We start from the raw sequence: 72,089 nt of genomic DNA on the forward strand, positions 1-72,089 counted from the left end.
ACAAAATTTCCTCTTCAACGGGACTAGACAAACAGTTCCTTTGAAGAGCATAAGGCAAAATATCTTCCTATACCTCATCAAATTTGCAATTCTACACATATCTACTAAATATATGAAGAACTCCTTAGAATTCACAAGAAAGGCCTCCACAAACTTCACAGGCCTCAAATCTCGCAACCCAAGGTTGGTGATCATATCAGAATTGCGGAAAAATCCAGCATACCTACACATTAAATTTAAGATATATTTTTGAGAAAAGATGAGAAATGTTAGCTCCTTATACATAACTAATAGATTATTTTGAGTCAAATAATCCACCAAGAAAAAATAATCGAAATAGAGTCCAAGTGCATTTACAACAAAAATATTGTTTATAATTATATATATAAAATAAATATGTAATATTATTTATAAATATAAAAATTATGAAAGTAATTGCATTTATAAAAAAAATTGTTTATATCTATAATTAATATTTAATCATAAACTTAATTAATATAGATAATTTTTTTACATGATATATGATAAGTAAATATATATATATATATTTATATATATGGTAAAGTAAAAATAATTAACGAAGAAAAGAGAGTAGGAGAGAGGAGAGAGAAAATACTTGTGGATTATACCTAATAACGTTAATTATTGTGGTTCTTTTTGCCTTGTTGATTTTTAAAGAAAATCGATAAAATGTGTAAAAATGTGTAAGATGTTGTTGCAACTGTTTAAAACGGTTAAATTCTGAAAATAAAGCAAATTAGGGAACAACCTAACGGACTATTAAAACACAACATAATACAAATTCAGTTATTGAAAACATGATATTGATAGAGATAGTGAGAAGATCATACCGAGACTGTTCGATTTTGGGTTGTAACAATTGTATATCACACTCTTCTCTCTTTAATTGGACATTCTCTCTTAAACTAATTGGACATTCTCTCTTAAATTAGACTTTATTGATCAAAGATTATTTATAGGAATTCTCTTTCAATTGGACCTTGTTGATCTAGGATTATATCTATATAAAAAATAGTTGGGTGGAGAAGAAGATGAAAAGTCTAGTTGGTTTAATTATAGCTATAATTAACTATGCTAAATTCAATTAATGAAAATTCTTTAGGTTATTTAATTTAAATTTTATAATACGATAACTGAAACCTTAAATTAATATTTAATAATAAACACAATTAATATATATCATTTTTTTTAATCAGAATTCAACAAGTTTATTTTATTTGAAGTTAAATTTTATAATTAAAATTTGGTAATACATATATGTTAAATTGGTGATTTTTTAAAAATAAATTTTATATTTATTGTATAACTCAATTAATATATATATAATTTTTTTTTATATATATAATTTTTTAGATAGAATTCATAAGATTTATTTGATTTGAAAGAATCTAATTTTAAGTATTAAGATATTTAATAAAAAAATATGAATATATATATATATATATATATATATATATATTATATATTATATATTATATAGGTGATTTTTTAAATATAAAATTTATGATTTCTCTCATATTATATATATATATATATATATATATATATATATATATATATATATATTTATAAGTTAGGTTCATTTATAACAAAATTTATTTATATATATATATATATATATATAAAATAAATATAAAAAATTGTTTATATATATATAAATAAAATAAATTTGTAATATTATATATATATATATATATATATATTAAAATTATGAAGGAATATGGATTTATAACAAACAAACAAATTTGTTTTTTATATATATATATATATAATAAATATTAAAATATATAAAAGTTTGTGCATTTATAAAAAATAATTGTTTATATATATATATATATATATATATATATATATATATATATAAAAGATAAATATATAAATGATGAAGATAGGTGAATTTACAACAAAAATTATTTTTTATATATATAAAACAAATAAATAAAATAAATATGTAATAAGCATGTTCATTTATAACAAAAAAAAAATTATTTATATGTATATAAATAAAATAAATATAAAAATAACAAAGGTAAGTGTATCTATAACAAATATATATATATATATATATATATATATATATATATATATATATATATATATATATATATATATATAAATAAAAAATATATAAAAATGACAAAGGTACTTGTATTTATAATAAAAATAATTTGTTTATATATATATATATATATATATATATATATATATATATATATATATATATATATATAAATGATGAAGGTATATGTATTTATAACCAAAGAAAAATTTGTTTATATCTTGAATTAATATTAATATACATAATTTTTTAGATGATATATGACAAGGAAATATATATTATATATATATATGGTGAGGAAAAAACAAAATTTAATTAAAAAAAGAATTTGAGAGAGTAGAGAGAAAATACCTGATGATGTGGATTATTGTGGTGCAATTTCATTTGTAAATCAACATTCTGCCATATTTTTTTTAATATTCTTAAAACCAACAAATCGTCGAATTAACGAAAATAAGATTGAATTTTGAATCTATTGTTTAAATAATAATTTATTATTGTTTTGTTCGATTTCTGTTATGTTATGGTTGTTGAATTCCTAGATGACTACATTATTTTATAAAAATAAATTAAAAATTCTCACATTAAATATCGTAACTTAAAATTAAAAATAATCTCTTAAACTAAATATTTTAATAATATTTTTTAATACAAAATTATGTATTTTTATTTACTATTTTTTTTTTCTTTCTTTCAACTAATTAATATCTCTTCCATTAGAGTTATGAATTTATCTCATTATTTTCTCTATTATTTTTATGATTTTTTAATTAATTTGTTTATCAAATATTTATTTTGCTCTCTTTTCACTCTTTTTTTTTACTTTGATAACATATAAATTTTTATTTATTATTTCTCATTTTCTATTTCTCAAATATCAACATATTAGTAATGAGATAATCTTTTTTATTTTGATCAATAATATGGTTAATTTTTCTATAATTGCATCGTATTTTTAATAATTACAATTTGTGCTCACAAATATCTCATTTAGAAATTATAAACGAAAATAAATATTTAAAATATGTTCATCACAAATATTCAAAGTTTGATAATATGATACACTTATCATATAGTGATCTTAATATTTTATAAGATTCAAAATATAAAATAATAAATCAATGAACAAATTACTAGGTTAATACTATAATCCAAAAAATAGATACTTCAAGGTTTTTGATGGAGAAAAAATATGAAAGATGAAGAGATGATAAGAGAAAGAGGAGTTTAGCAGTTTGAAAAAGGATGAAGAAAAAAGAGGTTTGACCATTTGGGAATAGAAGGAGAAGAGGTGAGTTTGGTTTGAGAATGAAAGAAGGAGAAAACAGGAATGGAAGGTGAATAGAGATATGAGTTTGAATGTTTGTGAATGAAAGGAGAAGATAGATAGAGGGTTTTATAATAGAAATGGTGCGTGACACAAGAAAATTAGGGTTTGATTTATTATATAATGAAAGATATATTTGTTCAATAAAGTTAGCCCGGTTGATCTTTATTGGGAAAATTTATGGGAGGCTGAGATGCCTACTAAGATCTCCTTTTTTAGTTGGAGTATTATTCATGGAGAAATTTTCTCTAACGATAGATGTATGAAAAAACATGATTATTATGAGTCGTTTTCGTATGTCTTATAATGAGGTTGAGATAGTTTCTCATCTACTTTTATATTGTCATGTTATTTTAAGTATATGAAGTCTTTTGTGGAATTTGACTAGAATAAAATGGATTATGCCGGAAACTGTTAGTGACTATTGGGAGCATGGATTGGGGCGACTAAAAATACGAGACTAAGAAGATGGATCTCTCTCCTTATAATTTTTTGGTGGATTATCTGGTTGGAAATAAATCGGAAAACTTGTAAATGAAAGTAGACCGTAAAGAGTTATTCACAATTCCATTATCATGGCGATATCGGAGATTAGATCCGGAAAACTTGTAGATTCGTGTAGATATCTTATTGCCTTTCTTAAAAATTTTTGAGTCAATTAATTATTCTAATGTAATCAATTTTTACATAACCTTTTCATTTAATGCTTAAATGATTTTTTATTAAACGGATCATTTAAAAATAATAATAATATAATATATATATTATTTAATATAAAATATAATATATAATATATAATATGAAATATAAAATAATATATATATATATATATATATATATATATTTGTGGAAATAGCTTAACGCCATTTCATTAAGAACTCAAAAGTGGGAGAAATGGTCAATTATCAAAGTTAGATAAACCCTAACTTTAATTAAAAGAATCAAACGACCATAGATAATCTAATTAGAAACAAACAAAAAATCAAAGATTACAGACAACTAAAGTATATCAATCAATCTATTTAACATTCTTGTTCAATGTAGACAATATCATTTCCGTTACTTTCGGATCTCAATCTCCTGCTCTCGTAGCCCACCTACTTTTTCTAATCACTTGTTTGACTCTATGCTTCTTTATTGGTGATTGAATTATTGCATTTGATGATGATTGTTTGTGAGCATTGACTTCATTCCCTTGGATCAGTTTCTCTTTAGAGGAGCCAACACTAATCTGATAAAAAGAATTATGTTTCAGTATTTTAGGAATTTCACATTTACTTTCATAATCCTTTGCTTCATTTTTGTCTAACTTGCTTCGGTCTACTTTCAAAGTTTTCTCTTCACTATCATCCATTTAATTCTTATCACTTCCTTCCTCTGACTTTACATCTTCTTCTTTCTCTAATTTTTCATCTTTCATTTCTTTTGATTCTTCACCATTCCCATGATCTGCATCTCCATCTTTAGCTTCCTCATTCTGATTGTCTAATTCTTCAGTTTCAGCTTCTTCATTTTGCTCCTGAAGTTTTATCTTTTCCTTTTGTTTTTCAATTGTTTTTGCAAATTTATTATTAGAATGTTCAAAAGTATTGCAGAACGTGCATCTGTTTGGCCTCCATTCATACGTAATATCCATGTCTATGGGTTTACCTGTTCTATCAACTACTGTCATTTTTGCTGATAAAGTGCTTCTAGGATGCACTTCAATGTTTATCCTAGATATGTGATGTGTTCGCTTTCCTCCGTTATTGGGTTCACATATAATGGTTTTTCTAAGAGACTAGCGAAATGGCTAAGTGCTTATACGTTATACATATGAGCTGGAATGTTCCTTTGTTTGAACCAAATTTGAGTTATTTCCTTCGGTTTGTTGAGTAGGTTCATACATTCGGACCATTTTTCCAGCTTCATATAGTTTGACCAACATATGTGTGTCCCAGCTTCAGAATATTTTCCATATTTGTTCCCAACTTGAATTTCAAGAAATAGAGATCATGGATATTTGCAGATACCTTTTCCAGTCTCATATGCTCCCATTGTTATAGCAAAACATCCTTAGTGATTGGGAAAGATACACGATTCATACCTATGTAGTTACTAACAACTACATTTTCCCATTCTTTAATATATTTTTTCTCCACTTCAATAGGTAATTTAAACTCAAAAGGGGATTTAAGAATCTCAACTTTTGGTTTAAAATCTCCCAGGTAAGTCTTGCCTTTATATTTCTTTCATCTTTATATTTTTTTCCTTAATTTTTCTTCCAAACTTTATTAACTTTCTAACTGGAATTACTTCTGATAGTATAGGTCTTGGTTTTTGGGCACCTCATAAGCTCCCTCATTGTTTCAACAAACCAGCTAACTATCTTCTTGTATTCCTCTTGTTTTAGTAAGTTTCAATCCTAAAGATAGTGAATATTGAGTTGGATAGTGGTTTGTTGTATTTTTTTCCTTAATGAGCAGAATCTCTCCTTTCTTTGATAGGAACAATAATGTCGAAATTTGATTCTTTAGTCCGTAGATATTTTCCTTTTCGTTGTATTCAACCTTCCATATTTCATCATTTTTTTTAAGCTTAAAAAATTTTGGTTTCATTATGCATTTTTTCCTTAATCTTCTGAGAGCTCTGTTTCAGCATTTCTGGTTTCTCAGAAATCTGTTTTTTTTTCTATTTCATCCATCGTTTTCTTGCTTGAATCGATTTCTACGAATTCATACACTTCTTTTGCCTTATTCCTATTTTCCTCTCCATCTTAGCAGAAGAACTGAATTACAAAAATTAAGAATGCAGACAACTCAACCAAACTCAATTTACTTACAACCGAGAAAAATCTATGATCAGAATTAACCGTAGACTAGCGAACTAGTGACCCTATTTCACAACCCAACGACCTAAGAACTGAAATCAATCGATGATTTAGAGCAATCACATCCAATGACTTGTTCTCAAACAACCCTTGCAACTATATTTATGATTTCCTGACCCAATATTTGTGACACAAGTGAAGAATTTTTAGACGAATGTACCAGACATGCTGATTATGTCGACCGTGTCGAATGTGCCGATGATCGTGACTCTGACCACGTTTCTCGTAACCTATGACCAAATCAAACAATCGAATTTCGTGCGACCGTTCAGATTGTGCCGAACATGCCGACCGTGATGATCATGCCGATTGTGTAGAACGTACCAGACGTGCCGACGATCGTGATTTTAATGTGATTCTTCCCTAGGGTTTCTCCTCTCAATTGAAATCTCTAAAGCTTTTCTCTTTTTACAAAGACACTTAATATACACAATTTGATAATATATATATATATATATTATATAATGATATATAATATAATTATATATAAATATATAACAAATCAAAGCCTAATCACTACAAAATAAAATATAAACAAAATTTCACATTTTGTTTATTATTATTATAAAGTCTCTCAATTCAAAAATTATTAATTGCTAAATAATATTTAGTTATATATATATATTTTTCGTAATGATATTTTCATTAATTTTAAATATTTATAAATGTATTTTATATAAATATATAAATATTTGTTAGGTACCATTATAATCTGATATCAGATGGATTAAGAGTAATAAAGACAAGTCAAACTGTGAGTAAACCAACTTGTCGTGCGGATTTAATAGGTCACATTGTATCGATGGAACTTGCATTTGTGATTAATACGTTGAATTGTCAAGCTTGATAAAAAAAAATGAATCATAATTTGTAATAAAAAGTTATTATGTGTTTAGAAATAATTGAGATTTTATGGGTGTTTTGTTATTTTATTAATAATAAAATAAAATATTGAACCAAATATTTTATTTTTAATCATTAGTATGATGGTCATTATAAAAAAAATACAAACTTTAAAAATAAAAAATTGTCAAGATCAAACAAATAACGACAAACCAAATAAATCCAAATACGATCAAACAAGGTCAGGAAGGAAGGCGTTTATTTGAGTATAACAAAAATGATTTTGGATGGTGAGAAGATATTAAGGTTTTAGAGAGATAAAAAAAGTTTGTACTTGGAAACCCTAAGAATTTCTCATTTTTTTTTGGGAAACAGTGCATACCATTTTTTTTACTAGTAGTTTTAAATATAATAGTAGGATACCCTACTCTTCATTGTACATGCAAAATATAAACGAAGTTTTTATAGAATATTTAATTTAATTAAAGAGAACTTTATATGAAGTAAAAATATAATATATATATATATATATATTTAATTTGAAGAAAAATAGAAAATAGAAAACAATTATTAGTAGTTATTTCATAATATAAATAAATTATATGATATTTATACATAAATTATATATATATATATATATATATAAATAAATAAATATGTAATATTACTATTTATAAAACCTTTATATATTTATCAAAATAATTTTCAAAATAATCTTGAATTTTTTATGTTTATGTATTTATAAAAACACAAGATCACTAACCAAACAAACAACGGTTAGTAAACAACTATTAGAGAAGTACACTTATTTTATAAATATATATTTAAATATTGGACCTACAAAAAATTTATTGGTAAACATATCTTTAATTGTTGAACCTATAAATATATTTTGTATAAACATATATGGTCATTATAAACTAAAGGGAAAAAATAAACAAATTCCTAAAAAAAAATAAAAATTTAACAAAATTTAACCCCATAAAAGAGTAAAAGAACATACTATTAAGTTATCAAAAACCAGATCTAAAATGTTAAAATGCTTTTAACAATGGTTATAAGAACATATAATTAAAATAAAATATATATATATTAATTTCATTATATATAAAATAGACATTAAATTAGAATGTTCGACAAAAAAAAAAGTTATATAAAATATAAAATTTTAGAGGCAGCCACCAAAATGCTAAAGTCTGTTCTCATGCAAAATATCTTCATATCAGTTTTTTTATTTGCGAAAATTTTTCCAAACCCTAGCCATCTAATGTCCTCACCAACGAGGGTACAAAATTTCCTCTTCAACGGGACAAGGTAAATAGTTCCTTTGACTAGCATAAGGCGAAATGTTTTCCTATACCTCCTCAACTTTGCAATTCCTCCAAGTATGCAATTCTACACATATCTACTAAATATATGAAAAACTCCTTAGTATTCATAAAAAAAACCTCTACAAGCTTCATAGGCCTCAAACCTCACAACTCAAGGTCGATGATCATATTAAAATCGCGGAGATATCCAGCATACCGACACATTAAATATATAAAATATCTTTGAGAAGAGCTGAGAAATGTTAACTCCTTCTATATAGTTAAAAGATTATTTTGAGTTAAATAATCCCTCAAGAAAAAATAATTGAAATAGAGACCAAGTGCATTTATAACAAAAATATTGTTTATATATATATATATATATAAATATATATATAAATAAACCAAATATGTAATATTATATATAAATATAAATATTATGAAAGGTATGAGCATTTATAACCAAAAAAAACTAAAATTGTTTATATATATGTAAATAAAATAAATATATAATATTATATATAAATATAAAAATTATGAAGGTAAATGCATTTATAAAATAAAATTGTTTATATATCATGAATTAATATTTAATAATAAACTCAATTAATATAAATAATTTTGAGATAATATATGGTAAGGAAATATATATTATATATTTATAATATATATATATATATATATTTTGCAAGAGAAAAGAGAGAAAATATTTATGGATAATACTTGATAACGTGAATTATTGTGGTCTCTTGTTGCTTTGTTGATTTTAAAAAGATCGATGAAATGCGTAAGATGTTGTTTTTTGGATTACATTTTGAAAATTAAGCATCATTATATATATTAGTACAAAATTTAAACTTATTTTTGTTAAGAATGTGCCTTGTTCATCAAATAAGAAACTTCTCTTTGACTTTAACACTTGAACATCACTTTCAACTTTATTTTATGAAAGTAGGGCTTTCAAATTTGGTGTTAAATTTAAAATATAAAATTTTATTAGTTTAGTAGGTTAAAGAGTTGTATTTGTTTGGTTAGGTTGAAAGTTTAGAACATACTTATAACATTTTTATTTTTATTTTTATTTTTAACCATTTTAAGTTTATGGATGGGTCAACCCACAATCCGACCCTATCCATTTACTCTCACATATATATCCAAATTAACCACAACTCTTGACCCGACAATTCGGACACTTTGAAAATTATGTATCAATATATATATATATATAAATTTGAACTTATATTGTTCAGAATGTACCGCTTTCATCAAATAAGAAACTTCTCTTTGACTTCAGCACTTGAACTTCACTTTCCAACTTTATTTTATGGGAATATGGGCTTTCAAATTTGGTGTTAAATATATAAAATAAAGTCTTATTAGCCTATTTGGTTAAATAGTTGTATTTATTTGGTTAGGTTGCAAGATCGCAACATGCATATAGTAATTTTAATTTTATTTTTAACCGTTATAAGTTTATGTGCGGGTCAACCCACAATCCAACCCAAATATTCATTTAAACTCACATATATATCCAAATTAACCATATATCTCGACCCGACAATCCGAACATTTTGAAATTAAGTATCATTATATATATATATATATTAGTTAGTTAAAAATTTGAACTTTTATTGTTAAGAATGTCATGCGTTTATCAAATTTGGTATTAAATTTAAAATATAAAATCTTATTGACTTAGGTTGTTAAAGAGTTGTACTTGTTTTGTTAGGTTGAAAATTTGAAACATACATATGTCAATTTTTATTTTATTTTTAGACTCAAGTATTCATTTACTCTCACATATATATCTAAATTAACCACAATTCTCGACCCGAAAATTCAAACACTTTGAAAATGAAGCATCATTATACATATATATATTAGTTAGTTTAAAAGTGAACTTATATTGTTAAGAATGTCCCGCGTTCATAAAATTTGGTGTTGAATTTAAAATATAAAGTCTTATTAGCCTAGTTGGTTAAAAAGTTTTACTTGTTTTGTTAGGTTCTAAGTTCGAAAATACATATAGCATTTTTTTATTTTATTTTTAACCGTTTAAGTTTATGGGCCGATCAAACCCACAATCTGACCTTGAGTATCCAATTATTCTCTCATATATATCCAAATTAACCATATCTCTAGACCCGACAATCCGGACACTTTGAAAATTAAGCATCATTATATAAATATAGATTAGTTAGTTATAAAATTGAATTTATATTGTTAAAATGTCTCACGTTTAACAAATTTAGTGTTGAATTATAAATATAATGTCTTATTAGCCTAGTTAGTCAAAGAGTTGTATTTGTTTTGTTAGGTTGCAAGTTCAAAATATACATATAGTATTTTTAATTTTATGAGCAGGTCAACCCACAATCCGACTCAAGTATCCATTTACTCTCACATACAGAGTCGGCTTTAGGTAACGCAACCTATGGAGTTACATAAGTCCCCACCTTTATAGTGCCCCATTTTTTAATATTTAATAGTATTATTAATAATATATTATATTATTAGTCTATTTTTTCCTTTTTTTCTCTTTTCATATTGAATATATATATATATAACTTTTTTATCTCCTTTTAAATCTTTTTTTTTTTTCGTATTATTATATATTAACCATTTTCAGCTAATTTTATATTATTAAAATTTAAAAATAATAAAAACAAATTATTTAGTATTTTAGGGGTTACAAAATTTAAATTTGCATTAGGTCCTCAATTCTTAGGGCCGACCATGCTCACACACACATATATATATATATATATATATATATATATATATATATATAACCACAACTCTCAATACGACAATCCATACACTTTGAAATTAAGCATCAATATATATATATATATATATATATATATTAGTTAGTTAAAAAGTTGAACTTATTAAGAATGTCCCAATTTTATCAAATTTGGAGTTGAATTTAAAATATAAAATCTTATTAGCCTAGTTGGTTAAAGAGTTGTACTTGTTTGGTTATATTGCAAGTTTAAAACATACATATAACATTTTTAATAATTTTATTTTTATACCCAAATATCCATTTACTCTCACATATATATCCAAAATAACCACAACTATCGACCCAATATCTGGACACATTGAAATTAAGCATATTATAATTATATATATATATATATATATTATAGTTATTTAAAAAGTTGAACTATATTGTTAAGAATGTCTTGCGTTCATTAAATTTGGTGTTGAATTTAGTATTAAAGTTTTATTAGCCTAGTTGGTTAAACAATTGTACTTGTTTTATTAGGTTGAAAGTTCGAAACATACATATAACTTTTTTATTTTATTTTTAACCGTTTTAATTTTCTGGACAGGTCAACCCAAAATCCGACCAAAGTTTCCATTTATTCTCACATATATATCCAAATTAACCATATCTTTCGACCCGACAAAGACACTTTTAAAATTAAGCATCATTATATATATATATCAGTTAGTTAAAATGTTAAATTTATATTATTAAGAATGTCACGCGTTTATCAAATTTGGTGTTGAATTTAAGATTAAAGTTTTATTAGCCTAGTTGTTTAAACAGTTGTACTTATTTTGTTAGGTTGAAAGTTCAAAACATACATTTAATATTTTTATTTTATTTTTAACCGTTTTAAGTTTATGGGTGGGTCAACCCAAAATCCGACCCAAGTATCCATTTACTCTTACATATATATCCAAATTAACCATAGCTTTCGACCCGACAAAGAAACTTTTAAAATTAAGCATCATTATATATATATATATATATATTAGTTAGTTAAAAAGTTGAATTTATATTGTTAAAAATGTCTCGCGTTCATCAAATTTGGTGTTGAATTTAAAATATAAAGTTTTATAAATTTAGTTGGTTAAAGAGTTGTACTTGTTTTGTTAGGTTGCAAATTCGAAACATATATATAGCATTTTTAATTTTATTTTTAACCGTTTTAAGTTTATGGGCGGGTCAACCCACAATCCGACCCAAGTATCCATTTACTCTCACATATATATCTAAATTACCACAGCTCTCGATCCGACAATCTAGACACTTTAAAATTTAAGCATCATTATATATATATATATTAGTTAGTTAAAAAGTTGAACTTATATTGTTAAAAATGTTTGCGTTTATCAAATTTGATGTTAACATTTAAAATATAAAATCTTATTAGCCTAGTTAGTTAAATAGTTGTATTTAATTTGTTATGTTGCAGGTTCAAAACATACTTATAACATTTTTAATTTTATTTTTAACCGTTTTATGTTTATGGACAGGTCAACCCATAATCCAACTTAACTATCCATTATTTTTATATAGATATCCAAATTACCACATATTTTGACCCTATAATCCGAAAACTTTGAAAATTAAGCATTATTATAAAATACTTAATATACAATTAACCATTCTAAATTATTTATTTAAAAACATAAATTTTAAATATTTCTACTTAATAACACTATGTTACTATCAAAATATATGAATGTAAATTAATGTTGTTAATACTGGACTTTAGTACTATCCATAATACTTGTAAAAAAAAATAAAATCTTATTCAATCTAGTTTTAAGATTCATGGGACACATGTAATTAGAAATTTTAATTTATCAAGATTTATTACTTTTAAATTCTTACCAATTTGTGACCGATAAAAAAAATTATACAATTAAATTAAAGAATAACACATCCATCTAAAATGTTGAACTGCTTTATTTTTAATAGATTATATCTTAAGAAAGACATTAAATTAGAATGTCTAACATAAAAAGTTACACAAAATAAAAATAATCAGACTTAGCCACCAAAATACGATTGAGATCATCTTTTTTTCTGGATTCAAATAGGTTTTATAAAATAGTGACAAAATAGATTTATTATCTAATGGAAACAAAAATAAATATATACACACCAAATTAAAGGAATACTATAACATTAAAGATGAGTGACACAACACTATTTTGAAACATGACATTTAATAATTTAATATATATATATATATATATATATACGGACTCACCTCTATTTAATATTATTAATTTTAAATAATAAAAAAATAAAAGTATTGAAATAAAACAGTGAAAGTTATAATAATATTTATTATTCCTTAATTAATTTCCATTTGCATTAATTAGTTGTTACTTATTGTATCAGAAAAATGGAAGGATTTGTTTTATTTGAAATTAATTATTTGAATAAGATATTAATATATATAAATTGAAAATTGTAATAATATTTATTATTTGTTAGTCTCTATTTTTAATAATTAGTTATAAATTAAAATAAAATTGTAAGGATTTATTTTATTTAAAGTTATTTATAAATAATTAATTATAGTTTCTTTATATAGAGATGATACGAATGATTTATATATAAATAACCATTATAATATCTTGTATAGAAATTATATATGAACGATTTATTAAATTAAATATTCACAATAATAATTATCTTATTAATTTAATGATAAGTATAACAAAAGAATTATGTCTGACAATTTTAGACACGACACAAAAACACGACCCGGACTGAATACGAAAAACTCAAGTTAAGGTCATTGTAACCCGTCAAAATCCTTTAATTCGGTTATGCGGAAAAGTTTGAGGTTCGTTCATTTTATTCTTAATTTGCGTGTCAAAAATATTTTAAAAATAAAATATTATTGTAAAAGGTTTTGATTGATTTCTAACAGATTTTAAAATTAATTATATAAATAATTAATTCCAGTTCAAATTTGAATAATTCGGGGGATTTGTAGTAATAACATTTGTTTTTTTTTAAATATTCGTTGTTTTAAATTAATTAATCATAATTAATTTGAAAGATTATTTATTTGAAAATAGAGTCACCAATTGATTTTTGAAAATCAATAAAAGTGACATACGTGTACAAACGTATTTAACCAGAATTTCTTTTAGTTCGTAGTTTGGTGATACTCGAGAAAGGACTTTCACACTTTGTCCTTCGTACCCGTTTAAAAAACAGTCTCCACTCATAAATTTGACTTTTGAAAATCGGTTGTATAACGTTTTATTTTACCGATTATTTAAATATGTTCATCGTAAATATTTATAATGAACTTAAAATTTTATAAGATTTAAAATACAAAATAATAAAGCAATGAACAAATTACACTGTTAATAGTTTAATCCAAAAAATATACTTCAATGTCTTTTGATTGAAAAATAATATGAAAGATGAAGAAAGGATAAAAGAGAGAGTGGTTTAACCGTTTGAGGTGAGTTTAGTTTGAGAATGGAAGGAGAATAGAGAATTGAGTTTGGATGTTTTGGAATGAAAGGAGAAGATTGATAGAGGGTTTTATAATGGAAATTGTGCACGACACAAGAAAATTAGGGTTTGATTTATTATATTATGAAAGATATATTTGTTCAATAAGGTTAGCCCGATTGATCTTTGTTGGGAAAATTTGTGGAAGTCTAAGATTTCTACTAAGATCTCCTTTTTTGGTTGGATTATTATTCACGGCGGAATTCTTACTAACGAGAGATGTATGAAAAAACATGATTATTGTGAGTCGTTATTGTATATATTATAAAGAGTGTGAGATAGTTTCTCATTTACTTTTACATTGTCGCGTTGTTTAAAGTATATTGAGACTTTTAAAGTAATTAAATAACGATTTGAAATCTAGTTTAAATTAATTAAACATAACTAATTTAAGAAAATATTGTTTATTTGAAGATAGGGTCTCCAATTGATTTTAGAAAAATCAATAAAAAGGTGTACGTATAAAACGCATTTTATACAAGAGTTTTATTTTTAGTTCGAAATTGGTAATATTCGAGAAAGGCTTTCACGCTTCATCCTCTGTACCCGTCCGAAGACAGTCTCTGCTTATAAAGTTGTGTTTTAAAAAATCGGTTATATCACGTTTTAGATTTAACCGATTATTCTTCCATTCCTAGTCATTCTTCTAGGTTTTAGCATTATATAAAATATTGAAACATCAATATTTAAATGCTAGTACCTGTTGTAGATGATAACTAAGGTGGAAATACTTGAAGAATATATTAGTCATTTTTAAAGATATTAGGGTTTAGAAATAAACACAAACAAGCCTTTATTTGAAATATTTTGTGGAAATATCCCAAAATATTTAAAATGCATTTTCTATTTTTTTTGGATTTTAGAAAATGATTTGAAGTTCCAAAATAAAATAAAAAAAATTGGATTTTGAAATGTGGAACCAAACAGGCCTTAGGACCAGAGTCCTAAGGTGTGGTTCAGTTTTATTTGTCGGGTTTTAGAGACCCTTGGTCTGATCTTGGGAACTCTCGGTTTGAGTAATAGAGGCACTTAGTCGAGGTGCTACAGACTCTCGGTCCTTAGCTAATCTTACCGTTCTAGGTGTACAAACCTATCGATCCTAGACTAGCTTGGGGCTAGGTTTCTCGGTCAAGGTGTATAAACCTCTCGGTCTGGGGCTAGCTCTGGACTAAGTTCCTCGGTCCTTGGTCTTGGGATGCTCGTATCTTGGTCTGGGATTCTCGGTCTTAGGTCTTAGGAGTCTCGATTCTAGGTTTGGATTTCTCGGTCGTGGGTCCTAAGAGTCTCGGTCCTAGGTCAGACATCTCGGTCCTATGTTAGAATTCTATCAGTCCTAAATAAGACCTCTCGGTCCTAGATGAGAATCCTCGGTCAGATTTATCGGTCCTAGATAAAGACCATCTATTATAGGTCTCGCTTCTAACCCAAAAACATTAATCCTAGGTTTTGGTACTAATTTTTTTTATCGGTCCTTGGTCTTGGTCAAGATCGAGGATTCTTAGTCCTAACTATCGGTCCTCAGCTCACGGCCCTCGGTCATCAAGTTGATCAAGAACACAGTTTTAAAATTAATTATTTTTAGCTCTGATTTTTTGATCCAAGAGCTTGCATAGCTTCATAAAGCTCCCAAGAAATGATTGATCATCATCTCAAGGTATGGATCGACCTGGATGATGATTAATTTGTTCAAAAAAGTTTGTAATCAAAATTTAAGTTGTTTATTTTAAAGTTGTTTTGAAGTGAAAGGAGCTATGCAATAGCTTCCCTATATCACATATATTTGATTGGTACCAAAATAAGAACACTAGTTGTTCATAAAAACCAATTTCATTTTATTTGAAAATATAATTTTGATCAAACATGATCGAGATGGATCAAACATGATCAAAATAGTTTTCCAACATCATTACAATCCTATAGGGAAGCTTTATGAGTTGTGATTCGATCGAATTAACCCAAGAACAACAAACCCGTTTTTTTAAATTTAAATTTGGGTTTTGTTTATTAAATTGAGTCAACAATTCTATCATATCTACATAGTTTATAGGATCAGTATTCAATCATCAAATCACATAAACAACAAGCATACAAGTTTATGTAATTTGAAATATAAAAATTCCAAATTCAAATTATAAATATGAATTTTAGGATGATTGAAACCTTAACAAGGATTAGAGAACACTCCTTAATCCTTATAAAAGCTTTTCTGAAAGCACAGATTCGAACTTCCAAGACTTAGACATAAATTTTGAAAAATCTAAAAGCTTCAAGTTTTAATGGAGGATTTCCAGTTTCTTCGACTTAAGAGAGTTATGTTGGTTGGTTAGCTTCAGAATGACTTGGGGAAGGTATTTATACTATTCCTAAGTCAGTTCACGAATCCTAGTGGCTTGAATAAGCCAAAATACATTTATTGTATTTTGGTTGTTCTTCAATTAACTCATCGAACTAGGTCGTGACGAGGCGTACGTGCTAGGGAGAATGATCACAATCTCAGCGTGATCATTTTAGCTTTTGAATGGGTCAAAATCATCAACAAATGGATGAGTTCTACAAATCCAAAATTGATTGGTGTTCTTCATGCTTATTTGCTCGGCGATCACGATGAAAACGAAGACTACGGCCAAAACAACGTCGTTTGGAGGCGCGTCTGGCGTTCCGTTGGCGTTCCTTCACGCATTGGCATTTTTGGCTAACAGGGTTGACGTTTCGTTAGTTGATTCGGTTCCCCTCGTCACGCGCTTCCTTCTGCTACAGCGGGCTATATGGAGCATTTTGGCGCATTGGATGAGATTTAGGTTTCCATCTGATGGATGTGGTTCATGCTGCACTAAATTCGACTATTTTTAGCTACACCCGATTACATATTTTATTTTTATTTTAAAAGCTTAAGGGTTTGTTTTAAATTGATTTTTCTTTCACCTTTTTTGGTTTAGTTTTAATGTTTTCAAATATACAAAATATTAAAATAAATATGGCAATGTTTTACCAATTTGTTTTTATTATATGTTTACGATTTAAATAAATAATTCCTTTAGGTGAATTAGTTACCAAATTCACTCTAAATTACTTATTTTTGTCCTTTAATTTTTCTAAACTTATTTTTAGACAAATGGGTATAACATTTATCCAAAATAATATTTTTTATTCTTTTAATATTTGTATTAACACTTAATTAATTTTATTAATTAATACATTACTTAATTAGAATTAATTATTTGGCCATGTGGTTAATTATTTTGATTTTATTTATTTTAAAATTAGGACGTAAATTTTTAGTGTTTAGAATACCTTTTAATTTTTTTTTACCAAAAATAAACATAATTTTTTCAAAATCTTTATTAATTATTAATTTTTTTCTCCCTTTAAACAAACTATAACTATAAGTAGTAATAAAACCACACACACCCTATAATTATTGATATATATATATATATATATATATATATTTATTTATATTTATATATATATATATATATATATATATATATATATATAGACATAAATAACAAATATAAATTATAGATACATATAAAAATATAAAGTCAAATAACACCTTAATATTTAATGATTTGTTTTAAAATATACCAAAATTTCATTAATATTTAATGTATGGTTTTAAAATATACCAAAAGTATAATATTTTATAATCCTAATAATGAAGGGCATAATAATAATAATAATATATCAAGAAAGAAAGCTACCATCTAGATTGCCGAAATATATCATTATTATTATCCTTAATATAATATAATAGATATAAATATAACTATAAATGTAAATATAGATTAAAAAGAAATATATATTTGTATATATCTAAAGATTACCCAAAAAGACCATTAATAACACTTTAATATGTAATGCATGGTTTTAAAATCATACCAAAAGTACAGTATTTAAATAATCCATGTCTTAAAATGATATTAAAAGTAGAATAATTGAAAATAAAAAAAAGTATTTATATGCATGTATATTTGTGATGAAGGAGTCAAATATGGTTTAAAACCAAAGAAATTGTTTCAATTGGATTATCGGTAATAATTATTTTCACGTCAAATAAGTCTAATGGAATCGAAAATAGTTATCCCTTTTAGTTTTTCATTTATTCTGTTCTTGCTTATCATTCAAAGTCCACTTACAATCTCTTTTGGTATTCACGGCGAGATACATATCATTAGCAACCTCTATCCAGCACAACTAATAGTAAGATGTCAATCAGGTGATGATGACCTTGGTGTCCACGCATTGATGGTAGGAATGGAGTTCAATTGGCGTTTTCGCCTCAACTTTTTGGAGAGTACACTTTACCATTGTCATTTTTATTCAAACGATAGAAATACGTCATTCAAAGTGTTCGATGTTGACTTTGGCGATAAATTCTGCTGGAATAATGACGTCAATGAATACCAATGTTATTGGAGGGCTAGCGAGGATGGCTTTTATGTGAGCTCAAATAATATTGATTTTTCTAAACAATTTGATTGGTAGTTATATACATTGATATGCAATTAATAATAATTGTTATTTTTAATCTTTCATCTATTGGAATAAGAAAAAATTATATTAGCTACCTAATTTGTTCCATCAAATATACATAAACTAAGTAAATTATAACGGTTGTTGGTTTAAATTTTTTTAAGAAGTAATTATTTCGAAATTAATAATATCTCAAAAGAGGCATAAGATTGTATCTCACCCTATTATAAAAGTGTACTATTATAAAAGTGTACAAGAAAATTAGTTTATCAAAAAAATTTAAATCATCCAACTCATCCAAATAAGTATGTATTCACTATGCATGCAATTTACCCACTATATTCACATCTTAAGATCATTCTTGATTCTTGAGAGTCAAATCAGAAGATCTTTTTTCATCAAACTTTAGAAGCATCTTAATTGGTTCATCTATCACGAGCATGTTCATTTATAACAAAAAAAAAAAAATTTATTTATATGTATATAAATAAAATAAATATAAAAATAACTTTCATCTATCACGAGCATGTTCATTTATAACAAAAAAAAAAAAAAAATTATTTATATATATATAAATAAAATAAATATAAAAATAACAAAGGTAAGTGCATCTCTAACAAAAATATATATATATATATATATATATATATATATATATATATATATATATAAAATATATATAAAAATGACAAAGGTACTTATATTTATAATAAAAATAATTTGTTTATATATATAAATATATATATATATATATATATATATATATATATATATATTTATATATATAAATGATGAAGGTATATGTATTTATAACCAAAAAAAATTTGTTTATATCTTGAATTAATATTAATATACATAATTTTTTAGATGATATATGACAAGGAAATATATATTATATATATATATGGTGAGGAAAAAACAAAATTTAATTAAAAAAAGAATTTTAGAGAGTAGAGAGAAAATACATGATGATGTGGATTATTGTGGTGCAATTTCATTTGTAAATCAACATTCTGCCATATTTTTTTTAATATTCTTAAAACCAACAAATCGGAATTAACGAAACTAAGATTGAATTTGGAATCTATTGTTTAAATAACAATTTATTATTGTTTTGTTCGATTTCTGTTATGTTATGGTTGTTGAATTCCTAGATGACTACATTATTTTATAAAAATAAAATAAAAATTCTCACATTAAATATCGTAACTTAAAATTAAAAATAATCTCTTAAACTAAATATTTTAATAATATTTTTTAATACAAAATTATGTATTTTTATTTACTAATTTTTTTTTTCTTTCTTTCAACTAATTAATATCTCTTCCATTAGAGTTATGAATTTATCTCATTATTTTCTCTATTATTTTTATGACTTTTTAATTAATTTGTTTATCAAATATTTATTTTGCTCTCTTTTCACTCTTTTTTTTACTTTGATAACATATAAATTTTTATTTATTATTTCTCATTTTCTATTTCTCAAATATCAACATATTAGTAATGAGATAATCTTTTTTATTTTGATCAATAATATGGTTAATTTTTTTATAATTGCATCGTATTTTTAATAATTACAATTTGGGCTCACAAATATCTCATTTAGAAATTATAAACGAAAATAAATATTTAAAATATGTTCATCACAAATATTCAAAGTTTGATAATATGATACACTTATCATATAGTGATCTTAATATTTTATAAGATTCAAAATATAAAATAATAAATCAATGAACAAACTACTAGGTTAATACTATAATCCAAAAAATAGATACTTCAAGGTTTTTGATGGAGAAAAAATATGAAAGATGAAGAGATGATAAGAGAAAGAGGAGTTTAGCAGTTTGAAAAAGGATGAAGAAAAAAGAGGTTTGACCATTTGGGAATAGAAGGAGAAGAGGTGAGTTTGGTTTGAGAATGAAAGGAGGAGAAAACAGGAATGGAAAGTGAATAGAGATATGAGTTTGAATGTTTGCGAATGAAAGGAGAAGATAGATAGAGGGTTTTATAATAGAAATGGTGCGTGACATAAGAAAATTAGGGTTTGATTTATTATATAATGAAAGATATATTTGTTCAATAAAGTTAGCCCGGTTGATCTTTATTGGGAAAATTTATGGGAGGCTGAGATGCCTACTAAGATCTCCTTTTTTAGTTGGAGTATTATTCATGGCGAAATTTTTTCTAACGATAGATGTATGAAAAAACATGATTATTATGAGTCGTTTTCGTATGTCTTATAATGAGGTTGAGATAGTTTCTCATCTACTTTTATATTGTCATGTTATTTTAAGTATATGAAGTCTTTTGTGGAATTTGACTAGAATAAAATGGATTATGCCGGAAACTGTTAGTGACTATTGGGAGCATGGATTGGGGAGACTAAAAATACGAGACTAAGAAGATGGATCTCTCTCCTTATAATTTTTTGGTGGATTATCTAGTTGGAAATAAATCGGAAAACTTGTAAATGAAAGTAGACCGTAAAGAGTTATTCACAATTCCATTATCATGGCGATATCGGAGATTAGATCCGGAAAACTTGTAGATTCGTGTGGATATCTTATTGCCCTTCTTGAAAATTTTTGAGTCAATTAATTATTCTAATGTAATCAATTTTTACATAACCTTTTCATTTAATGCTTAAATGATTTTTTATTAAACGGATCATTTAAAAATAATAATAATATAATATATATTATTTAATATAAAATATAATATATAATATATAATATGAAATATAAAATAAAATAATATATATATATATATATATATATATATATTTGTGGAAATAGCTTAACGCCATTTCATTAAGAACTCAAAAGTGGGAGAAATGGTCAATTATCAAAGTTAGACAAACCCTAACTTTGATTAAAAGAATCAAACGACCTTAGATAATCTAATTAGAAACAAACAAAAAATCAAAGATTACAGACAACTAAAGTATATCAATCAATCTATTTAACATTCTTGTTCAATGTAGCCAATATCATTTCCGTTACTTTCGGATCTCAATCTGCTGCTCTCGTAGCCCACCTACTTTTTCTAATCACTTGTTTGACTCTATGCTTCTTTATTGGTGATTGAATTATTGCATTTGATGATGATTGTTTGTGAGCATTGACTTCATTCCCTTGGATTAGTTTCTCTTTAGAGGAGCCAACACTAATCTGATAAAAAGAATTATGTTTCAGTATTTTAGGAATTTCACATTTACCTTCATAATCCTTTGCTTCATTTTTGTCTAACTTGATTCGGTCTACTTTCAAAGTTTTCTCTTCACTATCATCCATTTAATTCTTATCACTTCCTTCCTCTGACTTTACATCTTCTTCTTTCTCTAATTTTTCATCTTTCATTTCTTTTGATTCTTCACCATTCCCATCATATGCATCTCCATCTTTAGCTTCCTCATTCTGATTGTCTAATTCTTCAGTTTCAGCTTCTTCATTTTGCTCCTGAAGTTTTATCTTTTTCTTTTGTTCTTCAATTGTTTTTGCAAATTTATTATTAGAATGTTCAAAAGTATTGCAGAACGTGCATCTGTTTGGCCTCCATTCATACGTAATATCAATGTCTATGGGTTTACCTATTCTATCAACTACTGTCATTTTTGCTGATAAAGTGCTTCTAGGATGCACTTCAATGTTTATCCTAGATATGTGATGTGTTCGCTTTCCTCCGTTATTGGGTTCATATATAATGGTTTTTTTAAGAGACTAGCGAAATGGCTAAGTGCTTATACGTTATACATATGAGCTGGAATGTTCCTTTGTTTGAACCAAATTTGAGTTATTTCCTTCGGTTTGTTGAGTAGGTTCATACATTCGGACCATTTTTCCAGCTTCATATAGTTTGACCAACATATGTGTGTCCCAGCTTCAGAATATTTTCCATATTTGTTCCCAACTTGAATTTCAAGAAATAGAGATCATGGATATTTGCAGATACCTTTTCCAGTCTCATATGCTCCCATTGTTATAGCAAAACATCCTTAGTGATTGGGAAAGATACACGATTCATACCTATGTAGTTACTAACAACTACATTTTCCCATTCTTTAATATATTTTTTCTCCACTTCAATAGGTAATTTAAACTCAAAAGGGGATTTAAGAATCTCAACTTTTGGTTTAAAATCTCTCAGGTAAGTCTTGCCTTTATATTTCTTTCATCTTTATATTTTTATCCTTAATTTTTCTTCCAAACTTTATTAACTTTCTAACTGGAATTACTTCTGATAGTATAGGTCTTGGTTTTTGGGCACCTCATAAGCTCCCTCATTGTTTCAACAAACCAGCTAACTATCTTCTTGTATTCCTCTTATTTTAGTAAGTTTCAATCCTAAAGATAGTGAATATTGAGTTGGATAGTGGTTTGTTGTATTTTTTTCCTTAATGAGCAGAATCTCTCCTTTCTTTGATAGGAACAACAATGTCGAAATTTGATTCTTTAGTCCGTAGATATTTTCCTTTTCGTTGTATTCAACTTTCCATATTTCATCATTTTTTTTAAGCTTAAAAAATTTTGGTTTCATTCTGCATTTTTTCCTTAATCTTCTGAGAGCTCTGTTTCAGCATTTCTGGTTTCTCAGAAATCTGTTTTTTTTTTCTATTTCATCCATCGTTTTCTTGCTTGAATCGATTTCTACGAATTCATACACTTCTTTTGCCTTATTCCTATTTTCCTCTCCATCTTAGCAGAAGAACTGAATTACAAAAATTAAGAATGCAGACAACTCAACCAAACTCAATTTACTTACAACCGAGAAAAATCTATGATCAGAATTAACCGTAGACTAGCGAACTAGTGACCCTATTTCACAACCCAACGACCTAAGAACTGAAATCAATCGATGATTTAGAGCAATCACATCCAATGACTTGTTCTCAAACAACCCTTGCAACTATATTTATGATTTCCTGACCCAATATTTGTGACACAAGTGAAGAATTTTTAGACGAATGTACCAGACATGCTGATTATGTTGACCGTGTCGAATGTGCCGATGATCGTGACTCCGACCATATTTCTCGTAACCTATGACCAAATCAAACAATCGAATTTCGTGCGACCGTTCAGATTGTACCGAACATGCCGACCGTGATGATCATGTCGATTGTGCCGAACGTACCAGACGTGCCGACGATCGTGATTTTAATGTGATTCTTCCCTAGGGTTTTTACTCTCAATTGAAATCTCTAAAGCTTTTCTCTTTTTACAAAAGACACTTAATATACACAATTTGATAATATATATATATATATATATATTATATAATGATATATAATATAATTATATATAAATATATAACAAATCAAAGCCTAATCACTACAAAATAAAATATAAACAAAATTTCACATTTTGTTTATTATTATTATTATAAAGTCTCTCAATTCAAAAATTATTAATTGCTAAATAATATTTAGTTATATATATTTTTTTTTCTTAATGAAATTTTCATTAATTTTAAATATTTATAAATGTATTTTATATAAATATATAAATATTTGTTAGGTACCATTACAATCTCTGATATAATGGATTAAGAGTAATAAAGACAAGTCAAATTGTGAGTAAACCAACTTGTCGTGCAGATTTAATAGGTCACATTGTATCGATGGAACTTGCATTTGTGATTAATGCGTTGAATTGTCAAGTTTGATCACACGAAAATAAATGAATCATAATTTGTAATAAAAAGTTATTATGTGTTTAGAAATAATTGAGATTTTATGGGTGTTTTGTTATTTTATTAATAATAAAATAAAATATTTAACTAAATATTTTATTTTTAATCATTAGTATGATGGGTGATTATAAAAAAATCACAAACTTTAAAAATAAAAAATTGTCAAGATCAAACAAATAATGACAAACCAAATAAATCCAAACACGATCAAACAAGGTCTGGAAGGAAGGCGTTTATTTGAGTATAACAAAAATGATTATGGATGGTGAGAAGATATTAAGGTTTTAGAGAGATAAAAAAAGTTTGTACTTGGAAACCTAAGAATTTCTCATTTTTTTTTGGGGAAACAGTGCATACCATTTTTTTTACTAGTAGTTTTAAATATAATAGTAGGATACCCTACTCTTCATTGTACATGCAAAATATAAACGAAGTTTTTATAGAATATTTAATTTAATTAAAGAGAACTTTATATGAAGTAAAAATATAATATATATATATATATATATATTTAATTTGAAGAAAAATAGAAAATAGAAAACAATTATTAGTAGTTATTTCATAATATAAATAAATTATATGAAATATTTATACATAAATTATATATATATATATATATAAATAAATAAATAAATATGTAATATTACTATTTATAAAACCTTTATATATTTATCGAAATAATTTTCAAAATAATCTTGAATTTTTTTATGTTTATATATTTATAAAAACACAGGATCACTAACCAAACAAACAACGGTTAGTAAACAACTATTAGAGAAGTACACTTATTTTATAAACATATATTTAAATATTGGACCTACAAAAAAATTTATTGGTAAACATATCTTTAATTGTTGAACCTATAAATATATTTTGTATAAACATATATGGTCATTATAAATTAAAGGAAAAAAATAAACAAATTCCTTAAAAAAATAAAAATTTAACAAAATTTAACCCCATAAAAGAGTAAAAGAACATACTATTAAGTTATAAAAACCAGATCTAAAATGTTAAAATGCTTTTAACAATGGTTATAAGAACATATAATTAAAATAAAAAAATATATATATTAATTTCATTATATATAAAATAGACATTAAATTAGAATGTTCTACAAAAAAAAAAAAAAAATTATACAAAATATAAAAGTTTAGAGGCAGCCACCAAAATGCTAAAGTCTGTTCTCATGCAAAATATCTTCATATCAGTTTTTTTATTTGCGAAAATTTTTCCAAACCCTAGCCATCTAATGTCCTCACCAATGAGGGTACAAAATTTCCTCTTCAACGGGACCAGGTAAATAGTTCCTTTGACTAGCATAAGGCGAAATTTTTTCCTATACCTCCTCAACTTTGCAATTCCTCCAAGTATGCAATTCTACACATATCTACTAAATATATGAAAAACTCCTTAGTATTCATAAAAACCTCTACAAGCTTCATAGGCCTCAAACCTCACAACCCAAGGTCGATGATCATATTAAAATCGCGGAGAAATCCAGCATACCGACACATTAAATATATAAAATATCTTTGAGAAGAGCTGAGAAATGTTAGCTCCTTTTATATAGTTAAAAGATTATTTTGAGTCAAATAATCCACCAAGAAAAAATAATTGAAATAGAGACCAAGTGCATTTATAACAAAAATATTGTTTATATATATATATAAATAAACCAAATATGTAATATTATATATAAATATAAAAATTATAAAAGGTATGAGCATTTATAACAAAACTAAACTAAAATTGTTTATATATATGTAAAAAAAATAAATATGTAATATTATATATAAATATAAAAATTATGAAGGTAAATGCATTTATAAAATAAAATTGTTTATATATCATGAATTAATATTTAATGATAAACTCAATTAATATAAAAAATTTTGAGATAATATATGCTAAGAAAATATATATATTATACATTTATAATATATATATATATATATATATATATATATATATTTTGCAAGAGAAAAACATTAATAAAGAAAGAGAGAGTATGTGACAAGAGAGAGAAAATATTTATGGATTATACTTGATAACGTGAATTATTGTGGTCTCTTGTTGCTTTGTTGCTTTTAAAAAAGAACGATGAAATGCGTAAGATTTTGTTTTGTGGATTACACTTTGAAAATGAAGCATTATATTATTATATTATATTATATATATATATATATATATATATATATATATATATATATATATATATATATATATATATTAGTACAAAATTTAAACTTATTTTTTGTTAAGAATGTGCCTTGTTCATCACATAAGAAACTTCTCTTTGACTTCAACACTTGAACATCACTTTCAACTTTATTTTATGAAAGTATGGCTTTCAAATTTGATGTTAAATTTAAAATATAAAATTTTATTAGTTTAGTAGCTTAAAGAGTTGTACTTGTTTGGCTAGGTTGAAAGTTTAGAACATACTTATAACATTTTTATTTTTAACCATTTTAAGTTTATGGATGGGTCAACCCACAATCCGACCCTATCCATTTACTCTCACATATATATCCAAATTAACCACAACTCTTGACCCGACAATTCGGACACTTTGAAAATTATGTATCAATATATATATATATATATATATATATATATATATATATATATATATATATATATATAAATTTGAACTTATATTGTTCAGAATGTCCCTCGTTCATCAAATAAGAAACTTCTCTTTGACTTCAGCAATTGAACTTCACTTTCCAACTTTATTTTATGGGAATATGGGCTTTCAAATTTGGTGTTGAATTTATAAAATAAAGTCTTATTAGCCTAGTTGGTTAAATAGTTGTATTTATTTGGTTAGGTTGCAAGATCGCAACATACATATAGTAATTTTAATTTTATTTTTAACCGTTATAAGTTTGTGCGGGTCAACCCACAATCCAACCCAAATATTCATTTAAACTCACATATATATATCCAAATTAACCATATATCTCGACCCGACAATCCGAACATTTTGAAAATTAAGTATCATTATATATATATATATATTAGTTAGTTAAAAAGTTGAACTTATATTGTGAAGAATGTTATGCGTTTATCAAATTTGGTATTAAATTTAAAATATAAAATCTTATTGACTTATTTGGTTAAAGAGTTGTACTTGTTTTGTTAGGTTGAAAATTTGAAACATACATATGTCAATTTTTATTTTATTTTTAGACTCAAGTATTCATTTACTCTCACATATATATCTAAATTAACCACAATTCTCGACCCGAAAATTCAGACACTTTGAAAATGAAGTATCATTATTTATATATATATATATATATATATTAGTTAGTTTAAAAGATGAACTTATATTTTTAAGAATGTCCCGCGTTCATAAAATTTCGTGTTGAATTTAAAATATAAAGTTTTATTAGCCTAGTTGGTTAAAAAGTTTTACTTGTTTTGTTAGGTTCTAAGTTCGAAAATAGATATAGCATTTTTTTATTTTATTTTTAACCGTTTAAGTTTATGGGCCGATCAAACCCACAATCTGACCTTGAGTATCTAATTATTATCTCATATATATCCTAATTAACCATAGCTCTGAACCCGACAATCCGGACACTTTGAAAATTAAGCATCATTATATAAATATAGATTAGTTAGTTATAAAATTGAATTTATATTGTTAAAATGTCTCACGTTTATCAAATTTAGTGTTGAATTATAAATATAATGTCTTATTAGCCTAGTTAGTCAAAGAGTTATATTTGTTTTGTTAGGTTGCAAGTTCAAAATATACATATAGTATTTTTAATTTTATGAGCAGGTTAACCCACAATCCGACTCAAGTATCCATTTACTCTCACATACAGAGTCGACTTTAGGTAACACAACCTATGGAGTTACATAGGCCCCCACCTTTATAGTGCCCCATTTTTTAATATTTAATAGTATTATTAATAATATATTATATTATTAGTCTATTTTTTCCTTTTTTTCTCTTTTCATATTGAATATATATATATATATATATAACTTTTTTATCTCATTTTAAATCTTTTTTTTCGTATTATTATATATTAACCATTTTCAGCTAAGTTTATATTATTAAAATTTAAAAATAATAAAAACAAATTATTTAGTATTTTAGGGGTTACAAAATTTAAATTTGCATTAGGCCCTCAATTCTCAGGGCCGACCATGCTCACACACACACATATATATATATATATATATATTCAAATTAACCACCACAACTCTAAACCCGACAATTCATACATTTTGAAATTAAGCATCAATATATATATATATTAGTTAGTTAAAAAGTTGAACTTATACTGTTAAGAATGTCCCAATTTTATCAAATTTGGAGTTGAATTTAAAATATAAAATCTTATTAGCCTAGTTGGTTAAAGAGTTGTACTTGTTTGGTTATTTGCAAGTTCAAAACATACATATAACATTTTTAATAATTTTATTTTTATACCCAAATATCCATTTACTCTCACATATATATCCAAAATAATCACAACTATCGACCCAATATCTGGACACTTTGAAATTAAGCATATTATAATTATATATATATATATATTAATTAGTTAAAAAGTTGAACTATATTGTTAAGAATGTCTTGCGTTCATTAAATTTGGTGTTGAATTTAAAATTAAAGTTTTATTAGCCTAGTTGGTTAAACAATTGTATTTGTTTTCTTAGGTTGAAAGTTCGAAACATACATATAACTTTTTTATTTTATTTTTAACCGTTTTAATTTTCTGGACGGGTCAACCAAAAATCCGACCCAAGTATCAATTTATTCTCACATATATATCCAAATTAACCATATCTTTCGACCCGACAAAGACACTTTTAAAATTAAGCATCATTATATATATATATATATATATCAATTAGTTAAAAAGTTAAATTTATATTGTTAAAAATGTCACGCGTTTATCAAATATGGTGTTGAATTTAAGATTAAAGTTTTATTAGCCTAGTTGTTTAAACAGTTGTACTTATTTTGTTAGGTTGAAAGTTCAAAACATACATTTAATATTTTTATTTTATTTTTAACCGTTTTAAATTTATGGGTGGGACAACCCAAAATCCGACCCAAGTATCCATTTATTCTTACTTATATATCCAAATTAACCATAGTTTTCGACCCGACAAAAAAACTTTTAAAATTAAGCATCATTATATATATATATATTAGTTAGTTAAAAAGTTGAATTTATACTGTTAAGAATGTCTCGCGTTCATCAAATTTGGTGTTGAATTTAAAATATAAAGTTTTATAAATCTAGTTGGTTAAAGAGTTGTACTTATTTTATTAGGTTGCAAATTCGAAACATATATATAACATTTTTAATTTTATTTTTAACTGTTTTAAGTTTATGGGCGGGTCAACCCACAATCCGACCAAGTATCCATTTACTCTCACATATAAATCTAAATTACCACAGCTCTCGATCCGACAATCTAGACACTTTAAAATTTAATCATCATTATATATATATATATATATATATTAGTTAGTTAAAAAGTTGAAATTATATTGTTAAAAATGTTTGCGTTTATCAAATTTGATGTTAACATTTAAAATATAAAATCTTATTAGCCTAGTTAGTTAAATAGTTGTATTTAATTTGTTATGTTGCAGGTTCAAAACATACCTATAACATTTTTAATTTTATTTTTAACCGTTTTATGTTTATGGACAGGTCAACTCTTAATCCAACTTAACTATCCATTATTTTTATATAGATATCCAAATTACCACATATTTCGACCCTATAATTCGAAAACTTTGAAAATTAAGCATTATTATATATATATTGGGTGAACAAATATTTAGATAATATTATTACATGTTTGTCCGAAAATACTTAATATACAATTAACCATTCTAAATTATTTATTTAAAAACATAAATTTTAAATAATACGGACTTACCTCTATTTAATATTATTAATTTTAAATAATAAAAAATAAAAGTATTGAAATAAAACAGTAAAAGTTATAATAATATTTATTATTCCTTAGTTAATTTCCATTTGCATTAATTAGTTGTTACTTATTGTGTCATAAAAATGGAAGGATTTGTTTTATTTGAAATTAATTATTTGAATAAAATATTAATATATATAAATTAAAAGTTGTAATAATATTTATTATTTGTTAGTCTCTATTTTTAATAATTAATTATAAATTAAAATAAAATTTTAAGAATTTATTTTATTTAAAGTTATTTATAAATAATTAATTATAGTTTCTTATATAGAGATGATACAAATGATTTATATATAAATAACCATTATAATATCTTGTATAGAAATTATATATGAACGATTTATTAAATTAAATATTCACAATAATAATTATCTTATTAATTTAATGATAAGTATAACAAAAGAATTATGTCTGACAATTTTAGACACGACACAAAAATACGACCCGGACCGAATACGAAAAACTCAAGTTAAGGTCATTGTAACCCGGAAAAATCCTTTAATTCGGTTATGCGGAAAAGTTCGAGGTTCGTTCATTTAAATCTTAATTTGCGTGTCAAAAATATTTTAAAAATAAAATATTATTGTAAAAGGTTTTGATTGATTTCTAACCGATTTTAAAATTAATTATATAAATAATTAATTCCAGTTCAAATTTGAATAATTCGGGGGATTTGTAGTAATAAAATTTGTTTTTTTTTTAAATATTCGTTGTTTTAAATTAATTAATCATAATTAATTTGAAAGATTATTTATTTGAAAATAGAGTCACCAATTGATTTTTGAAAATCAATAAAAGTGGCATACGTATACAAACGTATTTAACCATAGTTTCTTTTAGTTCGTAGTTTGGTAATACTCGAGAAAGGACTTTCACACTTTGTCATTCGTACCCGTTTAAAAAACAGTCTCTACTCATAATTTTGAATTTTAAAAATCGGTTATATAACGTTTTAGTTTTACCGATTATTTAAATATGTTCATCGTAAATATTTATAATGAACTTAAAATTTTATAAGATTCAAAATATAAAATAATAAAGCAATGAACAAATTACACTGTTAATAGTTTAATCCAAAAAATAGATACTTTAATGTCTTTTGATTGAAAAATAATATGAAAGATGAAGAAAGGATAAAAGAGATAGGGGTTTAGCCGTTTGAGGTGAGTTTAGTTTGAGAATGGAAGGAGAATAGAGAATTGAGTTTGGATGTTTTGGAATGAAAGAAGAAGATTGACAGAGGGTTTTATAATGGAAATTGTGCACGACACAAGAAAATTAGGGTTTGATTTATTATATTATGAAAGATATATTTGTTCAATAAGGTTAGCCCGATTGATCTTTGTTGGGAAAATTTGTGGAAGTCTAAGATTTCTACTAAGATCTCCTTTTTTGGTTGGATTATTATTCACGGCGGAATTCTTACTAACGAGAGATGTATGAAAAAACATGATTATTGTGAGTCGTTATTGTATATATTATAAAGAGTGTGAGATAGTTTCTCATTTACTTTTACATTGTCGCGTTGTTTAAAGTATATTGAGACTTTTGAGGAATCTGACTGGAATATAATAAGTTATGTCTGAAACCGTTAGTGTCTATTGGGAGGCATGTATTGGGGCAACTAAAAATACGAGACTTAGAAGATGGGTATACATCCCTATAATTTTTTTTGTGGATTATTTAGTTGGAAATAAATCTTTGAACTTATAACAACGAAAATAGGCCGTTAAGAATTATTAACAATTCCATTATCATGATGATGTCATAGATTAGATCTGAAAAATCTGTTAATTTGTGTGGAGATCTTATTGCCCTTTTTGAAGATCTTTGAGTCAATTAATTATTCTAATGTAATCAATTTTAGGGGTGGGGAAAATTATTGATACTAAAGGTTTATCGAAAATACTGTACCGCAATATATCGAAAATATCGATTTTAAGGTATACCGAAAGAAAGGTAAGGTATGATACCGATACCGAAATTATTATCACGATAAAGGTATTAAATTTTTAAAATTTTATTATATCGAGATATACCGAAATACCGAAATAGTATTTATAAGTTAATATATATATATATATATATATATATATATATATATATATATATATATATATATATATATAATCCTTATAAGGAAATAATTAAATAAATTTGATATTAATTTAATTATAAAAATATTTTTTTTTTTGAATAATATTAAAATATAAGTATACTGAAATATTATTTCATATATGTCATCTCTACCTTACCGATGATATTGATTTTTTTTATGTTAATATATTTTTTAGGTATCAAAGGTTTAATATCGATACCGTATCGAAATTAAGGTATACTGAAATCAAGGTAAGATAAATTTATGAATTTTTTGTATACCGAAATTAAGGTATATCAAAATCAAGGTATACCGAAATCAAGGTAAGATAAATGTATACATTTTCTGTATACTGAAATTTTAGATAAGGTATAAAGTATGAATAAAACATTAAGGTATACCGTACCGACCCATCCCTAATCAATTTGTACATAACTTTTTTTATGTCATACTTTTATCGTTATATTTAAACGATTTTTTATTAAATAGATTATTTTAAAAAACAATAATATAATATATATATATATAATATATATATATAATATAATATAATATAATATATATTATTAATATTATATTATATTAGTTTTATATTATATTATATTATTAATATAATATAATATTATATAATATTATATATAATATATTATTAATATTATATTATATATATATTATATTATATATATAATATATATATATATAATATAATATAATATATATATAATATAATATTATATATATATAATATAATATTATATATATATATAATATAATATTATATATATATATATATATATATATATATATATATATATATATATATATATATATATATATATATATATATATATAACCAATCAAACCCTAATCACTACAAAACAAAATGGCAAACAATATTTCTTTAACTTTGATTTTCTTGTTTATTATTATCATGACAGGTAAGTCTCTCAGTTCAAAAATTAATAATCTTTAGTTATATATATACATTTTTTTAATGATATTTTCAATAATTTTAAATATTTATAAATATATTTTTTTGTAAATATATAAATATTTGTTAGGTACAATTACAATATTGGCATCGGATGATGGATTAAGAGCAATAAAGACAAGTCAAACTGTGTGTAAACTAACTTGTCCTTTCAAGTGCGGATTTCAAATGTCACAGTGTGTCGGTGGAACTTGCATATGTGGTTAATAAGTTGAATTGTCAAGTTTGATCACAACAAAAATAAATAAATCATAATTTTTAATAATAATTTATTATGATGTTTAGAAAATAATTGAAATTTTATCGGTGTTTAGTTATTTTATTAATAATAAAATAAAATATTTAACCACATTTTATTTTTTAATCATTAGTATGATGGGTGAATATAAAAAAATTACAAACTTTAAAAATTAAAAATCTACAAGATCAAAAAAATAATGGAAAACAAAATAAATTCAACACACCATCAAACAAGATCTGGAAGAATGGTATTTGAGTATTACAAAAAGGATGTTTGACGGAGAGAAGATATAAAGGTTTTAGAGATATAATAAATATTTGTAGATCGAAATTTCTACCCTAAGGATTTTTTGGTTTTTATGGAAGACTGCGCACACTATTCTTTATACGCACACTATTCTTTATACTAGTAGTTTTAAATATACAGTAGGATACTCTACGTTGTATAAGCAAAATATAAACAAAGTTTTTATAGAATATTTAATTAAGGAGAATATATTTATATGAATAGAAAATATAATATATATATATATATATATAATTAAAGGAAAATAATAAAAAATTATTTATAAGTAGTTGTTTTATAATATAAGTAAATTGTATAAAATATTTATACATAAATTATATATATATATATATATATATGAAATATTACTATTTATAAAAATATTATATTATATATATCGAAATAATTGTCAAAATAATCTTGAATTTTGTATGTTTATGTATTTATAAAAAGACATGATCACTAACTAAATAAACAACGGTTAAAGAACAACTATTAGAGAAGTTCACTTATTTTAAAAAACATATCTTCTAATATTGGACCTACAAAGAATTTGTTGGTAAACATATCTTTAAATATTGGACCTATAATTTTTTTTTGAATAAACATATATGGTCATTATAAATCATAAGAAAAAAATGTACATATTCTTAAAAAAATAAAAATAAAAATTTAATAAAAATTAACCCCATAAAAGAGAAAAAACATACTTTTAAATTATAGAAAATAGATCTAAAATGTTAAAATACTTTTAACAATGGTTACAAGAACGTACACTTAATATATATATATATATATATATTTTATTATATATAAAATAAACATTAAATTATAACGCTGCACATAAAAATTATGCAAAATATAAAAGTTTAGAGGTAGCCAACAAAATGCTAAAATCTTGTTCTCATTTGAAATATCTCCATATCATTTTTTTTATTTCTAGCCATCTAGTGTCCTCACTAATGAGGGTATAAAATTTCCTCTTCAACGGGACCAGGTAAACAATTCCTTTGACGAACATAAGGCGAAATTTCTTCTTATACCTCTTCAAATTTGCAATTCTACACATATCTACTAAATATATGAAGAACTCCTTAGAAATCAAAAGAAAGGCCTCCACAAACTTCATAGGCCTCAAATTTCGCAACCCAAGGTTGATGGTATATCAAAATCGCGGAAAAATTCAGCATACCAACACATTAAATTTAAGAAATATCTTGGAGAAAAGCTGGGAAATGTTAGCTCCTTGTACATAACTAAAAGATTATTTTGAGTCAAATAATTCACCAAGAAAAAATAATCGAAATAAAGACCAAGTGCATTTACAACAAAAATATTGTTTATAATTATATATATGAAATAAATATGTAATATTATTTATAAATATAAAAATTATGAAAGTAATTGCATTTATAAAATAAAATTGTTTATGTCTATAATTGATATTTAATCATAAACTTAATTAATATAGATAATTTTTTTATATGATATACGATAAGTATATATATATAAGTATATATATATATATAAGTATATATATATATATAAGTATATATATATAAGTATATATATATATATAAGTATATATATATATATAAGTATATATATATAAGTATATATATATATATAAGTATATATATATATAAGTATATATATATATAAGGTAAAAAAAATTAATGAAGAAAAGAGAGTAGGAGAGAGGAGAAAGAAAATACTTGTGAATTATACCTGATATCGATAAAATGACTACTTGAAACAAAGGCAAAATAATGAACAACGGATTGTTAAAAATAACATAATACAAATTCAATTTTTGAAAATATGATATTGATAGAGAAAGTGAGAAAATGTAGCTATTGTAAATCACACTCTTCTCTCTTTAAAGAGAAGATAGAGAAAATACTTGTGATTATACCTGATAACGTAAATTATTGTCGTGCCTTTTTGCCTTTTTGATTTTTAAAGAAAATTGATAAAGTGCCTAAGATGTTGAAATTGCTTGAAACAGTTAAATTCAGAAAAGAAAGGCAAAACAATGAACAAGGATTGTTAAAAATAACATAATACAAATTCAATTTTTGAAAACATGATATTGATAGAAAATGTGAGAAAATCATACTAATACTGAACGATTTTGGGTTGTAGCAATTATAAATCACACTCTTCTCTCTTTAATTGGACATTCTCTCTTAAATTGGACCTTGCTTATAAAAGATTATTTATAATTGTTGATCTAGTATTATTTGTAGGTAAAAAATAGTTGGTTTAATTACAGCTATACATACATACATTGATGGTGTTGCAGGTTTTCTTGTTAAATTAAATTAATGAGAATTCTTTAGGTTATTTAATTTAAAGTTAAATTTTATAATACGATAACTGAAACTTTGAATTAATATTTAATAATAAACTCAATTAATATAGATAATTTTTTTTAATGAGAATTCATCATGTTTATTTGAAGTTAAATTTTATAATTAATATTTGATAAATATATAAGTTAAATTGGTGATTTTTAAGAAATAAATTTTATATATAATGTACAACTCAATTAATATATATAGAATTCATAAGGTTTATTTGATTTGAAAGTATCTAATTTGAAGTATTAAGATATTTTATTAAATATATATATATATATATATATATATATATATATATGTATGTATATATATATATGTATGTATATATATATATATATATGTATGTATATATATATATATGTATGTATGTATGTATATATATATATATGTATGTATATATATATATATATATATATATATATATATATATATATATATGTATGTATATATATATATATATATGTATGTATATATATATATATATGTATGTATATATATATATATATATGTATGTATATATATATATATATATGTATGTATATATATATATATATATGTATGTATATATATATATATATATATATGTATATATATATATATATATATAAAATATGTGATTTTTGAATTATAAGATTTATAATTTTTCTCAAATTATATATATATATATATATATGGTAGTGCTTTTATAACAAAAATTTATATATATGGTAAGTTTATTTATAACCAAAAATAAGTGTTTATCTATATATAATTTTTTTTTCATATTATAAAATTATGAAAGAATATACTTTTATAAAAAAAAATATTGTTTATATATATATATATATATATATAAAATAAATATAAAATATATATGAAGGTGTGTGCATTTATAATAAAATAAAATTATTTAAATATATATATATATATATATATATATATATTTAAATAATTTTATTTTACTATAAATGCACATACCTTCATATATATTTTATATTTAATTTATATATATATATATATATATATATATATATCAAAATAATTGTTAAAATAATCTTAAATTTTTTATGTTTATGTATTTATAAAAAGACATGATCACTAACCAAACAAACAACGGTTAAAGAATAACTATTAGAGAATTTCACTTATTTTATAAACATATCTTCAAATATTAGACCTACAAAGATTTTTTTGTTAAACATATCTTTAAATATTGGACCTATAAAATTTTTGTATAAAATAAATGATCATTATAAACCAATGGAAAAAAGATATACACATTCCTAAAAAAATAAAAATAAAAATTTAACAAAAATTAACCCCATAAAAAAGAAAAAAACATATTATTAATTTATGAAAAACGAGATCTAAAATATTAAAATACTTTTAACAATGAACATACACTTAAAATAAAAAATATATATTAATTTCATTATATATAAAATAGACATTAAATTATAACTATGTAAAATATAAAAGTTTAGAGGTAGCCACTAAAATGCTAGTCTGGTTCATATGCGAAATATCTACATATAAGTTTTTTTATTTGCTAAAAAAGTTCCAAATCCTAGCCATCTAGTGTCCTCCCCAAGGAGGGTACAAAATTTCCTCTCTAACGGGACTAGGCAAACAGTCCTTTTGACGAGCATAAGACTAAATTTCATCCTATACCTCCTCAGCTTTGTAATTTTTCCATGTATGCAATTCTACACATATATACTAAGCTTCGTATTCAATGTATACAGGCTGAAGATTGATGATGGTGAATGTGTTCAGGGTCAAAAGGGTGTACAAGATTTGGCTATCGATTTCTATAAGCAGCTTATGGGTACAATAAAGAAGCATCAAAGTCACTTGAATACCTTGTATCATATTATTGATAGGATAATATCTGCAGAAGATAGTCGCGAGCTGATAAGAGTGGTCACGATGGTTAAAGTTAAAGAGACTTTGTTTAGTATTGATGGGAATAAAAGCCCGGGTCCTGATGGGTTTAATGCATAGTTCTTCAAAGACAATTGTTCGATTGTGGATAAATACGTTACTGATGGATTTCTTGAATTTTTCAAGAATAGGAAGATGTTAAAACAAAGGAATACAACGGTCCTAACCTTGATCCCCAAAACTACGGTACCTGAGAAAATACAAGATTTCAGACCAATTTTCTGCTGCAATGTAATTTATAAAATAATTTCAAAAATAATTTCTAAATGATTTAAAAATATCATAGAAAAAATTATAAATCTTAACCAATATGCATTCATCCCCAATAGGACAATCTCTCATAATATTCTTCTCATGCAGAGCCTTTTAAAATGCTACGGGAAAAAGAAAATATCCCCGAGAGTGGCTTTCAAAATAGATATCAAAAAATCTTTCAACTCTGTTAGATGGGAAGACATTTAGGACTTTCTAGATGTTTAATTATGTTTTCCTATAATTTTTATTAATTGGATTATGCAGTGTGTTTCATCATCCTACTTTGTTTTTTGCGTCAATGGAGTCCACAGATGCTATTTCAAAGGGGAAACGGGGTAAGGCAAGGGACCCCCTCTCTTCTTACCTTTTCGTAGCTATCATGGCGATCTTTGAGCACTAGTAAAAAAAAGGTTAATATCAACGGTTTTTACTGTTGTTATTAAACAAAAAATGGTTAGTATTGAGTAATAACAACAGCTCAAAAAGCGGTTGACATCCGTTACTAGAGCCTCCGTAGGCATTGCTCAAACATGAAATATCAACCATTTTGGGGCTGTTGTTATTACTCAATAATATGTTTTTAAATTTAAAATATATTGTCATAAAATTTTAGTTTTTTTACTTATTATTATTATTATTTAATATTTATATTATATATATATAAATCATATAATTAATTATTAATAAATTCATATATATTTATATAAATAATTATTAATTATATTTTAAATTTAATAAAAATATATGATTATATATCTTTCCTAGTTTCTCTCTAATCTCTCTCCACTTATTAATTTTTTTTTCTTTAAATCTTAAATTTTAATTTCTCCTTTTTAATAGTATTTTTTTATTCTTATTAAATATTAAAATTTATTAATATTTATATTTTTCATAAACACTAAATTTTGTTAATATTTATATATTTACTTTCCCTAAAAAAATATTCCTTTCCTGTATATATATTTTTTTATCTTATCTCACTTTTATTTCTCATATAAAATAAATAAAAAAACACAAAAATTACAAATAAATTCTTATAACAACTTTTAATAAAAATATTGAATAATTTCTTTTTTACTAAGAACAAAATTTATTCAAACTTTTGCGGCAATAATAAAATATAATATAACAAATATATATCAGAATAAGTCTTATAATAACGGTTGATATTTCCCCCTTTATATCAACGGTTTTTAAAATGGTTGATATAGATTTGGTCAATATCAACGATTTTTAAAGTGGTTGATATAGATGTGGTTAATATCAACGGTTTTTTAAAACTGTTAATATAGAGTAGGTCAATATCAACCATTTTAAAATTCCGTTAATATAGATGAGTTAATATCAATCGTTTTAAGAGCGTTTGATATTGACCCCCTTTATATCAACGGTTTTTGAAACTGTTGATATAGAGTGGAGTCAATATAAAACCGTTTTAAAATTCCGTTAAGATAGATGAGTTAATATCAACCGTTTTTAAGAGCGGTTGATATTGACCCCCTTTATATTAACGGTTTTTAAAACGGTTGGTATTACCCCTTTAATATCAACCGCTAAACAAACTATTACTATTTTTTGTTACTATTAATGATTTTTTTACTAGTGGAGAGCATCTTCGCGATGTTCCGAAAGAATCGTCCATACATCTTTCACTCATTCTGTGAGGTAAAGGAGGTAACCCATTTATACTTTGCTGACGATTTGTTCATTCTAGCGCACACATACATTGATTCCATTAAAACTATTAGGGCTGCACTAACGTTCTTTTTTGAGGTTATAGGTTTAACTATTAATGAAAGTAAAAGTGTGGCATTTTATGGAGGCGTGAATGACGAAACAAAGCAGAACATCTTCAACATAATGGGCATCAAGAAAGGAAGCTTTCCCATAAGGTACTTAGGAATTCCGTTAACCGCGAAGCAAATCGAGATCTCACACTGCAAGCCGCTGAATGAAAAGGTAAAAACATGATATCTGGCTGGGCAGCGAAAAAACTTTCTTATGCAAGGAGAATCGAACTTATCAAAACCGTGGTCATTGGCATAGTTGGCTACTGGGCATATTAGTTGGTCATTCCGAAAAAGGTAATGAAGGAACTCGACAAGCTGATGAGGAAATTTATCTGGGGAAGTAGCGAGAGAGGAGGAAAGAAAGTCAAATGGACTGCTCTCTGTAAACCGAAGGACGAGGGAGGCATCGGCTTGAAGAACTGTATCGAGTGGAATAAAGCTCTCACCTTCAAACATCTGTGGGCTTTAGAGCGCAATTAGAAGTCACTATGGATCAAATGGGTTCATACGAGATTTTTGAAATACGAAACTAGCATCTGGACCTGCAAAATTCATGAAGGTATGAGCTAGTCTCTAAAAAAAATTCTTAAACTAAGAAGTGATATTGCAGATCTTTATGACATCCGACTAGGGGACGAGAAATACACTCTATTCTGGCACGACCCCTAGTTCGAAAACAAGCATATCATCCACAAGGAGGAGTTTTAAAATACCCGTATCAAAAGGGACTGCGTAGAAGCGAAAATTTGAGACATTAAAGACGAGAATTGGGACTCACTCTTGAGAAGAAATCCAGAAGGACATAGGATACTTGATCATATAAGTAACATACAACTACATGATAGACTGAATATTCATGAATGGAAAGCTGAGGACAATGGGAAGATGGTATCGAATAAAATATGGGAGGTAACCCGAGAAAAAGCGCAGAAAGTATAATGAGCTCTTCTTGTATGGTCAACGAAGATTATCCCTCGACATCAGTTTATCTTATGACTCGCCTTCTGGGAAAGACTCAGCACCCGTGATCGTATCAGCAAGTATATGGGAATCCCGGACGCGAGTTGTCTTCTATCTAAAGGAAATGAAGAAATTATAGATCACATATTCAGGAACTGTTGTATTATTTTGGAGTTTTTGGATAGATTCTATAAAAGCCTAGAGCTAATCATTTTCTCGAGCGAATGAAATCAAAGAAGCGACACTACTCAAAGTCAAGAGAAATAGATTTGCAACAAGCGTGTTCAAGTGCGGCTTTGGAGCAATCATGTATAACATTTGGCAAGACGGTATGAAAGGGTATATGGTAGAACCCGCAGGAGCGTTGAAGAGTTATAGAAAGATATTGTATTAGATTGTAGCGACCTCGCGGGAACGTAGAGAAGAATTCCAAGCACGAAGCAGAACTGGAATATCTACAAGAACTGAAATTTACCGTTTTTTAAACTCACTAGAATTGAAAGCATTGAAATAAAAGAATTCATTTACGTTTTTAGCTTTTTAGCTTTTATTTAAAATGTTACGATTTCAAAATCATTCTAGGCCTGTCTAGAATGATCTCTTAAACTCGTAGTTTTCGGGAATTTTTAATGAAATGACGCTAAGTCGTTTTTCCAAAAAAAAATCTTCATAGGCCTCAAACCTCGCATTCCAAGGTTGATGATCATTTCAAAATCTCAGAGACATCTAGAACACCGACCCATTAAATTTAAGAAATATCTTTAAGAATAGATGAGAAATGTTAGCTCCTTGTACATAGTTAAAAGATTATTTTGAGACAAATAATCCACCAAGAAAAAATAATCGAAATAGTGACCAAGTGCATTTATAACGACAATATTGTTTATATATATATATATATTAGATGTAATATTATATATAAATATAAAAATTATTAAGACACGTGAATTTATAAAAAAAAAATTGTTTATATATATAAAAATAAAATAAACATTTAATATTAAACTAAATTAATATAAATAATTTTTTTAGATGATATATGATAATGAAAATATATATAATATATATATGGTAAAGAAAAAAAATTAATGAAGAAATAGAGAATAAGAGAGAGGAGAGAGAAAATACTTGTGGATTAATTATTGTTGTACCTTGTTGCCTTGTTGAGTTTTAAAGAATATCGATGAAATACATATTGCAGCTACTTAAAATGGTTAAATTACGAGAAGAAATGTAAAATACTGAACAACGAGTTGTTGAAACATAACATAATACAAATTCAATTATTGAAAAGATGATATTAATAGAAAAAGTGAGTAGATTATACCGAGACTGAATGAGTTGTAGCAATTGAATTTCACACTCTCCTCTCTTCAATTAGACCTTGTTGATATAAGATTATTTATAGGAACTCTCTTTTAATTGGACTTGTTAATCTAGAATTATTTATAGGAAGAAAATAGTTAGGTGGGGAAGAAGATGAAAAATCTAGTTGGTTGAATAACAACTATACAGACATATGCTAAATTCAATTAATGAGAATTCTTTAGGTTATTTAATTTAAAGTTAAATTTTATAATACCGATAACTGAAACCTTAAATTAATATTTTATAATAAACTCAATTAATATATATATATATATATATATATTTTAATGAGAATTCAACCAGTTTAATTTATTTGAAGTTAAATTTTATAATTAAAATTTGGTAAATTAAATCGGTGATTTTTAAGAAATAAATTTTATATTTAATATATAACTCAATTAATATATATATATATATATATATATTAATTAGTATTATATTATATTATATTATTAGATAGAATTCATAACATTTATTTGATTTGAATGAATCTAATTTGAAGTATTAAGATATTTAATAAAAAAAATTGAAAATATATATATATATATATTAAATAGGTGATTTTTTTTAATATAAAATTTATGATTTCTCTCATATTATATATATATATATATATATATATATATTCATAAGTTAGGTTCATTTATAACAAAAATTTTTATATAAATATATATATATAAATAAAATAAATATAAAATTTATGAAGGTAAGTGCAATAATAACTAAAAAAAAATTTGTTTATGTATATATGAATAAAATAAATTTGTAATATTATATATATATATATATATATATATATTAAAATTATGAAGGAATTTGGATTTATAACAAACAAAATTTGTGTATATATATATAAAAAAAATATGAAGGTAGGTGCATTTATAAAAATGATGAAAATAGGTGAATCTATAAAACAAATAAAATAAATATGTAATAAGAATGTTCATTTATAAAAAAATAAAAATATTGTTTATATATATATATATATATATATATATATATATATATATTTGTTTATATATATATATATATATAATAAATATAAAAATGACAAAGGTACGTGTATTTATAATAAAAGTAATTTGTTTATATATATATATATATAAAATAAATATAAAAATAAAAATGATGAAGGTATATGCATTTATAATGAAAGAAAAATTTGTTTATATATTGAATTAATATTAATATAGATAATTTTTTAAATAATATATGGCAAGGAAATATATATTTTATATATATGGTGAGGGAAAAATAAAATTTAATTAAAAAAGAGAATTTGAGAAAGTATAGAGAAAATACTTGAGATGTGGATTATTGTGGTGCAATTCCATTTGTAAATCAACATTCTACCTTATATTTTTTTAATATTCTTGAAACCAACTAATCATCGAATTAATGAAACTAAAATTGAATTTGGAATCTATTGTTTAAATTTATTATTTTTTTTGTTCGATTTCTGTTATGTACTTATGTTAGGGTGGTTGAATTTCTAGATGACTGCATTATTTTATAACAATAAATTAAAAATTCTCACATTAAATATCATAACTCAAAAATTAAAAACAATCTCTCAAACTAAATATTTTAATAATATTTTTTAATACAAAACAATGTATTTTATTTACTAATTAATTTATTTTTCTTTTTTTCAACTAATTAATATATCTCTCTTCCAATTATGTATTTATCTCTTTATTTTCTCTATTGTTTTTACGACTTTTCAATTAATTTGTTTATCAAATATTTATTTCGCCCTCTTTTCACTCTTTCTTTTTACTTTGATAACATATAAATGTTTATTTAATATTTCTCATTTTCTATTTCTCAATTATCAACATATTAGTAATGAGATAATCTTTTTTATTTTGATCAATAAATAATATGGTTAATTTATTTTTATAATTGCATCGTATTTTTAATAATTGCAATCTGAATTCACAAATATCTCATTTAGAAATTATAAACGAAATTAAATATTTAAAATATGTTTATCACAAATATTTAAAGTTCGATAATATGATACACTTATCATATAGTGATCTTAATATTTTATAAGATTCGAAATATAAAATAATAAATCAATGAACAAACTACTATGTTAATAGTATAATTCAAAAAATAGATACTTTAAGATCTTTTGATGGAGAAAAAATATGAAAGATGGAAAGATGACAAGAGAGAGGGGTTTAGCAGTTTGGAAAAGGACGAAGAAAAGAGGGGATTGGCCATTTTGGAATAGAAGGAGAAGAGGTGAGTTTGGTTTGAGAATGAAAGGAGGAGAAAACAAGAATGAAAAGTGAACAGAGATATGAGTTTGAATGTTTGGGAATGAAATGAGAAGATAGAGAGAGAGGGGGTTTTATAATAGAAATGGTGCGCGATACAAGAAAATTAGGGTATCATTTATTATATAATGAAAGATATATTTGTTCAATAAGGTTAGCTCGGTTGATCTTTATTGGGAAAATTTTTGGGAGACTGAGATGCCTACTAAGATCTCCGTTTTTGGTTGGAGTATTATTAATGGAGAAATTCTCACTAACGATAAATGTATGAAAAAATATGATTATTATGAGTCGTTTTCGTATTTGTTATAAAGAGGTTGAGATAGTTTTTCATCTACTTTTACATTGTCACGTTATTTCAAGTATATGGAGTCTTTTGTGGAATTTGACTAGAATAAAATAGATTATGCCGGAAATTGTTAGTGACTATTGGGAGGCATGGATTGGGGCGACTAAAAATGCGAGACTAAGAAGATGAATCTCTCTCCTTATAATTTTCTGGTGGATTATCTGGTTGGAAATAAATCGGAGAACTTGTAAACGAAAGTAGGTCGTTAAGGATTATTCCCAATTCTATTATCATGACGATATCGGAGATTAAATCCGGAAAACTTATAGATTCGTGTGAAGATCTTATTGCCCTTCTTGAAAATTTTCGAGTTAATTAATTATTCTAATGTAATTAATTTGTACATAACTTTTTCATTTCATGCTTAAATGATTTTTTATTAAATAGATCATTAAAAATAACAATAATATATATATATATTATTTAATATAAAATATAATATATAATATGAAATATAATATAAGATATAATATAATATATATATATTGGGAAAATAGCTTAACGCCATTTCATTAAGAACCCAAAAGTGGGAGAAATTGTCAATTATCAAAGTTAGACAAACCCTAACTTTTATTAAAAGAATCAAACGACCCTAGATAATCTGATTAGAAACAAACAAAAAATTAGAGATTACATACAACTAAAGTATATCAATCAATTTATTTAACATTCTTGTTCAATGTAGCCAATATCATTTCCGTTACTTTCGGATCTCAATCTGCTGCTCTCGCAGCCCATCTACTTTTTCTAATCACATGTTTATCTTTATGCTTCTTTATTGGTGATTGAACTATTGCATTTGATGATGATTGTTTGTGAGAATTGAGTTCATTCGTTGAATTAGTTTCTCTTTAAAGGAGTCAACACTAATCTGATAAAAGGAATTATGTTTCAGTATTTTAGGAATTTTACAATTACCTTCACAATCCTTTACTTCATTTTTGTCTAACTTGCTTCGGTCTACTTTCAAAGTTTTCTCTTCACTATCACCCACTTCATTCTTATCACTTCCTTCCTCTGACTCTTCATCTTCTTCTTTCTCTAATTTTTCATCTTTCATTTCTTTCGATTCTTCATCATTCCCATCATCTACATCTCCATCTTTAGCTTCCTCATTCTGATTGTCTGATTCTTCAGTTTCAACTTCCTCATTTTTCTCCTAAAGTTTTAGCATCTCCTGAAGTTTCATTTATCGTTTTCTTTCTTGAATCGATTTCCACGAAGTCATACACTTATTTTGCCTTATTCATATTTTTCCTCCCCATTTTAGCAGAAGAACTAAATTACAAGAAATTAAGAATGCAGACAACTCAACCAAACTCAATTTACTTACAACCAAGAAAAATCTATGATCAAAATTGACCATAGACTAACGAACTAGTGACCCTGTTTCACAACCCAATGACTTAAGAAATGAAAGCAATCGATGAGTTAGAGCAATCACATCCAATGACTTGTTCTCAAACAACCCTAACAACTATATTTATGATTTTATGAACCAATATTCGTGATACAAGTGAACAATTTTTTGAAAAATGTACCAGACGTGCCGATTATGTCGATCGTGCTAAATGTGCCGACGATCGTGACTCCAACCACGTTTCTCGTAACCTACGACCAAATCAAACAATTTAATTTCGCACGACCGTTCTGATTTTACCGAACGTGCCAAACGTGCCGACCGTGATGATCATGCTAATTGTGTTGAACGTGCCAGTGCCGACATCGTGATTCTAATGTGATTTTTCACTAGGGTTTTGTTCTCAATTGAAATCTGCAAAGCTTTTTTCTTTTTACAGAGACACTTAATATATATATATTATATAATGATATATATTATAATTTATAATATATAATAATTATATATATATAAAATATATATATTAAATATATAACAAATCAAACCCTAATCCTACCAAATAAAATGATAAACAAAATTTCTTTTAACTTTGACTCTTTTTTTATTATTATTATAACAGGGTAGTCTCTCAATTCAAAAATTATTAATTGCTAAATAATATTTAGTTATATATATATATTTTTCTTAATGATATTTTCATTAATTTTAAATATTTATAAATTTATTTTATATAAATATATAAATATTTGTTAGGTACCATTACAATCTGATAATGGATTAAGAGTAATAAAGACAAGTCAAACCGTGAGTTAGTCCTTTCAAGTGCGGATTTAATAAGTCACATTGTATCGATGGAACTTGCATTTGTGATTAATACGGTTGAATTGTCAAGTTTGATCACAAAAAAATAAATGAATTATAATTTGTAATAAAAGTTATTATGTGTTTAGAAATAATTGAGATTTTATGGGTGTTTTGTTATTTTATTAATAATAAAATAAAATATTTAACCACATATTGTATTTTTTTTAATCATTATTATGATGGGTGATTATAAAAAAATTACAAACTTTATTGTACATGCAAAATATAAACAAAGTTTTTATAGAATATTTAATTTAATTAAAGAGAATATATTTATATAAAGTGAAAATATAATATATATATATATATATATGAGGAAAAATAAAAAATAATTATTAGTAGTTGTTTTATTATATAAATAAATTGTATGAAATATTTATACATAAATTATATATATAAATAAATAAATATGTAATATTACTATTTATAAAAACTTTATATATATATCGAAATAATTATTAAAATAATCTTGAATTTTTTTTATGTATATGTATTTATAAAAAGACAGGATCACTAACCAAACAAACAACGGTTAGAGAACAACTATTAGAGAAGTACACTTATTTTATAAACATATATTTAAATATTGAACCTACAATGGTGAAATATCTGTAATTGTTGAACCTATAAAAAAAATTTATAAACATTTATGGTCATTATAAACCAAAGGAAAAAAATAAACAAATTACTAAAAAAATAAAAATTTAACAAAAATTAACCCAATAAAAGAGTAAAAAAACATACTATTAAATTATGGAAAACAGATCTAAAATGTTAAAATGTTTTTAACAATGGTTATAAGAACATATAATTAAAATAAAAAATATATATATTAATTTCATTATACATAAAATAGACATTAAATTATAATGCTTCACATAAAAAGTTATACAAAATATAAAAGTTTAGAGGTAGCCACCAAAATGCTAGAGTCTTGTTCTCATGTGAAATATCTCCATATCAGTTTTTAGATTTGCGAAAATTTTCCAAACCTTAGCCATCTAATGTCCTCACCAATGAGGGTACAAAATTTCCACTTCAACGGGACTAGGCAAACAGTTCCTTTGATTAGCATAAGGCGAAATTTCTTCCTATACATCCTCAACTTTGTAATTCCTCCAAGTATGCAATTCTACACATATCTACTAAATATATGAAAAACTCTTTATTATTCACAAGAAATACCTCCACAAGCTTCATAGGCCTCAAACCTCGCAACCCAAGGTTGATGATCATATCAAAATCGCGGAGAAATCCAACATAATGACATATAAAATTTAGAAAATATCTTTGAGAAGAGCTGAGAAATGTTAGCTCCTTGTACCTAACTAAAAGATTATTTTGAGTCAAATAATCCACCAAGAAAACATAATTAAAATAGAGACCAAGTACACAAAAAATATTGTTTATATATATATATATATATATATATATATATATATATATATATATATATATAAATATAAAAATTATGAAGGTATGAGCATTTATAAAAAAAAATTAAAATTGTTTATATATATATATAAATAAAATAAATATGTAATATTATATATAAATATAAAAATTATGAAGATAAATGCATTTATAAAATAAAATTGTTTATATATCCTGAATTTATATTTAATGATAAACTCAATTAATATAGATAATTTTTGAGATAATATATGGTAAGGAAATATATATATTATAAATTTATATAATTTATATATTGTAAGGAAAACATTAATAAAGAAAGATAGAGTGTGTGAGAGGACAAACATTATCTATGAATTATACTTGATAACGTGAATTATTGTGGTCTCTTGTTGTCTTGTTGATTTTAAAAATGATGGATGAAATGCGTAAGATGTTGTCATGTAGATTACACTTATATATATATATTAGTTAGTAAAAAAATTGAACAGAATGTCTTCGTTCATCAAATAAGAAACCTCTCTCTTTCACTTCAACACTTAACATCACTTTCAACTTTATTTTATGAAAGTAGGGTTTTCAAATTTGGTGTTAAATTTAAAATATAAAATCTTATTAGTCTAGTAGGTTAAAGACTTGTACTTGTTTGATTAGGTTGCAAGTTTAAAACATACATATAACATTTTTAATTTTATTTTTAACCACTTTAAGTTTATGGAAGAGTCAACCCACAATCCGACCCGACAATTCAGACACTTTAAAAATTATCCAAATATATCTAAATTAAGCACAACTCTCGACCCGACAATTCAGACACTTTAAAAATTAAGTATCAATATATATATATATATATTAGTTAGTTAAAAATTTATATTGTTCAGACTGTCCCGCGTTTATCAAATAAGAAACTTCTCTTTGACTTCAGCACTTGAACTTTACTTTCCAACTTTATTTTATGGGAATATGGGATTTCAAATTTGGTATTGAATTAAAAAAAGTCTTATTAGCTTATTTGGTTAAATAGTTGTATTTATTTGGCTAGGTTGCAAAATCGCAACATACATATAGCATTTTGAATTTTATTTTTAACCGTTATAAGTTTATGGGCGGGTCAACCCATAATCCAACCCAAATATTCATTTAAACTCACATATATATCCAAATTAACCATATATCTCGACCCGTCAATTTAAATATTTTGAAAATTAAGTATCATTATATATATTGGTTAGTTAGTTAATACGTTGAACTTATATTGTTAAGAATGTCCCGCGTTTATCAAATTTGGTGTTAAATTTAAAATTTAAAATCTTATTGACTTAGTTGGTTAAAGAGTTGTACTTGTTTTGTTAGGTTGAAAATTCGAAACATACATATATCAATTTTTATTTTATTTTTATACTCAAATATTAATTTACTCTCACATATATATCCAAATTAACCACAGCTCTTGACCTGAAAATCTAGACAATTTGAAAATGAAGCATCATATTATATATATATATATATATATATATATATTGGTTAGTTTAAAAGTTAAACTTATATTGTTAAAAATGTCCCGCATTTATAAAATTTAAAATATAAAGTTGGTTAAAAAGTTGTACTTGTTTTTGTTAGGTTCTAAGTTCGAAAATATGTATAATATTTTTAATTTTATTTTTAACCTTTTAAGTTTATGGGCCGATCAAACCCACAATCCGACCTCGAGTATCCAATTACTCTTATATATATATATCCAAATTAACCATAACTCTCGACCCGACAATCCGGATACTTTGAAAATTAAGCATCATTATATGATATAAAATTAAATTTTTATTGTTAAAATATCCGACGTTCATCAAATTTAGTGTTGAATTATAAATATAATGTCTTATTAGCCTAGTTAGTCAAAGAGTTGTATTTATTTTGTTAGGTTGCAAGTTAAAAACATACCTATAGCATTTTTAATTTTATGGGCAGGTCAACCCACAATCAACCCCGAATATTAATTTACTCTCATATATAGGGTCGGCCCTAGGTAACGCAACATATGCAACATATGCAGTTACATAGGCCCCCACCTTCCCATTTTTTAATATTTAATAGAATTATTAATAATATATTTTATTATTAGTCTATTTTTTCCTTTTTTTTTTCTTTTTTCATATTGAATATATAAATAACTTTTTCTCCTTTTTTTCTCTTTTATTATTGAATATATAAATAACTTTTTTTTTATCTCTTTTTAAATCTTTTTTTTCGTATTGTTATATATTAACTATTTATATCTAATTTTATATTTTTAAAATTTAAAAATAATAATATATATTAGTTAGTTAAAAAGTTGAAATTGTTAAGAATGTCCCAATTTTATTAAATTTGGTGTTGAATTTAAAATATAAAGTCTTATTAACCTTTTGGTTAAAGAGTTGTACTTGTTTGGTTATATTGCAAGTTTAAAACATACATATAACATATTTTATAATTTTATTTTTATACCCAAATATCTATTTACTCTCACATATATATCCAAAATAAACACAACTATCGACCCGACAATCTGGACACTTTAAAATTAATCATCATTATATATATATTAGTTAGTTAAAAAGTTGAACTATATTGTCAAGAATAACCTGCGTTCATCAAATTTTATGTTAAATTTAAGATTAAAGTATTATTAGCCTAGTTGGTTAAACAATTGTACTTGTTTTGTTAGGTTGAAAGTTCGAAACATACATCTAACATTTTATTTTTAACCGTTTTAATTTTATGGGCGGGTCAACCCAATTATCCATTTACTCTCACATATATATATCCAAATTAACTATAGCTTCCGACCCGACAAATACACTTTAAAAATTAAGCATCATGATATATATATATATATTGGTTAGTTAAAAGTTAAATTTATATTGTTAATAATATCCCGTGTTCATCAATTTTTATGTTGAATTTAAGATTAAAGTTTTGTTAGCCTAGTTGGTTAAACAGTTATACTTGTTTTGTTAGGTTGAAAGTTTAAAATATATATATAACATTTTTTATTTTATTTTTAACCGTTTTAAGTTTATGAGCGGTCAACCCAAAATCCGACCCAAGTATCCATTTACTCTCACATATATATTCAAATTAACCATATATAGATTTCGAGCCGACAAAGACACTTTTAAAATTAAGCATCATTATATATATATATATATATATATATATATATATATATATATTGTTAAGAATGTCTCGCGTTCATCATATTTGGTGTTGAATTTAAAATATAAAGTCTTATAAGTTTAGTTGGTTAGAGAGTTGTACTTGTTTTGTTAGGTTGTAAATTTGAAACATATATATAATATTTTTATTTTATTTTTAACCATTTTAAGTTTATGGCGGATCAACCCACAATCCGACCCAAGTATCCATTTATTCTCACATATATATCTAAATTTACCACAGCTCTCGACTCGAAAATTTAGACTCTTTGAAATTTAAGCATCATTATATATATATATATATATATATATATATATATATATATATATATATATATATATATATATATATATATATATATATATATATATATATATATATTAGTTAGTTAAAAAATTGAATTGTTAAGAATGTTTCACTTTTATCTAATTTAATGTTAACATTTAAAATATAAAGTTTTATTAGCCTAGTTGGTTAAATAGTTATATAATTTATTATGTCGAATGTTCAAAACATACTTATAACATTTTTAATTTTATTTTCAACCGTTTTATGTTTATGGGCGGGTCAATACATAATCCAACTTAACTATCCATTACTTTCATATAGATATTCAAATTAACCACCGATTTTGAACCAATAATTCGAAAACTTTTAAAATTAAGCATTATTATTATATATAGATAGATATTGGGTGAACAAATATTTAGAGAATATTATTACATGTTTGTCTGAAAATACTTAATATACAAAGTTTTATTAGCCTAGTTGGTTAAAAAGTTTTACTTGTTTTGTTAGGTTCTAAGTTCGAAAATAGATATAGCATTTTTTTATTTTATTTTTAACCGTTTAAGTTTATGGGCCGATCAAACCCACAATCTGACCTTGAGTATCTAATTATTATCTCATATATATCCAAATTAACCATAGCTCTGAACCCGACAATCCGGACACTTTGAAAATTAAGCATCATTATATAAATATAGATTAGTTAGTTATAAAATTGAATTTATATTGTTAAAATGTCTCACGTTTATCAAATTTAGTGTTGAATTATAAATATAATGTCTTATTAGCCTAGTTAGTCAAAGAGTTATATTTGTTTTGTTAGGTTGCAAGTTCAAAATATACATATAGTATTTTTAATTTTATGAGCAGGTTAACCCACAATCCGACTCAAGTATCCATTTACTCTCACATACAGAGTCGACTTTAGGTAACGCAACCTATAGAGTTACATAGGCCCCCACCTTTATAGTGCCCCACTTTTTAATATTTAATAGTATTATTAATAATATATTATATTATTAGTCTATTTTTTCCTTTTTTTCTCTTTTCATATTGAATATATATATATATATATATATAACTTTTTTATCTCATTTTAAATCTTTTTTTTCGTATTATTATATATTAACCATTTTCAGCTAAGTTTATATTATTAAAATTTAAAAATAATAAATACAAATTATTTAGTATTTTAGGGGTTACAAAATTTAAATTTGCATTAGGCCCTCAATTCTCAGGGCCGACCATGCTCACACACACACATATATATATATATATATATATTCAAATTAACCACAACTCTAAACCCGACAATTCATACATTTTGAAATTAAGCATCAATATATATATATATATATTAGTTAGTTAAAAAGTTAAACTTATACTGTTAAGAATGTCCCAATTTTATCAAATTTGGAGTTGAATTTAAAATATAAAATCTTATTAGCCTAGTTGGTTAAAGAGTTGTACTTGTTTGGTTATTTGCAAGTTCAAAACATACATATAACATTTTTAATAATTTTATTTTTATACCCAAATATCCATTTACTCTCACATATATATCCAAAATAATCACAACTATCGACCCAATATCTGGACACTTTGAAATTAAGCATATTATAATTATATATATATATATATATTAATTAGTTAAAAAGTTGAACTATATTGTTAAGAATGTCTTGCGTTCATTAAATTTGGTGTTGAATTAAAATTAAAGTTTTATTAGCCTAGTTGGTTAAACAATTGTATTTGTTTTATTAGGTTGAAAGTTCGAAACATACATATAACTTTTTTATTTTATTTTTAACCGTTTTAATTTTCTGGACGGGTCAACCAAAAATCCGACCCAAGTATCAATTTATTCTCACATATATATCCAAATTAACCATATCTTTCGACCCGACAAAGACACTTTTAAAATTAAGCATCATTATATATATATATATATATATATATATATATATATATATATATATATATATATCAATTAGTTAAAAAGTTAAATTTATATTGTTAAGAATGTCACGCGTTTATCAAATATGGTGTTGAATTTAAGATTAAAGTTTTATTAGCCTAGTTGTTTAAACAGTTGTACTTATTTTGTTAGGTTGGAAGTTCAAAACATACATTTAATATTTTTATTTTATTTTTAACCGTTTTAAATTTATGGGTGGGACAACCTAAAATCCGACCCAAGTATCCATTTACTCTTACTTATATATCCAAATTAACCATAGTTTTCGACCCGACAAAAAAACTTTTAAAATTAAGCATCATTATATATATATATATATTAGTTAGTTAAAAAGTTGAATTTATACTGTTAAGAATGTCTCGCGTTCATCAAATTTGGTGTTGAATTTAAAATATAAAGTTTTATAAATCTAGTTGGTTAAAGAGTTGTACTTATTTTATTAGGTTGCAAATTTGAAACATATATATAACATTTTTAATTTTATTTTTAACTGTTTTAAGTTTATGGGCGGGTCAACCCACAATCCGACCAAGTATCCATTTACTCTCACATATATATCTAAATTACCACAGCTCTCGATCCGACAATCTAGACACTTTAAAATTTAATCATTATTATATATATATATATATATTAGTTAGTTAAAAAGTTGAAATTATATTGTTAAAAATGTTTGCGTTTATCAAATTTGATGTTAACATTTAAAATATAAAATCTTATTAGCCTAGTTAGTTAAATAGTTGTATTTAATTTGTTATGTTGCAGGTTCAAATCATACCTATAACATTTTTAATTTTATTTTTAACCGTTTTATGTTTATGGACAGGTCAACTCTTAATCCAACTTAACTATCCATTATTTTTATATAGATATCCAAATTACCACATATTTCGACCCTATAATTCGAAAACTTTGAAAATTAAGCATTATTATATATATATTGGGTGAACAAATATTTAGATAATATTATTACATGTTTGTCCGAAAATACTTAATATACAATTAACCATTCTAAATTATTTATTTAAAAACATAAATTTTAAATATTTCTACTTAATAACACTATGTTACTATCAAAATATATGAATGTAAATTAATGTTGTTAATACTGGACTTTAGTACTATCCATAATACTTGTAACAAAAATTAAAATCTTATTCAATCTAGTTTTAAGATTCATGGGACACATGTAATTAGAAATTTTAATTTATCAAGATTTGTTACTTTTAAATTCTTACCAATTTGTGACCGATAAAAAAAATTATACAATTAAATTAAAGAATAACACATCCATCTAAAATGTTGAACTGCTTTATTTTTAATAGATTATATCTTAAGATAGACATTAAATTAGAATGTCTAACACAAAAAGTTACACAAAATAAAAATAATCAGACTTAGCCACCAAAATACGATTGAGATCATCTTTTTTTCTGGATTCAAATATGTTTTATAAAATAGTGACAAAATAGATTTATTATCAAATGAAAACAAAAATAAATATATACATACCAAATTAAAGGAATACTATAACATTAAAGATGAGTGACACAACACTATTTTTGAAACATAACATTTAATAATTTTATTTATATATATATATATATATATATATATATATATATATATATATATATATATATACGGACTTACCTCTATTTAATATTATTAATTTTAAATAATAAAATATAAAAGTATTGAAATAAAACAGTAAAGGTTATAATAATATTTATTATTCCTTAGTTAATTTCCATTTGCATTAATTAGTTGTTACTTATTGTGTCATAAAAATGGAAGGATTTGTTTTATTTGAAATTAATTATTTGAATAAAATATTAATATATATAAATTAAAAGTTGTAATAATATTTATTATTTGTTAGTCTCTATTTTTAATAATTAATTATAAATTAAAATAAAATTTTAAGGATTTATTTTATTTAAAGTTATTTATAAATAATTAATTATAATTTCTTATATAGAGATGATACAAATGATTTATATATAAATAACCATTACAATATCTTGTATAGAAATTATATATGAACGATTTATTAAATTAAATATTCACAATAATAATTATCTTATTAATTTAATGATAAGTATAACAAAAGAATTATGTCTGACAATTTTAGACACAACACAAAAATACGACCCGGACCGAATACGAAAAACTCAAGTTAAAGTCATTGTAACCCGGAAAAATCCTTTAATTCGGTTATGCGGAAAAGTTCGAGGTTCGTTCATTTAAATCTTAATTTGCGTGTCAAAAATATTTTAAAAATAAAATATTATTGTAAAAGGTTTTGATTGATTTCTAACCGATTTTAAAATTAATTATATAAATAATTAATTCCATTTCAAATTTGAATAATTCGGGGGATTTGTAGTAATAAAATTTGTTTTTTTTTAAATATTCGTTGTTTTAAATTAATTAATCATAATTAATTTGAAAGATTATTTATTTGAAAATAGAGTCACCAATTGATTTTTGAAAATCAATAAAAGTGGCATACGTGTACAAACGTATTTAACCATAGTTTCTTTTAGTTCGTAGTTTGGTGATACTCGAGAAAGGACTTTCACACTTTGTCATTCGTACCCGTTTAAAAAACAGTCTCTACTCATAATTTTGAATTTTGAAAATCGGTTATATAACGTTTTAGTTTTACCGATTATTTAAATATGTTCATCGTAAATATTTATAATGAACTTAAAATTTTATAAGATTCAAAATATAAAATAATAAAGCAATGAACAAATTACACTGTTAATAGTTTAATCCAAAAAATAGATACTTTAATGTCTTTTGATTGAAAAATAATATGAAAGATGAAGAAAGGATAAAAGAGATAGGGGTTTAGCCGTTTGAGGTGAGTTTAGTTTGAGAATGGAAGGAGAATAGAGAATTGAGTTTGGATGTTTTGGAATGAAAGAAGAAGATTGACAGAGGGTTTTATAATGGAAATTGTGCACGACACAAGAAAATTAGGGTTTGATTTATTATATTATGAAAGATATATTTGTTCAATAAGGTTAGCCCGATTGATCTTTGTTGGGAAAATTTGTGGAAGTCTAAGATTTCTACTAAGATCTCTTTTTTTGGTTGGATTATTATTCACGACGGAATTCTTACTAACGAGAGATGTATGAAAAAACATGATTATTGTGAGTCGTTATTGTATATATTATAAAGAGTGTGAGATAGTTTCTCATTTACTTTTACATTGTCGCGTTGTTTAAAGTATATTGAGACTTTTGAGGAATCTGACTGGAATATAATAAGTTATGTCTGAAACCGTTAGTGTCTATTGGGAGGCATGTATTGGGGCAACTAAAAATACGAGACTTAGAAGATGGGTATACATCCCTATAATTTTTTTGTGGATTATTTAGTTGGAAAGAAATCTTAGAACTTATAACAACGAAAATAGGCCGTTAAGAATTATTAACAATTCCATTATCATGATGATGTCATAGATTAGATCTGAAAAATCTGTTAATTTGTGTGGAGATCTTATTGCCCTTTTTGAAGATCTTTGAGTCAATTAATTATTCTAATGTAATCAATTTTAGGGGTGGGGAAAATTATTGATACTAAAGGTTTATCGAAAATACTGTACCGCAATATATCGAAAATATCGATTTTAAGGTATACCGAAAGAAAGGTAAAGTATGATACCGATACCGAAATTATTATCACGATAAAGGTATTAAATTTTAAAAATTTTATTATATCGAGATATACCGAAATACCGAAATAGTATTTATAAGTTAATATATATATATATATATATATATATATATATATATAATATACATACATATATATAATCCTTATAAGGAAATAATTAAATAAATTTGATATTAATTTAATTATAAAAATATTTTTTTTTTGAATAATATTAAAATATAAGTATACTGAAATATTATTTCATATATGTCATCTCTACCTTACCGATGATATTGATTTTTTTTATGTTAATATATTTTTTAGGTATCAAAGGTTTAATATCGATACCGTATCGAAATTAAGGTATACTGAAATCAAGGTAAGATAAATTTATGAATTTTTTGTATACCGAAATTAAGGTATATCAAAATCAAGGTATACCGAAATCAAGGTAAGATAAATGTATACATTTTCTGTATACTGAAATTTTAGGTAAGGTATAAAGTATGAATAAAACATTAAGGTATACCGTACCGACCCATCCCTAATCAATTTGTACATAACGTTTTTTATGTCATACTTTTATCGTTATATTTAAACGATTTTTTATTAAATAGATTATTTTAAAAAACAATAATATAATATATATATATATATAATATATATATATATAATATATATATATATATAATATAATATAATATAATATATATTATTAATATTATATTATATTAGTTTTATATTATATTATATTATTAATATAATATAATATTATATAATATTATATATAATATGTTATTAATATTATATTATATATATATTATATTATATTATATATATATATATTATATATATATATATATAATATATATATATATAATATAATATAATATATATATAATATAATATTATATATATATATATATAATATAATATTATATATATATATAATATAATATTATATATATATATATATATATATATATATATATATATATATATATATATATAACCAATCAAACCCTAATCACTACAAAACAAAATGGCAAACAATATTTCTTTAACTTTGATTTTCTTGTTTATTATTATCATGACAGGTAAGTCTCTCAGTTCAAAAATTAATAATCTTTAGTTATATATATACATTTTTTTAATGATATTTTCAATAATTTTAAATATTTATAAATATATTTTTTTGTAAATATATAAATATTTGTTAGGTACAATTACAATATTGGCATCGGATGATGGATTAAGAGCAATAAAGACAAGTCAAACTGTGTGTAAACTAACTTGTCCTTTCAAGTGCGGATTTCAAATGTCACAGTGTGTCGGTGGAACTTGCATATGTGGTTAATAAGTTGAATTGTCAAGTTTGATCACAACAAAAATAAATAAATCATAATTTTTAATAATAATTTATTATGATGTTTAGAAAATAATTGAAATTTTATCGGTGTTTAGTTATTTTATTAATAATAAAATAAAATATTTAACCACATTTTATTTTTTAATCATTAGTATGATGGGTGAATATAAAAAAATTACAAACTTTAAAAATTAAAAATCTACAAGATCAAACAAATAATGGAAAACAAAATAAATTCAACACACCATCAAACAAGATCTGGAAGAATGGTATTTGAGTATTACAAAAAGGATGTTTGACGGAGAGAAGATATAAAGGTTTTAGAGATATAATAAATATTTGTAGATCGAAATTTCTACCCTAAGGATTTTTTGGTTTTTATGGAAGACTGCGCACACTATTCTTTATACGCACACTATTCTTTATACTAGTAGTTTTAAATATACAGTAGGATACTCTACGTTGTATAAGCAAAATATAAACAAAGTTTTTATAGAATATTTAATTAAGGAGAATATATTTATATGAATAGAAAATATAATATATATATATATAATTAAAGGAAAATAATAAAAAATTATTTATAAGTAGTTGTTTTATAATATAAGTAAATTGTATAAAATATTTATACATAAAATATATATATATATATATATATATATATATATATATATATATGAAATATTACTATTTATAAAAATATTATATTATATATATCGAAATAATTGTCAAAATAATCTTGAATTTTGTATGTTTATGTATTTATAAAAAGACATGATCACTAACTAAATAAACAACGGTTAAAGAACAACTATTAGAGAAGTTCACTTATTTTAAAAACATATCTTCTAATATTGGACCTACAAAGAATTTGTTGGTAAACATATCTTTAAATATTGGACCTATAATTTTTTTTGAATAAACGTATATGGTCATTATAAATCATAAGAAAAAAATGTACATATTCTTAAAAAAATAAAAATAAAAATTTAATAAAAATTAACCCCATAAAAGAGAAAAAACATACTTTTAAATTATAGAAAATAGATCTAAAATGTTAAAATATTTTTAACAATGGTTACAAGAACGTACACTTAATATATATATATATATATTATTATATATAAAATAAACATTAAATTATAACGCTGCACATAAAAATTATGCAAAATATAAAAGTTTAGAGGTAGCCAACAAAATGCTAAAATCTTGTTCTCATTTATTTGAAATATCTCCATATCATTTTTTTTATTTCTAGCCATCTAGTGTCCTCACTAATGAGGGTATAAAATTTCCTCTTCAACGGGACCAGGTAAACAATTTCTTTGACAAACATAAGGCGAAATTTCTTCTTATACCTCTTCAAATTTGCAATTCTACACATATCTACTAAATATATGAAGAACTCCTTAGAAATCAAAAGAAAGGCCTCCACAAACTTCATAGGCCTCAAATTTCGCAACCCAAGGTTGATGGTATATCAAAATCGCGGAAAAATTCAGCATACCAACACATTAAATTTAAGAAATATCTTGGAGAAAAGCTGAGAAATGTTAGCTCCTTGTACATAACTAAAAGATTATTTTGAGTCAAATAATTCACCAAGAAAAAATAATCGAAATAAAGACCAAGTGCATTTACAACAAAAATATTGTTTATAATTATATATATGAAATAAATATGTAATATTATTTATAAATATAAAAATTATGAAAGTAATTGCATTTATAAAATAAAATTGTTTATGTCTATAATTGATATTTAATCATAAACTTAATTAATATAGATAATTTTTTTATATGATATACGATAAGTATATATATATAAGTATATATATATATAAGTATATATATATATAAGTATATATATATAAGTATATATATATATATAAGTATATATATATAAGTATATATATATATAAGGTAAAAAAAATTAATGAAGAAAAGAGAGTAGGAGAGAGGAGAAAGAAAATACTTGTGAATTATACCTGATATCGATAAAATGACTACTTGAAACAAAGGCAAAATAATGAACAACGGATTGTTAAAAATAACATAATACAAATTCAATTTTTGAAAATATGATATTGATAGAGAAAGTGAGAAAATGTAGCTATTGTAAACCACACTCTTCTCTCTTTAAAGAGAAGATAGAGAAAATACTTGTGATTATACCTGATAACGTAAATTATTGTCGTGCCTTTTTGCCTTTTTGATTTTTAAAGAAAATTGATAAAGTGCCTAAGATGTTGAAATTGCTTGAAACAGTTAAATTCAGAAAAGAAAGGCAAAACAATGAACAAGGATTGTTAAAAATAACATAATACAAATTCAATTTTTGAAAACATGATATTGATAGAGAATGTGAGAAAATCATACTAATACTAAACGATTTTGGGTTGTAGCAATTATAAATCACACTCTTCTCTCTTTAATTGGACATTCTCTCTTAAATTGGACCTTGCTTATAAAAGATTATTTATAATTGTTGATCTAGTATTATTTGTAGGTAAAAAATAGTTGGTTTAATTACAGCTATACATACATACATTGATGGTGTTGTAGGTTTTCTTGTTAAATTAAATTAATGAGAATTCTTTAGGTTATTTAATTTAAAGTTAAATTTTATAATACGATAACTGAAACTTTGAATTAATATTTAATAATAAACTCAATTAATATAGATAATTTTTTTTAATGAGAATTCATCATGTTTATTTGAAGTTAAATTTTATAATTAATATTTGATAAATATATAAGTTAAATTGGTGATTTTTAAGAAATAAATTTTATATATAATGTACAACTCAATTAATATATATAGAATTCATAAGGTTTATTTGATTTGAAAGTATCTCATTTGAAGTATTAATATATTTTATTAAATATATATATATATATATGTATATATATATATATGTATGTATATATATGTATGTATATATATGTATATATATATGTATATATATATATATATATGTAAAATATGTGATTTTTGAATTATAAGATTTATAATTTTTCTCAAATTATATATATATATATATGGTAGTGCTTTTATAACAAAAATTTATATATATGGTAAGTTTATTTATAACCAAAAATAAGTGTTTATCTATATATAAATTTTTTTTTTCATATTATAAAATTATGAAAGAATATACTTTTATAAAAAAAAAATATTGTTTATATATATATATATATATAAAATAAATATAAAATATATATGAAGGTGTGTGCATTTATAATAAAATAAAATTATTTAAATATATATATATATATATATATAAATATATATATAAACAATTTTATTTTACTATAAATGCACATACCTTCATATATATTTTATATTTAATTTATATATATATATATATATATATCAAAATAATTGTTAAAATAATCTTAAATTTTTTATGTTTATGTATTTATAAAAAGACATGATCACTAACCAAACAAACAACGGTTAAAGAATAACTATTAGAGAATTTCACTTATTTTATAAACATATCTTCAAATATTAGACCTACAAAGATTTTTTTTGATAAACATATCTTTAAATATTGGACCTATAAAATTTTTGTATAAAATAAATGATCATTATAAACCAATGGAAAAAAGATATACACATTCCTAAAAAAATAAAAATAAAAATATAACAAAAATGAACCCCATAAAAAAGAAAAAAACATATTATTAATTTATGAAAAACGAGATCTAAAATATTAAAATACTTTTAACAATGAACATACACTTAAAATAAAAAATATATATTAATTTCATTATATATAAAATAGACATTAAATTATAACTATGTAAAATATAAAAGTTTAGAGGTAGCCACTAAAATGCTAGTCTGGTTCATATGCGAAATATCTACATATAAGTTTTTTTATTTGCTAAAAAAGTTCCAAATTCTAGCCATCTAGTGTCCTCCCCAAGGAGGGTACAAAATTTCCTCTCTAACGGGACTAGGCAAACAGTCCTTTTGACGAGCATAAGACTAAATTTCATCCTATACCTCCTCAGCTTTGCAATTTTTCCATGTATGCAATTCTACACATATATACTAAGCTTCGTATTCAATGTATACAGGCTGAAGATTGATGATGATGAATGTGTTCAGGGTCAAAAGGGTGTACAAGATTTGGCTATCGATTTCTATAAGCAGCTTATGGGTACAATAAAGAAGCATCAAAGTCACTTGAATACCTTGTATCATATTATTGATAGGATAATATCTGCAGAAGATAGTCGCGAGCTGATAAGAGTGGTCACGATGGTTAAAGTTAAAGAGACTTTGTTTAGTATTGATGGGAATAAAAGCCCGGGTCCTGATGGGTTTAATGCATAGTTCTTCAAAGACAATTGTTCGATTGTGGATAAATACGTTACTGATGGATTTCTTGAATTTTTCAAGAATAGGAAGATGTTAAAACAAAGGAATACAACGGTCCTAACCTTGATCCCCAAAATTACGGTACCTGAGAAAATACAAGATTTCAGACCAATTTTCTGCTGCAATGTAATTTATAAAATAATTTCAAAAATAATTTCTAAATGATTTAAAAATATCATAGGAAAAATTATAAATCTTAACCAATATGCATTCATCCCCAATAGGACAATCTCTCATAATATTCTTCTCATGCAGAGCCTTTTAAAATGCTACGGGAAAAAGAAAATATCCCCGAGAGTGGCTTTCAAAATAGATATCAAAAAATCTTTCAACTCTGTTAGATGGGAAGACATTTAGGACTTTCTAGATGTTTAATTATGTTTTCCTATAATTTTTATTAATTGGATTATGCAGTGTGTTTCATCATCCTACTTTGTTTTTTGCGTCAATGGAGTCCACAAATGCTATTTCAAAGGGGAAACGGGGTAAGGCAAGGGACCCCCTCTCTTCTTACCTTTTCGTAGCTATCATGGCGATCTTTGAGCACTAGTAAAAAAAAGGTTAATATCAACGGTTTTTACTGTTGTTATTAAACAAAAAATGGTTAGTATTGAGTAATAACAACAGCTCAAAAAGCGGTTGACATCCGTTACTAGAGCCTCCGTAGACATTGCTTAAACATGAAATATCAACCATTTTGGGGCTGTTGTTATTACTCAATAATATGTTTTTAAATTTAAAATATATTGTCATAAAATTTTAGTTTTTTTACTTATTATTATTATTATTTAATATTTATATTATATATATATAAATCATATAATTAATTATTAATAAATTCATATATATTTATATAAATAATTATTAATTATATTTTAAATTTAATAAAAATATATGATTATATATCTTTCCTAGTTTCTCTCTAATCTCTCTCCACTTATTAATTTTTTTTTCTTTAAATCTTAAATTTTAATTTCTCCTTTTTAATAGTATTTTTTTATTCTTATTAAATATTAAAATTTATTAATATTTATATTTTTCATAAACACTAAATTTTGTTAATATTTATATATTTACTTTCCCTAAAAAAATATTCCTTTCCTGTATATATATTTTTTTATCTTATCTCACTTTCCTGTAAAATAACGTTCTTTTTTGAGGTTATAGGTTTAACTATTAATGAAAGTAAAAGTGTGGCATTTTATGGAGGCGTGAATGACGAAACAAAGCAGAACATCTTCAACATAATGGGCATCAAGAAAGGAAGCTTTCCCATAAGGTACTTAGGAATTCCGTTAACCGCGAAGCAAATCGAGATCTCACACTGCAAGCCGCTGAATGAAAAGGTAAAAACATGATATCTGGCTGGGCAGCGAAAAAACTTTCTTATGCAAGGAGAATCGAACTTATCAAAACCGTGGTCATTGGCATAGTTGGCTACTGGGCGTATTAGTTGGTCATTCCGAAAAAGGTAATGAAGGAACTCGACAAGCTGATGAGGAAATTTATCTGGGGAAGTAGCGAGAGAGGAGGAAAGAAAGTCAAATGGACTGCTCTCTGTAAACCGAAGGACGAGGGAGGCATCGGCTTGAAGAACTGTATCGAGTGGAATAAAGCTCTCACCTTCAAACATCTGTGGGCTTTAGAGCGCAATTAGAAGTCACTATGGATCAAATGGGTTCATACGAGATTTTTGAAATACGAAACTAGCATCTGGACCTGCAAAATTCATGAAGGTATGAGCTAGTCTCTAAAAAAAGTTCTTAAACTAAGAAGTGATATTGCAGATCTTTATGACATCCGACTAGGGGACGAGAAATGCACTCTATTCTGGCACGACCCCTAGTTCGAAAACAAGCATATCATCCACAAGGAGGAGTTTTAAAATACCCGTATCAAAAGGGACTGCGTAGAAGCGAAAATTTGAGACATTAAAGACGAGAATTGGGACTCACTCTTGAGAAGAAATCCAGAAGGACATAGGATACTTGATCATATAAGTAACATACAACTACACGATAGACTGAATATTCATGAATGGAAAGCTGAGGACAATGGGAAGATGGTATCGAATAAAATATGGGAGGTAACCCGAGAAAAAGCGCAGAAAGTATAATGAGCTCTTCTTGTATGGTCAACGAAGATTATCCCTCGACATCAGTTTATCTTATGACTCGCCTTCTGGGAAAGACTCAGCACCCGTGATCGTATCAGCAAGTATATGGGAATCCCGGACGCGAGTTGTCTTCTATCTAAAGGAAATGAAGAAATTATAGATCACATATTCAGGAGCTGTTGTATTATTTTGGAGTTTTTGGATAGATTCTATAAAAGCCTAGAGCTGATCATTTTCTCGAGCGAATGAAATCAAAGAAGCGACACTACTCAAAGTCAAGAGAAATAGATTTGCAACAAGCATGTTCAAGTGCGGCTTTGGAGCAATCATGTATAACATTTGGCAAGACGGTATGAAAGGGTATATGGTAGAACCCGCAGGAGCGTTGAAGAGTTATAGAAAGATATTGTATTAGATTGTAGCGACCTCGCGGGAACGTAGAGAAGAATTCCAAGCACGAAGCAGAACTGGAATATCTACAAGAACTGAAGTTTACTGTTTTTTAAACTCACTAGAATTGAAAGCATTGAAATAAAAGAATTCATTTACGTTTTTAGCTTTTTAGCTTTTATTTAAAATGTTACGATTTCAAAATCATTCTAGGCCTGTCTAGAATGATCTCTTAAACTCGTAGTTTTTGGGAATTTTTAATGAAATGACGCTAAGTCGTTTTTCCAAAAAAAAATCTTCATAGGCCTCAAACCTCGCATTCCAAGGTTGATGATCATTTCAAAATCTCAGAGACATCTAGAACACCGACCCATTAAATTTAAGAAATATCTTTAAGAATAGATGAGAAATGTTAGCTCCTTGTACATAGTTAAAAGATTATTTTGAGACAAATAATCCACCAAGAAAAAATAATCGAAATAGTGACCAAGTGCATTTATAACGACAATATTGTTTATATATATATATATATATTAGATGTAATATTATATATAAATATAAAAATTATTAAGATACGTGAATTTATAAAAAAAAAAATTGTTTATATATATAAAAATAAAATAAACATTTAATATTAAACTAAATTAATATAAATAATTTTTTTAGATGATATATGATAATGAAAATATATATAATATATATATGGTAAAGAAAAAAAATTAATTAAGAAATAGAGAATAAGAGAGAGGAGAGAGAAAATACTTGTGGATTAATTATTGTTGTACCTTGTTGCCTTGTTGAGTTTTAAATAATATCGATGAAATACATATTGCAGCTACTTAAAATGGTTAAATTACGAGAAGAAATGTAAAATACGAACAACGAGTTGTTGGAACATAACATAATACAAATTCAATTATTGAAAAGATGATATTAATAGAAAAAGTGAGTAGATTATACCGAGACTGAATGAGTTGTAGCAATTGAATTTCACACTCTCCTCTCTTCAATTAGACCTTGTTGATATAAGATTATTTATAGGAACTCTCTTTTAATTGGACTTGTTAATCTAGAATTATTTATAGGAAGAAAATAGTTAGGTGGGGAAGAAATGAAAAATCTAGTTGGTTGAATAACAACTATACAGACATATGCTAAATTCAATTAATGAAAATTCTTTAGGTTATTTAATTTAAAGTTAAATTTTATAATACCGATAACTGAAACCTTAAATTAATATTTTATAATAAACTCAATTAATATATATATATATATATATTTTAATGAGAATTCAACCAGTTTAATTTATTTGAAGTTAAATTTTATAATTAAAATTTGGTAAATTAAATCGGTGATTTTTAAGAAATAAATTTTATATTTAATATATAACTCAATTAATATATATATATATATATATATTAATTAGTATTATATTATATTATATTATATTATATTATATTATATTATATTATATTATTAGATAGAATTCATAACATTTATTTGATTTGAAAGAATCTAATTTGAAGTATTAAGATATTTAATAAAAAAAATTGAAAATATATATATATATATATTAAATAGGTGATTTTTTTTAATATAAAATTTATGATTTCTCTCATATTATATATATATATATATATATATATATATATATATATAAGTTAGGTTCATTTATAACAAAAATTTATATATAAATATATATATATAAATAAAATAAATATAAAATTTATGAAGGTAAGTGCAATAATAGCTAAAAAATTTTTGTTTATGTATATATAAATAAAATAAATTTGTAATATTATATATATATATATATATATATATATATATTAAAATTATGAAGGAATTTGGATTTATAACAAACAAAATTTATGTATATATATATAAAAAAAATATGAAGGTAGGTGCATTTATAAAATAAATTGTTTATATATATATATATATATATATATATATATATATTTATATTTAAAAGATAAATATAAAAATGATGAAAATAGGTGAATCTATAACAAAAATAATTGTTTATATATATAAAACAAATAAAATAAATATGTAATAAGAATGTTCATTTATAAAAAAATAAATATTTATATGTATATAAATAAAAATAACAAGGTAAGTGTATTTATAACAAAAAAAAATATTGTTTATATATATATATATATATATATATATATATATATATATATATTTGTTTATATATATATATATATAATAAATATAAAAATGACAAAGGTACGTGTATTTATAATAAAAGTAATTTGTTTATATATATATATATATATATATATATATATAAAATAAATATAAAAATAAAAATGATGAAGGTATATGCATTTATAATGAAAGAAAAATTTGTTTATATATTGAATTAATATTAATATAGATAATTTTTTAAATAATATATGGCAAGGAAATATATATTTTATATATATGGTGAGGGAAAAATAAAATTTAATTAAAAAGAGAATTTGAGAAAGTATAGAGAAAATACTTGAGATGTGGATTATTGTGGTGCAATTCCATTTGTAAATCAACATTCTACCTTATATTTTTTTAATATTCTTGAAACCAACTAATCATCGAATTAATGAAACTAAAATTGAATTTGGAATCTATTGTTTAAATTTATTATTTTTTTTGTTCGATTTCTGTTATGTACTTATGTTAGGGTGGTTGAATTTCTAGATGACTACATTATTTTATAACAATAAATTAAAAATTCTCACATTAAATATCATAACTCAAATATTAAAAACAATCTCTCAAACTAAATATTTTAATAATATTTTTTAATACAAAACAATGTATTTTATTTACTAATTAATTTATTTTTCTTTTTTTCAACTAATTAATATATCTCTCTTCCAATTATGTATTTATCTCTTTATTTTCTCTATTGTTTTTACGACTTTTCAATTAATTTGTTTATCAAATATTTATTTCGCCCTCTTTTCACTCTTTCTTTTTACTTTGATAACATATAAATGTTTATTTAATATTTCTCATTTTCTATTTCTCAATTATCAACATATTAGTAATGAGATAATCTTTTTTATTTTGATCAATAAATAATATGGTTAATTTATTTTTATAATTGCATCGTATTTTTAATAATTGCAATCTGAACTCACAAATATCTCATTTAGAAATTATAAACGAAATTAAATATTTAAAATATGTTTATCACAAATATTTAAAGTTCGATAATATGATACACTTATCATATAGTGATCTTAATATTTTATAAGATTCGAAATATAAAATAATAAATCAATGAACAAACTACTATGTTAATAGTATAATTCAAAAAATAGATACCTTAAGATCTTTTGATGGAGAAAAAATATGAAAGATGGAAAGATGACAAGAGAGAGGGTTTAGCAGTTTGGAAAAGGACGAAGAAAAGAGGGGATTGGCCATTTTGGAATAGAAGGAGAAGAGGTGAGTTTGGTTTGAGAATGAAAGGAGGAGAAAACAGGAATGAAAAGTGAACAGAGATATGAGTTTGAATGTTTGGGAATGAAATGAGAAGATAGAGAGAGAGGGGGTTTTATAATAGAAATGGTGCGCGATACAAGAAAATTAGGGTATCATTTATTATATAATGAAAGATATATTTGTTCAATAAGGTTAGCTCGGTTGATCTTTATTGGGAAAATTTTTGGGAGACTGAGATGCCTACTAAGATCTCCGTTTTTGGTTGGAGTATTATTAATGGAGAAATTCTCACTAACGATAAATGTATGAAAAAATATGATTATTATGAGTCGTTTTCGTATTTGTTATAAAGAGGTTGAGATAGTTTTTCATCTACTTTTACATTGTCACGTTATTTCAAGTATATGGAGTCTTTTGTGGAATTTGACTAGAATAAAATAGATTATGCCGGAAATTGTTAGTGACTATTGGGAGGCATGGATTGGGGCGACTAAAAATGCGAGACTAAGAAGATGAATCTCTCTCCTTATAATTTTCTGGTGGATTATCTGGTTGGAAATAAATCGGAGAACTTGTAAACGAAAGTAGGTCGTTAAGGATTATTCCCAATTCTATTATCATGACGATATCGGAGATTAAATCCGGAAAACTTATAGATTCGTGTGAAGATCTTATTGCCCTTCTTGAAAATTTTCGAGTTAATTAATTATTCTAATGTAATTAATTTGTACATAACTTTTTCATTTCATGCTTAAATGATTTTTTATTAAATAGATCATTAAAAATAACAATAATATATATATATTATTTAATATAAAATATAATATATAATATGAAATATAATATAAGATATAATATAATATATATATATTGGGAAAATAGCTTAACGCCATTTCATTAAGAACCCAAAAGTGGGAGAAATTGTCAATTATCAAAGTTAGACAAACCCTAACTTTTATTAAAAGAATCAAACGACCCTAGATAATCTGATTAGAAACAAACAAAAAATTAGAGATTACATACAACTAAAATATATCAATCAATCTATTTAACATTCTTGTTCAATGTAGCCAATATCATTTCCGTTACTTTCGGATCTCAATCTGCTGCTCTCGCAGCCCATCTACTTTTTCTAATCACATGTTTATCTTTATGCTTCTTTATTGGTGATTGAACTATTGCATTTGATGATGATTGTTTGTGAGAATTGAGTTCATTCGTTGAATTAGTTTCTCTTTAAAGGAGTCAACACTAATCTGATAAAAGGAATTATGTTTCAGTATTTTAGGAATTTTACAATTACCTTCACAATCCTTTGCTTCATTTTTGTCTAACTTGCTTCGGTCTACTTTCAAAGTTTTCTCTTCACTATCACCCACTTCATTCTTATCACTTCCTTCCTCTGACTCTTCATCTTCTTCTTTCTCTAATTTTTCATCTTTCATTTCTTTCGATTCTTCATCATTCCCATCATCTACATCTCCATCTTTAGCTTCCTCATTCTGATTGTCTGATTCTTCAGTTTCAACTTCCTCATTTTGCTCCTAAAGTTTTAGCATCTCCTGAAGTTTCATTTATCGTTTTCTTTCTTGAATCGATTTCCACGAAGTCATACATTTATTTTGCCTTATTCATATTTTTCCTCCCCATCTTAGCAGAAGAACTAAATTACAAGAAATTAAGAATGCAGACAACTCAACCAAACTCAATTTACTTACAACCAAGAAAAATCTATGATCAAAATTGACCATAGACTAACGAACTAGTGACCCTGTTTCACAACCCAATGACTTAAGAAATGAAAGCAATCGATGAGTTAGA

The 72,089-nt window shown here is 24.3% G+C and overlaps 1 protein-coding gene across 1 annotated transcript; it reads right to left on the reverse strand.

The window, feature by feature from the left end:
* Window positions 1–22,490: 22,490 nt before the first annotated feature.
* LOC124944205 (glutamic acid-rich protein-like) lies at window positions 22,491–47,052 on the reverse strand. The gene is made up of 3 exons (XM_047484616.1): window positions 47,029–47,052; window positions 46,706–46,946; window positions 22,491–22,681 (listed from the first exon to the last, which is right to left on the reverse strand). Exons 1-3 carry the CDS (start codon window positions 47,050–47,052, stop codon window positions 22,491–22,493), a joined length of 456 nt encoding a protein of 151 aa, XP_047340572.1.
* Between the last annotated feature and the right edge of the window lie 25,037 nt (window positions 47,053–72,089).

This window comes from Impatiens glandulifera, chromosome 1 (genome assembly GCF_907164915.1).
Source record: "Impatiens glandulifera chromosome 1, dImpGla2.1, whole genome shotgun sequence".
NCBI classification, from domain to species: domain Eukaryota; kingdom Viridiplantae; phylum Streptophyta; class Magnoliopsida; order Ericales; family Balsaminaceae; genus Impatiens; species Impatiens glandulifera.

Coding starts and splice junctions, on each gene's coding strand:
- LOC124944205 (XM_047484616.1), bottom strand. CDS start 47,052: ATGGGGAGGAAAAATATGAATAAG. Junction 46,947..47,028: donor GGAGGAAAAATATGAATAAG/GCAAAATAAGTG, acceptor CTAAAACTTTAG/GAGAAAAATGAGGAAGTTGA. Junction 22,682..46,705: donor TGAAGTAAAGGATTGTGAAG/GTAATTGTAAAA, acceptor AAACAATTGAAG/AACAAAAGAAAAAGATAAAA.